Here is a 72,089-nt window from a genome sequence, read left to right as displayed (position 1 = left end):
GAAGACTAAAAAAATTGAAATCAAACTATCCTAATCCTAAATCCTATGAAAGCAATAGACTTAACTACACCTCCATCAGACTGGGAGGTCAATCTTAATGCACAGGATCAATCAAATGTATAGACATATCTTCTGAATCAAACCTTTCAACAAATGGCTATAGACGATGTCCGTTTGCTTTGAAAACATTTTCATTCATTGGATTCTTTATCTCGATGACTCCATGAGGATAAACCTTAGTAACAGTGAAAGGGCCGGTCCAATGAGAGTGAAGTTTATCCAGAAAAAGACATAACCGAGAATTGTACGGAAGGACTTTTTTGACCGGTTATGAATGATTTTCGAATAATGTTCCTGTCATGGGATACCTTCATCCTGTGTTTGTAAATTTTTGAGTTCTCATAAGTGTCGTTTAAGATTTCTTTGAGTTCATTAAATTGAAGCTTTGACAACAAGTCATCGTTGTCCAAATTAAATTTCAAAATTTTGATAGCCCAGTAGGTTTTATGCTCTAACTCCACAAGCAAGTGACAAGCTTTCCCATAAATGAGTCTAAAGGAAGACATTCCAATGAGGGTCTTATAAGCAGTACAGTAAGCCCATAAAGCATCGGTCAAGCAGATTGACCAATCCTTATGGTCAGGATTAACTATTTTTTACAGAATTTGTTTAATTTTCCTGTTGAAAATCTCAGCTTGTCCGCTTGTCTGCTGGTGGTATGGAGTGCTCACCTTATGAGAGATGTCATATTTCTTCATTAAGTTCTTAAATGGCCTTTATAAAAGTATGAACTTCTATCACTAATAATAGCTCAAGGTGTTGTTGAGGGTCAAATATTGCATATCAGACCCAGTTATTGTATGAATTTACAAGCATGATACCGTTTAATGGCCCGATTTAATCGTGTTTGTGATGCAGAGTGTATTTACGAGCATGGACTGAAAAAGGGTGCTAGAAGTGTGGATTTAACACTCCGAAGTCACCAGAGCAAGGGAGACACTCTAGAGAACAAAGACTGAAGAATTTACATGCCAGGGATCTGAGAAAATCAAGTCATTCACGTTAAAGAGGCCCGAAATTGGTGAAGAATGCAAGATCACATAGTTCTCGCCATCTGATTGGCTCAAAACTTCATACATGGCCTGAGGGCCATAAATTAACTGTATATATCAAATTTCAGCCCTCGGATCATTATGAAAGTACCCCAATTGACAGATCAGCCCATAAACCGTTGATTCTGGGCCCGCCTGGTATCTAAAAATGCTTCAATCTTGGGCTCAACTCATTAAATGAGCTAACAAAACAAATGGATGGATCGGATCTTGCATATACATTACAGTGGGCCCCGTATATACAGCGTGTGTACATAAGGTACACACGTGCCGCTACGCACTGAACCAAGTAAGGCGGGTCAGCAGCGCTGACCCGCGTTCTCTTCTCAAAACGGCAACTGCCGTTTGACGCTGTTTTACGGACGGACGGCGTCCATTTTTGCGGATGCTAGTGGACCCCATAGAATGACCGTACGGATGATCCAAGCCGTCCATCTTGTAGAGGGCCATGAATTCTTCAAACCTATGCTGAATTTTTGGACCCATGCAAGCACACGTGCGCGATACAGAGGCCATAAGTGGATTGCCCTCCAACATTCAAATTGATGTTTGAATGATTTCTTCTCTGATTCTGAGTCAATGGACATGAAAAACCATCCGTTTCTTACCGAAATTTCGAGGGTAATCTAATGGACAGGGTGAATTTCCTCGAAAACACCTCTCTGGGGCCCACCGATCACGTCAGCGCCGGACGTGCGGAAAGCTACGCACGTCCGTGAAATCTGATTTTTCAGGCAATTGTGGCCCACCATCTTTGATCATATGGCAGATCTGAACCGTCCATCGTGTAGGCCAACCAAAATACTTCCAAGAGACGTTGATTTTACAGAAATAATGCAAGGAATACGAGAGTTATGATGCCCCGAACTTGGCTGCGAAAAGGCTTTCGCTGCGCGTGCGATAGCTTCCCAAATCCGATTTTCACCACTCCAAAAGCTATAAAAAGAGTTCCAAACATGGAGAAGGGGTGTGCTTGAACAGGGGACGTCAGATAGAGAAAGAGAGGCGGAGAGAGAAGTGTTTGGAATTTTTATATATTTTTTCTTTATTTTTCTTCTTTTTCCTATGAATTATGTTGAGATTTAGTCTGATTATGTTAGGCTAAACCTCTTAGCTAGGGCTAAGAGGTGAAGCTTATGGCGTGATGGGAGCTTCTACAGGTTTGATTTAAACTGAACTGATTGACTCTGTTTTGATTTAAGAAATTCTTTTAGTCATTAATGGTTTGTTGTGATTTAAATTACAGTAGATCTGTGATGGCTTGAATAATTCCTTTCCTTTTATTTTGATGTTCGGAAACCCTGTTGTTCGCCATCGTCTCATAGACATGGTTGGATGATGGAATCCTTCCTAACACTAATACATCTTTTAGTTGGTTTTGGATTGGTCTAAGTTCTGTTGTTTACCTTGTCTCTTAGGCATGGATTTGTAATGGAATCATACCTAATTCTTATACCTTTCATCTCTTGAAAACTATATCAAGTAAGTTCAGTATAATATCCATGAAGCAGGCATAAGATCTCCCTGATCTCTACAAGTGGATCCTCTGAATCCCTAGTTCCCTTTCTCTGAATTCTTTAAGTTTAGATTAATATTTCACCATTATTCCTCAAATCACAATTGGTTTAGATTTCATCTTAGCCTATTTCTAGATCTGGTTATTTTCAGATAACGTACAGGTTTCAGTCCCTGTGGATTCGACCTCGGTCTTACCGAGTTTATTACTACATCACAACCTTGCACTTGGGGTGTGAACAAGTTTTTGGCGCCGTTGCCAGGGATTGACGGCTACGTTTCCTGAAGTTAACTGGTTTTAGGATTAGTTTAAGATTAGGACTTTTCTGATTTTTAGGATTTATTTTAGAATTTTCTAATTCCAGGTTCTTCTTTAATTTTTAGAAATTTTCTATTTTAAGACTTTCTGTTTAGAAATAGTTTTCCTTTTTTTTAGAAACTAACCCAACTTTCTTATTTTGTAGGATTCTGAGATAGGTTCTAAATTGATAATTTCTCTCTTCCTTACTATTTCTAGATTAGGATTCCTTTTTAGTAAGTTTCTAATTCTAACTCTTTTAGAATCTAATTTTGTTTCCTATTTTATTTTTAGAAATTTTCTATTTAAGACTTTCTGTTTAGAAACTAACTTTCTTGTTTTGTAGGCTTATTAGAAATTTCTAATTCGGTACGCTCTTTCTAAATTTCTACTTTCTAATTTAGGAATTTTTCCTTGTTTCTTTTTATTTCTATATTTCTCTTCTTAGGAATTTTATAGGCTTGCTATTCATAGAAACTAACTTGTTTTGTTCTATTTTGCAGGTTTCAATTTAGGGACTCCAATTTGGTAACTTCCTTCTAACCCTCTTTCTCTTTTTAGATTTTTATTTCCCTTCTTAGGATTAGGTTTAGAATTTGATTGAGGGCTGTGAGTGTTTCATGCCCAAGTGGGCTCGTGACAACACTCGACGTCTCTTGACTGAAGGAGGATTAGTTGAGGGGTTAACTGTCCATTGTAGGACCAGACACCGCTCGAAATCCCCTGAGTTAATTGAGGATATGGCTGGAAATCAACCTCTTCTACCCCAACCTAGGGTAGAAGATCTCCAGGATGAGAATGAGGTGCATCAAGCACCCCCGCCTCGTACCTTACGAGATTACTTACAACCGGCGGGGGTGAGTACGCCCTCATGCATGTTTTTCCTGAGAATGAAGGACACATGGATATCAAGCCAGGGGTGATCCAACTCCTCCCTAAATTTCATGGGCTTGAGTCAGAGAATCCTTACTTACATTTAAAAGAATTTGACGAGATCATAGCTACCTTATACTTTCCTAACGTGTCTGATGACACGGTCAGGTTGAAACTCTTTCCCTTTTCTTTGAAAGAGAAAGCCAAGACGTGGTTACATTCACTACGTCCTCGATCAATTGGCAGATGGAATGACATGACAAGGGAGTTCATTAAGAAGTTTTTCCCATACCATAAGACGAACACCCTGAGAAAGTCGATCATGAACTTCGCCCAAAGGGAAGATGAAACATTCTTCCAATGTTGGGAGCGGTTCAAGGATCTTGTCAGTTCATGCCCACAACATGGTTTTGAAACATGGCGCATTACACACTTTTTCTATGATGGACTGACATCTCCCATGCGTCAATTAGTCGAGACGATGTGTAATGGGGAGTTTATGAATAAAGGAGTCGATGAAGTGTGGGATTACTTCGATAAACTTGCTGAGAACACACAATCATGGGACATCTCCCCTAGACCTAGTACTACGTCTAGGCCGACTCATTCCAAGGAAAGGGGTGGAATGTATCTCCTGAGAGAAGACGATAATATTAATGCTAAGGTAGCTAATCTCACTAGGAAACTCGAGGCCATGGAATTTAAGAAGGATAAGGCTAAGGAAATTGTTTGTAGCATCTGTGGTTGCAACATTCATACTACTGAAAACTGTCCAACTATCTCTGCCTTTCAAGAGGTATTAAATGAGCAATCCAATGCTGTAAGCAATTACCAAAGACCTTTCAGTGGGCCCACCTCTAACACATACAATCCTGGCTGGAGAAATCATCCAAACTTCAGTTGGAGGAATGGACAAACCGCTACACCTCAAGGTTACCTAAATCAAAATCCAACTCAAGAGAAACCTCAAGAGGATTCGGTTCTGAAACATTTTCAAAAGCAAGAGCTTTTCAATCAGGGTATGCTACAGGCCTTCCAAGACCTTACAAAAGCAATACAAGGACTTAAGGCTGAAAATACGATTGGGAACAAGGGGAGCTTCCCAGCTCAACCTCTTCCCAATCCTAAAATGCAATATGAAGTTAGCGACCCAAGCTCTTTAAATCAGATGGAGCAAGCTAAATCCATCACCACTCTTAGGAGTGGAAAGATCATTGACAAAACCATTCCGGTTAGGGCTGAAAAGCCTAAGGACTCGGAAGTGGTTAAAGAAGATGGATCTAGCCATGCCCCACCAGAGTTAGAACCAGAACCTCAAGGAAAGCCGGTTGCTCCATTTCCCCAATGGTTGGTTGTACCAAAAGCGCTCTCTAACTCTCAGGATATTCTAGAGGTGTTGAAACAAGTGAAGGTCAACATTCCACTACTTGATGCCGTGAAACAAATACCTTCATATGCCAAATTCCTGAAAGACTTATGTACGACCAAAAGACAGCAAAATATTCAAAAGAAAATCTTCCTGACTAAGAAAGTGAGTGCCATCCTAAAGTAAGATATGCCGCAAAAATTCAAAGACCCCGGTAGCCCAACCATATCATGTGTAATTGGGGACCATCGAATTGATCACGCACTTCTTAACTTAGGAGCGAGCGTTAATCTTATCCCCTACTCGGTATACAAACAGTTGGGCTTAGGTGAATTAAAACCCACCTTAACTACACTACAACTTGTTGATCGCTCTGTTCGTATACCAAGAGGGATAATTGAGGATGTGTTGGTCCAGGTTGATCGATTTTACTATCCAGTTGATTTCATCATCCTGGATTCCGAACCCATTGGTAACACAAGCACTCAGATTCCCGTCATTCTTGGTCGCCCATTCCTTGCCACTTCAAACACAATTATCAATTGTAGGAATGGTGTCATGAGTATGTCTTTTGGGAATATGACATTAGAAATGAATATCTTTTTCAACACGGCCAGACGGATAGAGGAAGATGACGATATCTACAATATTAACAGGATCGATACTTTCGTGGATGACAGGACACCCCTTACCTTATCCTCTGATCCTCTAGAGACGTGCCTGGCCCACTCCTATGAGTTTGATGATGACATAATTAGGGAGACGTGTGACATACTTGATGCGATACCGGTACTTGAAGTTAACCGGTGGAGGCCACAGTTTGAAGAGTTACCCCAAACTGACGAAGCGCCTCTACCGTCTAACCTCAAGCCACCGAAGCTTGACCTAAAACCTTTGCACTCTGATTTAAAATATGCATACTTAGGTCAAGATGAGACATACCCGGTGGTGATTTCTGCCCACCTTGAGAAAGAACAAGAGAGTATACTCATATCTACTCTCCTGAAGCATAAGGGAGCCCTTGGATGGACAATCGCGGACCTCAAGGAAATCGACCCCTCGATTTGTACTCACCGCTATATCTTGAGGATAATGCGAAGACCGCTCGGCAACCACAACGTAGACTAAATCCAAACATGAAGGAAGTGATTAAGGCCGAGGTTCTTAAACTATTGGATGTGGGTATCATATACCCTATATCCGATAGTCAATGGGTGAGTCCAACTCAGGTGGTTCCTAAGAAGTCCGGGATCACCATCATAGCCAATGCCAATAATGAACTCGTGCCGACTAGAGTCACTACTGGTTGGAGGATGTGCATTGACTACAGAAAATTAAATACTGTTACGAGGAAAGACCACTTTCCTTTGCCCTTCATTGATCAGATCTTGGAAAGGTTAGCTGGTCATTCCTATTATAGTTTCCTTGACGGGTATTTGGGTTACAACTAGATAGAGATCGCCCCTGAAGATCAAGAAAAGACTACGTTTACATGTCCCTACGGCACCTTTGCTTACCGAAGGATGCCGTTTGGACTATGTAATGCTCCTGCCACCTTCCAGCGATGTATGATGAGCATATTTTCTGACATGGTGGGGCAATATTTAGAGGTCTTCATGGACGATTTCTCTGTCTTCGGTCCATCTTTCAGCGAGTGCTTGGAAAGTCTTAAATGTATGCTGAAAAGATGTGAAGAAAAAAACTTGGTACTTAATTGGGAGAAGTGCCATTTCATGGTTCAGAAGGGAATTGTCCTTGGACACATTATTTCATCCAAAGGAATCGAGGTGGATAAGGCAAAGATCGATCTTATCTCTAACCTACCTCCACCCAAGAACATAAGGGATGTGCGATCCTTCCTAGGACACGCCGGGTTTTACAGAAGATTCATAAAGGACTTTAGTCTTATCTCTCATCCTCTATGTAATCTACTTCAAAAGGATGCACCATACGAGTGGGCTGAACCATGTTAGGAAGCTTTCATTAAGCTTAAGGGCATATTGACTAGTGCACCCATCATACAGCCACCTGACTGGAGCATTCCTTTCGAACTTATGTGCGACGCATCTGATTATGCTCTTGGGGCAGTTCTAGGCCAGAGAAAAGATAAGAAACCCTACGTTATTCATTACGCAAGTAAGACTCTAAATCCTGCCCAAGTGAACTACTCGACTACGGAAAAGGAACTCTTAGCCGTAGTGTTCGCCTTGGACAAATTTAGGTCCTACTTGATTGGATCCAAGATCATTATTTACACTGATCACGCAGCGCTTAAGTATCTTCTATCTAAAAATGATGTTAAGCCCCGCCTGATACGATGGATCCTCCTACTCCAGGAATTTGACCTGGAGATAAAAGATAAAAGGGGAGTAGAGAACGTAGTGGCTGACCATCTTTCTCGCCTTAATCCCTCTGATTCCTTTGAGACGACGCAGATTAATGACATGTTCCCTGACGAACAGTTGTTCAGAGTCTCCCATTCGCCTTGGTTCACTGATATCGCTAATTATCTTGCCATAGGTTCCATACCGACACATTGGACTGCGCAAGATAAGAAGAAATTTTTCACCAAGGTACGCAACTTCTTCTGGGATGATCCATACCTATTTAAATATTGCCCAGACCAAATCTTGAGGAGATGTGTGCCAGACGATGAGCACCAGAGTGTCATCTCCTTCTGTCACTCACAGGCCTGTGGTGGTCACTTTTCTGCAAAAAAGACCACGGCAAAAATTCTGTAGTGTGGCTTCTATTGGCCCATTATGTTCAGGGACACTCATGAGTTTTGCAGAGCTTGTGAGCGTTGTCAGAAATTGGGAGCATTATCCCGTCGAAATATGATGCCCTTGAATCCCATTCTTATCATGGAGGCATTTGATTGCTGGGGCATCGATTTCATGGGGCCATTCCCCCAATCTTTTGGGAATTTATATATTTTGCTTGTCGTAGACTATGTCACTAAATGAGTCGAAGCGATTTCGTGTCGAACTAATGACCATCGCACGGTCATTAAATTCCTGAAAGAAAAATCTTTTCCCGATTTGGAACGCCTCGAGCTATTATTAGTGATGGGGGCTCACACTTTTGTAATAGACCATTTGAGAGTTTAATGAAGGAATACGGTATCTCTCATAAGGTGAGCACCCCATACCACCCACAGACAAGCAGGTAAGTTGAGATTTTCAATAGGGAGATCAAACACATTTTGAAAAAAATGATTAACCCTGACCGTAAGGATTGGTCAATTCGATTGACCGATGCCTTATGGGCGTACCGTACTGCTTTTAAAACCCCTATTGGAATGTCTCCCTTTAGACTTGTCTATGGGAAAGCTTGCCACTTACCTGTGGAGTTAGAACATAGAGCCTATTGGGCGATCAAAAGTTTGAATTTTAATTTGGACAACGTTGGCTCGCTACGCAAACTTCAGTTAAATGAACTCGAAGAAATCCGGAACGACGCTTATGAGAACTCGAGAATTTACAAGGATAAGATGAAGGCGTTTTATGACCAACATATTTTACGAAAATCATTCACGCCAGGCCAGAAAGTCCTCTTGTATAACTCTCGATTACATCTCTTTCTGGGTAAGCTTCGATCTCGTTGGACCGGCCCTTTTACTGTTATCACTGTTTACTCTCATGGGGCCATCGAGATAAGAGACCCCCCGACAATGGCAAGGAGTTTAAAGTAAATGGACATCGCTTAAAGCCATTTGTCGAGAAATTTGATTCAGAGGACATGTCCATGCCTCTGACTGATCCTGTTTACCAGGAATGATCTCCTAGTCTGATGGAGGTATAGGTAGGTTTTCTGTTTGCATAGGACTAGGGTAGTTGCTTTGGTCTGGCTGAAGACGTTAAACTTAGCACTCCTGGGAGGCAACCCAGCTTTTTAATTCATTTCATTTTCCTAGTTAGTTAGTTCCATGTTTGTGGGTAACATTACTGCAAACCCTCACGAGACTACAACTCGCCCACTAGGGGCAACCTAGGGGTTTAAAGGCTTGTTGCATATGCTAAATGCAATCGAGAGCACCTGCGAAAGTGGTATAGGCAGGATCTGTTTTGTGATTTTATTTTTGTTATTTTGCTTTTGTTGATTTCTCTCTTGTGCTGACTCGCTTTTACGTTGATATTTTTGAGAAAGCCTTTTGATTCTTTCGTCCAGGTACTATCTTTCCATCACTCCTCTTATATTTTTGTTGTCCCATGTGCATTGCATGCTTATTTCTTTTACATTGAGGACAATGTAGATTTTAGGTTGGGGGTGGGAGATTAGGTTTCCTAATCAGCATTTTCTTGGTCTTGAGTAAAAATTGTGAAATTTTTTTAATTTTTCTGGACTTTCTTGTGAATTCGAAGGGATTTTGACGGCCTTCTAGGGCACTTGGAATTTCAAGATACGTGATGTTGGTAATTTAAGACACTTGGATTCAGTATCTGTTGGATTTCATAGTTAAGTTTGAATTGTTAATCCAATATTAGAAGTTGTAAACATTGATTGAGTTATGATCTCACATGTCACATCTCGCTTTCACATTAAGGTTTCAGTTTGATATTGAAGGATTTACTTGGTACTCACTAAGCTTGAAAGGAACCAACCTAAGAAATTGAAAGGATTGGGCGAATGGTCGACACCATAGGCTTGCTCCCTATAGGTGTAGATTTAATTCCCTATGAATGATATGTGAAAATTTTGGGTATACAGTCTTCATCATAGGTTTGCTCCCTGTAGGTGAGGATTTGATTCCCCTTCTTGGCGTTACTTTTAATGGAAAAATCAAAAGCTGAAGGAATAAAAAGATGATCTGTGAGGCAAGTTTTGGTTATCATGAATCTTTTTATTGGTTACCAATGATATCCTGAAATAGAGAAGTGAATTTTAATGATGATAAGCTGAGATTACACTGTACGCTCATAGATCTCAATGATTAGAATTTTTCTAATTAATGGAATAATACTTTAAACTTGATTATGAAGTTTACCGTGCGCTTGAGTCTAGGAGAAAGTAATACCCAACATTCATGAATCTGGGAATTCTTATATCTGGATTATTCTACAAAAATCACTCGAGTTTATAGAAATTGTTCTGTAATTCTCAACTTACTTTTCGCATATTTTGCTTGGGACTAGCAAAATGCTGGTTGGGAGTTGTTTTGAGGGTCAAATATTGCATATCAGACCCAGTTATTGCATGGATTTACAAGCATGATACCGTTTAATGGCCCGATTTAATCGTGTTTGTGATGCAGAGTGTATTTACGAGCATGGACTGAAAAAGGGTGCTAGAAGTGTGGATTTAACACTCCGAAGTCACCAGAGCAAGGGAGACACTCTAGAGAACCAATACTAAAGAATTTACATGCCAGAGATCCGAGAAAATCAAGCCATTCACGTTAAAGAGGCCCGAAATTGGTGAAGAATGCAAGATCACATAGTTCTCGCCATCTGATTGGCTCAAAACTTCATACATGGCCTGAGGGCCATAAATTAACCATACATATCAAATTTCAGCCCTCGGATCACTATGGAAGTACCCCAACTGACAGATTAGCCCATAAACCGTTGATTCTAGGCCCGCCTGGTATCTGAAAATGCTTCAATCTTGGGCTCAACTCATTAAATGAGCTGACAAAATAAATGGATGGATCGGATCTTGCATATACATTACAGTGGGCCCCGTATATACAGCGTGTGTACATAAGGTACACACGTGCCGCTGCGCACCGAACCAAGTAAGGCGGGTCAGCAGCGCTGACCTGCGTTCTCTTCTCAAAACGGCAACTGCCGTTTGACGCTGTTTTACGGACGGACGGCGTCCACTAGTGGACCCCATAGAATGACCGTACGGATGATCCAAGCCGTCCATCTTGTAGAGGGCCATGAATTCTTCAAACCTATGCTGAACTTTTGGACCCATGCAAGCACACGTGCGCGATACAGAGGCCATAAGTGGACTGCCCTGCAACGTTCAAATTGATGTTTGAATGATTTCTTCTCTGATTCTGAGTCAATGGACATGAAAAACCATCCGTTTCTTACCGAAATTTTGAGGGCAATCTAATGGACGGGGTGAATTTCCTCGAAAACACCTCTATGGGGCCCACCGATCACGTCAGCGCCGGACGTGCGAAAGGCTACGCACGTCCGCGAAATCTGATTTTTCAGGCAGTTGTGGCCCACCATCTTTGATCATATGGCAGATCTGAACCGTCCATCGTGTAGGCCAGCCAAAATACTTCCAAGAGACGTTGATTTTACAGAAATAATGCAAGGAATGCGAGAGTTATGAAGCCCCGAACTTGGCTGCAAAAAGGCTTTCGCTGCGCGTGCGATAGCTTCCCAAATCCGATTTCCACCACTCCAAAAGCTATAAAAAGAGTTCCAAACATGGAGAAGGGGTGTGCTTGAACATGGGACGTCAGATAGAGAAAGAGAGGCGGAGAGAGAAGTGTTTAGAATTTTATATATTTTTTCTTTATTTTTCTTCTTTTTCCTATGAATTATGTTGAGATTTAGTCTGATTATGTTAGGCTAAACCTCTTAGCTAGGGCTAAGAGGTGAAGCTTGTGGCGTGATGGGAGCTTCTACAGGTTTGATTTAAACTGAACTGATTGACTCTATTTTGATTTAAGAAATTCTTTTAGTCATTAATGGTTTGTTGTGATTTAAATTACAGTAGATCTATAATGGCTTGAATAATTCCTTTCCTTTTATTTTGATGTTCGGAAACCCTGTTGTTCGCCATCGTCTCATAGACATGGTTGGATGATGGAATCCTTCCTAACACTAATACATCTTTTAGTTAGTTTTGGATTGGTCTAAGTTCTGTTGTTTACCTTGTCTCTTAGGCATGGATTTGTGATGGAATCATACCTAATTCTTATACCTTTCATCTCTTGAAAACTATATCAAGTAAGTTCAGTATAATATCCATGAAGCAGGCATAAGATCTCCCTGATCTCTACAAGTGGATCCTCTGAATCCCTAGTTCCCTTTCTCTGAATTCTTTAAGTTTAGATTAATATTTCACCATTATTCCTCAAATCACAATTGGTTTAGATTTCATCTTAGCCTAGTTATAGATCTGGTTATTTTTAGATAACGTACAGGTTTCAGTCCCTGTGGATTCGACCTCGGTCTTACCGAGTTTATTACTACATCACAACCCTGCACTTGGGGTGTGAACAGGTGTTCCGAACCGAGAAAGGATATTTTCTTTTAAGAATCTAATTATTGTTTTATGGTCATTGGTCTAATTATTGTTTTATGGTCATTTGTCTGGCTTGGGATCGCTTCGACCCATTTAGTGACATAGTCTACCGCCAACAATATGTAAATATTTCCAAAGGATTAGAGGAATGGTTTCATGAAATCAATGCCCCAACAATCAAATGCTTAAATGATAAGAATTGTGTTTAGTAGCATCATATTTCAACGGGACAATCCTTCCAATTTTTTACAACGCTCACAAACTTTGCAAAACTCATGAGTATCTCTGAACATAGTCGGCCAGTAAAAGCAGCACTGTAGAATTTTGGCCGTGGTCTTTTTAGCAGACAAGTGACCACCACAGGCCTAAGAGTTACAAAAGGAAATTACGCTTTGATGTTCATTGTTTGGCACACATCTCCTTAAAATTTAGTCTGTACAATATTTAAACAAATAAGGATTATCCCAGAAAAACTTACGTACCTCAACGAAGAATTTTTTTTTCTTATTTTGCGCAGTCTAATATGTTGGCATAAAACATGTGGCAAGATAATTTTCAATGTCAGTAAACCAAGGTAATTAGGAGAGTTTAAACAGTTGTTTATCAGGGAACATGTCATTTATAGGTGTCGTCTCAAGGGAATTGGGGAGATCAAGTCTTGAAAGATGGTTAGCCATTGCATTCTCTACTCCATTTTTATCTCGTATTTCTATATCGAATTCTTGGAGTAGAAGGATTCATTTTATCAAGCAAGGCTTAGTATCATTCTTAGAAAGAAGGTACTTTAGCGCCGCATGATCAGTGTAAAAGATAATATTGGATTCGACCAAGTAGAACCTAAATTTCTTCAAAACAAACACTACAGCTAAGAGTTTCTTCTCCGTAGTCGAGTAGTTTACTTGGGCAGAATTTAGAGTTCTACTTGCATAGTGAATCACATAGGGCTTCTTCTCTTTTCTCTGGCCCAACACCACTCCAATAGTATAGTCAAATGTATCACACATAATCTTAAAAGAGATGCTCCAATCGAGTGGCTACATGCTAGGTGTAGTAGTCAACATAGCCTTGAACTTAGTGAAAGCTTCCTAGCATTGTTCAGTCCACTCGTATGGTGCATCCTTTTGAAGTAAATTGCATAAAGGACGAGAGAGATTGCTAAAATCCTTTATAAATCATCTATAGAATCCGACGTATCCTAAGAAGGATCGCACGTGACGTATGCTCTTAGGTGGAGGTAAGTTAGAGATAAGGTCAATTTTAGCTTTGTCTACCTCAATTCTCTTGAATGAAATTATATGTCTAAGCACTATTCCCTTAGGAACCATAAAATGACATTTCTCCCAATCCAAAACCAAATTCTTTTCCTCACATCGCTTCAACATATTTTTAAGATTTTTTAAATACTCACTGAAGGATGAACCAAAAATAGAGAAGTCATCCATGAAGATCGCTAAATATTGCCCCACCATGTCAGAAAATATGTTCAACATGCATCGCTAAAATGTAGTGGGGGCATTACATAGTTCAAATGGCATCATTCGGTAAGCAAAGGTGTCACGCCCCGAACTCAGAAACCGAGCTCACTAAATTTTCGATCGCCGAATCCGGCACCGACAGCCTCCATAAAACCTCATTCTCGGCTCCCGGCACCCATTTACCAGGTTCCGATCCTGGGATCCTACAAGAAGGATTTCTAATATCAATTTGATTCATAATGAGCATAACCATAAGCATAACCCACGAACAATAGCCACAAGAACACAATCATAAAATCCACTATGATAAAAAACCTTTAAGTACAATGCATCTGAAGGGAATACAAGATAATGCAAAAGATAGAAACTCCAAAAGCTCGACTGCATGCTCCTGCTGCTACTATGCTACGGCTACGTCCTAGCGTCACCTGCACGCATCAATCGTGCATAAGCTTATAGAAAACTTAGAGGGTGGTGTAAGTGTATGCGCAATATAAGCGTGCTTAGAATGCAAGGTCAGAGTAATGCGGAATCATGCTAATGAGTACATGAATGCAATCAGTCATACCACAGCTATGCGGTGCAAGATAAGAATGCTATCGGCTATAACACGGCCATGCGATGCGAGATGCAACTCAAGCATGCCAATTCCTCATCATATATCAGTATAGTTCTCATTCTGGATAATCACCGGGGTTTAATACACTCCAAGTGGCACTGCCGCTCTCCTAGCCGCACAGTCCAAGTGAGCGTAAGAAACCTCACTATCCGTCTGGCCAATAGTTTCTCAATACCTATCCGACATGTCGATAGCGAACCCATTCACGAGCTGGTCAAACTCAGCCTAGTATTGCCCCCTACCTTTGGGTGAGTAAGGCCACACCCCTTTCCAACCGACCACGACACAGTGGGAGACGCGGCCTCCTGGTATTCAGCCCTCGTGCGCTCATATATCCACTCGGTCTCGATGTTGGAGTCATCCTCTGGTACCATCGGGTTTAGGGATTTTCACCTAGGGACATTTATGGTGCCCGTATGCTAGAACCAAACATTTTCGGTATCCAATCCAACTACCCACGATGTGTCTGTGGAGGTTATGACCCTGATGTCACTAGGGCATACAATGAGCACAATCACACGAATGCAAGTACATGAATCATACCATCAGACATGCAACAATCATGCGCGTACCGCGTGCTCATGTAGGGCAACTCCGCCTATCAGGGAGTCTATAAACCATCTACCCGAAGGCATGTGCAATGATCAATCAATCCTCACATCAGGCATACATATGATACGTATGATCATGAATCATGAATCTATACTAAGCATGTTATGTAGTGATGGGTTCTGATCAAAACGAATATGGACCTAGATGGCCTACACATTACAGGTATGAACCTATTAATGGGCCCTAGGGAGAGAGTGACAATGCGGACATTTAACCAACATCATCCTTACAACGTGGACATCAAACCATCATTGCTCCCAAGGTGTAGCCCGTTATAAAATCAACACATACCATGGTGGAATCATACTACAATGGGCCTTATGTACGTCCTATAGGGCCTTGACCCATGGGCCTCCAGTACATCAAATGGGCCTCATACATGGGTCTCGTATATACATATCAAGGTGGGCCTCAACGACGGGCCACAAATGCATCAAGATGGGCCTAGTCACATGGGCCTTGCATACATTACAATGGGCCTCATAATATGGGCCTTATACAAATCAAGGTGGGCCTTGTATGTATCAAGGTGGGCCTCAACGGACGGCCCACAAACATACCAAGATGGGCCTTATCACATGGCCTTAAAATATTTTCCAAAATGATTGGACGATTTGGATGAAACACATGCATTATGGTGGGTCTCATAGGGATGGAAGGCATAGATAAATCACATACTTCATGGTGGAGGTCCACTCTGATGAAAGGTGTGGACACAATTCATACACAAGTGGGTCCCAAGTAGGACCCACCATAATGTTTATTTCCCATCTAACCTGGGGTCCACTGAAATGTTTATTTTCCACCCAACCTGGGGCCCAACATAATGTTTATTTTCCAACCAACCTAGGGCCCAACATAATGTTTATTTTCCAACCAACTGTTCATAAGGTCATGTGGACCAGGGTAGGGCCCACTGTAATATTTATTTATCATCCAATCTATTCATAAGGTCACGTGGACCAGAGTAGGTCCCACTGGACTGGGGCCCACTGGAATGTTTATTTTCCATCCAAAATGGGCCCACTACACTATTTATATGACACCCAAATTGTTCATAAGGCCACTCAGACCTAGGGCCCACTGTACTATTTATATGACATCCAAACTGTTATAAAGTCATGTGGGCCAGGGCGCCTATGGTGACGTTCATTTTCCAGCCAACCTGTTGATAGGGTCACGTGGACCTGGGGTGGGACTGGGGCCCACCGTGATATTTATTTTCCATCCAACCCTTTGATAGGGTCACACGTGACCTGGGCCCACCGTGATATTTATCTGACATCCAACCATTTAAAAAGGTCACGTGGACCTGGGAAAACTGGGCCCACTAGAATGTGGTTCGAAAATCCAGCCCACCCATTATGTGTGTCCCACTTGACTGAGGGTTCAGACCAAGTTTTAGCCGCATCCAAATTCCAGGTAGGCCCCACCAAGTGTTTTTATATGTTTAGGCATCTCTTTACATGATTTTAAATGGTGTGGGCCACCTGAGTTGCGTATCCAGCTGATTTTTGGGGCAGCCTCCTGGTCCGAGGGGACCCATCAAATGCATGGTGTGGATGTTCGAAACGCATCAAGGTGGGGCCCACAACTAGGGCCGTGAGGGCCTGCCAGGCCGTCCGTCCGTCCGCCCACTGACAGCGGCAGCAGTAGGTGCTGCTGCCTTTGTTATTTTTTTTTAAACCATTAATCTAATGGTTTTTGATAGGTGGGGCCCACCTCAGACGAATCCATCCTAGCCATTAGTCCCTGTGGCTCGATACAATCCTATTGAATCCAATATTGGGTGGTTTTTTATATACAGGAACATCAGGGAGGTATTTTAATGGTGAGAGTTCTTTTGTCCATACTATGGCCCATCAGGAAGTCAAATTAGCCTCAAATTTTGGCTCAACACCAAAAATGGGCTGAAGAAAAGGATGGACGGCTTGGATTGATTACATACATCAAGGTGGGGCCTGCACGAGTGGTTCACCCCAAAAGCACCTTTTCTTCTTTCTTTTTTTTTGTAAGTACACACCTTGTCAGTACACGCACTCCTGGTTAGCCATCCTATATCACGTCCAGCGTCCAAGGACACTGGACGGCGTGGATAAAATGGGACATCATGGTGGGTCCCACATGCACGTGGCTCACCTGTTTGGACCACCTGATATTTATGTTTTCTTTCCATCCGGGCCCACTAATGGGCTGGATGGCGTAGATCTAACACATTCATCCGATGGATCCCACATGAAATATGTGATTCATGGTGGGCCACACTCACCCCTTCATCATCATCACCATTCAAAGAAAGAGAGAGAGAGAGGGAGGGAGAGAGAGAGAGAAATACAGTGATAGAGAGGAGGGACCCTGCCACTATGGACCCTTCATTGATACAACAGATACATCAAGTGGCCCTTAAAATTGAAAACAACGGTATATCACCCACCTCTAGGCCTCCTCCTTGCTCCCTTAGCCTTCTAAGCTCTTTGCCTTCACTTTTGATGGTGGTAGATGATGGATCAACAGTTGAGATGGGAGATGAGAGAGTTGGGAAAGTGGGCCACACTTGGCATTTGGGAGGGAGAGAACTTGGACGTATGGAGTTTGGGTTGCTTGGGAGATTTGTGAAATGAGAGAGAGAGAGAGTGAGATGGTGGGAGTGATATGGATGGGTGAGGTGTGATGGGTGATGGGTGGAGTGATGGGTTGTAAGAAAGGGATGGGTGGAGAGAGAGGGAGAGTTGACTTTGGGAATGGGAAGGGATGGGTTGATGTACTTGGGGTATGGAGTGACTTGACTTGTACTTGACATTGATTGATTGATTGATGGGACATATCGTAGAGATTCCCTCGATATTCGCAACACGCGGCATTTCTTCGAAACAAACGCTGGCCTACATCTCCTGGCCTGGGTATCGGTTCGGTGCGCGAGTCGTAGCGTTGGAACCGCGGTGACGGCGCGATTGCCAAGGTACAGGTTTCGGTTCGAGCCGACTTCGATAAGTAGGACTCGACTTAGGATCGCGTGCAAACGTCGAATACGATGCGAAGGTTGCTGGAATTCGACCAGAAGGACCTTAGAAGCCAACGGAACAGTACAGAATAGGATACGGGTCTTAAAAAAGGTGTCAAAGGGATATATGAATGTTGTCTTCTTTTCATCTTCAAGGGCTATTTCTATCTGATTGTAGCCCAAATCCCCATCAATGAAGCAGTAGTAAGAGTGACTAGCTAGCCTTTTCAAAATCTGATCAATGAAAGGCAAATGAAAGTGGTCCTTCTTTGTGACAGTATTCAACTTACTGTAGTCAATGCACATTCTCCAACCAGTAGTGACTCTAGTTGGCACGAGTTCATTGTCGGCATTAGCTACGATGGTGATTCTGGACTTCTTGGGAACTACTTGAGTAGGACTCACCCATTGACTGTCGGATATAGGGTATATAATACCCACATCCAACAATTAAGTACTTCAACTTTAACCACTTCCTTCATGTTTGGATTTAATCGACGTTGTGGTTGTCGGGAGGTTTTCGCATTATCCTCAAGATGAATGCAATGAGTACAAATCAAATGATCAATTCTATTGAGATCCTCAATCGATCATCCAAGGGCTCCTTTATACTCAATAACGGTAGAAATAAGCGTACTCTTTTGTTCTTTCTTAAGGTGAACAAAAATCACCACCGGGTATGTCTCATCTTGACCAAAGTAAACATATTTATGTCAATCTTCGGTACTTTGAGGTTAGACGGTAGAGGCACTACATAGGTTTGGGGCAATTTCTCAAATTATGGCATTTACTAGTTAACTTCAAGTACTGGCGCAACATCAAGCATGATATATATCTCCCTAATTGTGTCATTATCTAAATTAGGAGAGTGGGCTAAGTACGTCTCTAGAGGGTCAAAGTATAGAGTTAAAAGTGCTTTATCTTCTACGAAAGAATCTATTAGTTAATGTCGTGGATATCATCAATATCCTCTAATTATTTGCTCATGTTGAAAAAGATATTGAGCTCCAATGTCATATTTCTGAAAGATAAATTCATAATTTCATTCCTACAATTAATAATTGCATTTAATGTAACAAGGAATGGACGACTATAAATGATGGGAATTTGAGTGCTCATATCTAAAATGGGTTGACTATCCAAGATAATAAAGTTTACTGGATAGTAGAATTTGTCAACCTGAACCAACACATCTTCGATCATCTCTTTCGGTACACGGATTGAACGATCAGCAAGTTATAATGTAGTCCGGGTGGGTTTTAATTCATCTAGACCCAATTGTTTGTAAACTGAATAAGGGATTAGATTTATACTCACTCCCAAGTCAATAAGTGTATGCTTAATTTGGTGATTCTCAATTATACAGGTGATAGTTGGACTATCAGGATCTTTATATTTTTATGGCTCATTTTGCTTGAGGATGACACTAACCTTTTCTATTAGAAAAAATTTCTTTGTATATTTTGTCATCTTTTGGTAGTGCATAAATCTTTTAAAAATTTAGTATATGAAGGGATTTGTTTAACGGCATTCAGTAGAGGAATGTTGACCTTCACTTGTTTTAATACCTCTAGAATATCCTATCAGTTAACTAAAGGTTTTGATGCAATCAACCGTTGAGAGAATGACCCAATCGGTTTACTTTAAGGTTCCGGTTCTAACCCATATGGAGCATTGCTAGGTCTATCATTCTCAATTTCTTCTGGGTCCTTAAGCTTTCTAGCCCTTGTCGGAATAGTTTTGTCAATAATTTTTTCACTCCTAAGAGTAGTGATAAACTTAGCCTGCTCCATCTGATTTGAAGAGCTTGGGTCACTTATTTTATATTGTGGTTTTGAATTGGGGAGAGGTTAGGTCGGAAGGATCCCTTTCTCTCCAATTAAATTTTTTGTCTCATGCCTTTGTATGGCCTTTGTAAGGTCTTGAAAGGCTTGTAACATACCCTAGTTAAAAAGCTCTTGATTTTGAATATGTTTTGAGACCGGATCCTCTTTGAGGTTTCCTTTAATTTAGAAATTGGTTAAGGATCTCTTTAGGAGTAGCAGTTTGTCCATTTCTCCAACTGAAATTTGGATGGTTCCTCCAACTTAAGTTATATGTATTTGAGGCGGGTCCACTGAAAGGTCTTTGGTAGTTGTTTACGACATTTGATTGCTCATTCAATATCTCTTGAAAAGAGGGAATTGTTGAGCAATTTTCAGTTGTATGTACGTTGCAAGCACAAACACCACAAACAACTTCCACAGCCTTCTCGGGTTCTGCTTTCTTAAGTTTCATGGCTTCGACTTTTCTTGTAAGTTTGGGTATTCTTGCATTTACATCATCTTCTTTTTTTAAAACATAAATTCCTCCCATTTCCTTTGATTGAGTAGGCTTAGAAGTGGTAATTCTTAAGGAGGTATCCCATAATTGCGTGTTTTCAGCGAGTTTATTAAAATAATCCCACGCATCATCGACTTTCTTGTTCATGAATTCCCTATTACACATCATCTTCATAAATTGGTGCATGGATGAGGTGAATCCCTTATAGAAAAAGCTTGTTATCCTCCACGTTTCGTAGCCATGTTGTGGACATGAGTTTATGAGATCCTTAAATCGCTCCCAACATTAGAATAAGGTCTCATCTTCTTTTTGCATAAAATTCATATTTGATTTCCTTTAGCTATTCGTTTTATAGTATGAGAATAACTTTTTAAGGAACTATCTTGTCTTCTCAGCCCATGTGTTAATGGACCGTAGTTTTACGAAAAGTAACCACGACTTAACCTTTTCTTTCAAAGAGAAAGGAAATAATTTTAGTCTCACCGTGTCCTCAGATACATTTGTGTAGTATAGTTATTATCTCATCAAACTCTTTCATATGTAAGTATGAACTTTTAGATTCTAGTCCATGAAACTTAGGAAGGAGTTGAATCACCTCCGGTTTAACATCCACATTTCCTGCATTCAATGAGAATATCGTGCAAGAAGGTGTACTCACCCTCGCTAGTTGTAAATAATCTTGTAGAGTACGAGGCGGAGGTGCATTATGGACCTCGTTTTCATCTTGGCCATCACTTCTATTGACTCAGAAGGTCTCAAGTGGTATCTAATCCTACGATGAATAGGCAACCCTTCAACTAATCCTCTTTTACTCAAGAGACGTAGAGTATTGTCACAGATCCACTTGGGCATGAAACTCTCCCCCTGACATTAGCCCAGTGGCTGGTGGTCGGTGCTCTGTGGGCCCCACCATGATGTATGTATTTCATCCATTTTTATAGATCATTTTAGTGCTTGATCCCAAAAATGAGAGGGATATAAATCTCAGGTGGACCACACCACATGAAAACAATAGTAATTGCATATCCATAGTTAAAATCCTCCTAAGGCACATTGTACTGGTTATTTGACATCCAATCTATTGATTAGGTCATACAGACCTAGATGAAGGGAAAAACAAAGATCAGCTTGATCCAAAACTTTTACGGCCCTAAAAAAGTTTTTAATGGTTGAAATTCATTCAACACTTTTTCCTGCAATGTGGTCCACTTGAGATTGCGATATATCTCACTTTTCGTCTCATGCCATAAAATGATCTAGAAAAATAGATGCACGGCATTGATCAAACAAATACATCATGGTGGGGCCCACAGAGCACCGACCACTGGCCATTGGCTGGTGGCAGGGGAGTACATATTCTTGGTGACTATACATTTGATGATGCAGATTGCACACTGAGTAGCTATGTCGCAACAGGACAGTGCTCTGTGGGCCCTATAAACAATGTATGTATTATACCCACGTTGTCTATTGGTTTTTTTAGCTAATTTTAGGGCATGAGTGCAAAAATGAGGTAGATCCAATTTTTAGGTTGACTACACCAAACCAAACATCGCTGACGCCCACCATTTAAAACTTCTTATGGCTCACGGTGATGTTTATTTTCCATTAACCTGTTGATTACGTCACAGAGGCCTGAATGAAGGGAAAACACAAATATCAGCTTGATCCAAAACCTGTGTCCTCCAAGATTTTTTTTAATGGTGGGCATTCAATCACCACTGTTTCTTGTGGTTGGATCCAACTGGAATTTGGATCTACCACATTTTTACGATCATGCCCAAAATATCTGAAAAAGGAATGGGCGTCATGGATAAAATACATGCATCATGGTGTGGCCACAGCTTTTCCAGCGGCACACTGTACCGACGTGGGTGCAATGTGCTACACTACGCAATCCGAGTGGCTATTTGATGGCCTCCAACGGTAAGGAAAGTCTGACACGTGTATACTTTGGGCCCCACTTTTGATCACTAGGTTGGAGTGCACGTACGCCACGTCGACATGGGAACTTCCTCTTTTCACATCTCTGAAGTAAACCTGACACGTGCAAGTTCACGGCCGAACCTACCGAAACATGCGAATACATTTTCAAGATCCAGTGTGAAGGTTTCCCACCTATTTCAAAGTGATGGTGACGCCTCATATATGATATTTGTAAGGTAATCCAAACCGTCCAAATCTCTTTTGCTCGGATGGAGCATAACAATCTTTGTTTGCCGTAGGATTTGAAGGAGTGACTGTCTTACTTTTAACCATCCATTCAATTCCCATCAATTGGATGGTTGAGATTCGTTGATTAATCTGCTTTTAGACATATGCTCTGTCCATAATGCTCCCCACGATTTGGATGACGTTCATATGGCTAGGTTTACGTAAGCGTCAAGGCAGCTAGACGAGCCACCACAATTTTTAAAATGGTGGTAAACTATTTCACTTATGAAATTTACCATACTCGCGAGAGAAAATTTTTATTCTTACTCTCTCGCTGCGTGCCGACGTGGCACTTCTCGAGATCCATCCGTCCATGAGGCGATCCACACCATCCATGTGCATTGGATCAAAAGGAGATCCCTACCATTTGTTTTGCATACATTAGCCCTGCCGATGGATGGACGGCCCTTGTAGCCAAACAGATAGCCTTTGGTCCCACCAAATGGACCGGAAGGTTCCTGCACACGTGCAACATAGATTTTGCTGGTAGCCACAGGATGTCTCTTCACGTAGATGAATGTTTCTCACGAAAACGCATGCTTACTGGTTGATTTTGAGGGAAACGGATTGGCTACTCCCCCTGCCACCGTCCATTGGCTGGTGGTCGGTGCTCTGTGGGCCCACCATGATGTATGTGTTTCATCCATCCCGTCCATATATTTTTATAGATCATTTTATAGCATGAAAGAAAAAATGAGGGGGAAAACGGATTGGCTACTCCCCCTACACCAGCCTCGAGGCTGGTGGCCGGTGCTCTGTGGGCCCCACCATGATGTATATGTTTCATCCTTTCCGTTCATCCATTTTTACAGATCATTTTATGGCTTGATCCGAAAAATGAGAGGTATATAAATCTCAAGTGGACCACACCACATGAAAACAATAGTGATTAGATATCCATCATTAAAATCCTCCTAAGACCACCTGTACTGTTTATTTGACATCCAATAGGTTGATTAGGTCATATAGGCATGATCCAAAACTTTTATGGCCCCAAAATGTTTTTTTAATGGTTGACGCTTATTCAACATTATTTCCAATAATGTATTCCACTTAAGATTGGGATGTACCTCATTTTTCGTCTCATACCGCAAAATGATCCGTAGAAATAGATGGATGGCATGGATGAAACACATACATCATGGTGGGGCTCACGGAGTACTGACCACCAGTTAGTGGCTGGTGTCAGGGGGAGTAGCCCATCCGTTTCCAAAATGAGGTATATATCAATCTAAAGTGGACCACATTACAGGAAAAAGTGTTGAATGAACTTTGACTATTAAAAACGTTTTGGGGGCTATAAAAGTTTTGGATCAAGCTGATGTTTATTTATTCCCTTCATCTGGGTCTTTATGGCCTAATCAACAAATTGGATGTCAAATAAATAGTACAATGGGCCTTAGGAGGATTTTAATCGTGGATTTCCAATCATTATTGTTTTCCTGTGGTGTGGTCTACCTAAGATTTATATCCCCATGATTTTTTGTATCAATCCCTAAAATGATCTGTAAAAATGGATGAATAGAATGGATGAAACACATACATCATGGTGGGGCCCACAGAGCACCGACCACCTGCCACGGGGCTGGTGTCAAGGGGAGTAGCAAATCCATCTCCGATTTTGACCATATATCGTGGCCCACCTTTAGGGCCTGTTTGGTCGCGCAGATTGGATGAGATTGGAAGGGATTGGAAGATAGATCCCAGGATTGGCCAGGCGTGCCAAACAGATACGGGATATTGATCCGGTATATAGCAATCCCATGGATCTTAAGGGCCTGTTTGTCCAGGCAGATCCCACAGTATTAGGAGGGATGGGATCGGCAATATCCTGAGATAGTCATGACGAGCTAAACAGATTCGGTGAACTTGTCCCAGGATATGAGCAATCCCATGGATCTTAAGACAATCCACTAACATCACCATCATTACCTTAAAATTGATCCTATCCCTTAGTTGAATGGATTGGAAGGTAAAATCTCGAGATATGCACGGCCTGCCAAACAAACCGAGTGAACAGGTCTCGGGATATAAGCAATCCCATAGATCTTAAGACAATCCATTAACACCACCATCATTACCTTAAAATTGATCCCATCCCTCCTAATACCATGGGATCTGCCGAGCCAAACAGGCCCCAAGACAATTCACGGACATCACCATCATTACCTTTAAATCCCATCCAATCCACCCTAATCCCTTCAAAATTGCCTGGGACGTGTGTGGTTCGAGGGATTGAAAGGGATTAGAAGGTTTAATCTCGAGATTGGCCAGGCATGCTCAACGGACCGGATATTACAATCCCATAGATCTTGCACTAATTCATTGCCTATCATTACCTTGAATCCATGAAATCCACTCTAAAACTATCCAATCTACTCGGCCTAACAGGCCCTTATGGCATGTTTAGGCAAAGGGATTAGGTGGGATGGGATTCATCTGGTCATGTGCCAATTCCACCCCATGTATGGGAAGAATGGGAAAGCTTGGAATTAGACCAGGTGGAATTGCATTGGGTCCCGTGCTAATTTCACTCAATGTTTCCGCTCCTCGTCTGGGAGGAATGGAAAAGCTTGGGATTAGATCAGATGGAATTGCATTGTCCCGTTCCAATTTCAGTCAATGTTAGCAAGTTGTGTAGGTCTTCCCAAGATATGTGGGCTATATCCACACCGTCCAGCCATTTTTTGAGTTCATTTTGGAGCATGGACCAAAAAATCAGGTAAATCTAAATCTCAAGTGGATCCCACCGTAGAAAGCAACAGGGATCGAATACTTACAGTTGAAAGCTTCTTTTGGGCGATATAAGTTTTGGATCTGCGTCATTTTTAGGCCCATGCCATAAAATGAGGTTACAAAACAAATAAACAATTTAGATATAATACATGTATGTTATTCTTAGTAATTTCAAATGATGGTGGGTATATCCATTCAATGTACCACTATATTACTAACAAAACATGGCATTAATCTAATCCCACGGCAAGAGTGGGGCACCATCCCTAACATGGGGGCACCATCCCTGCCATGGGGTAATAATTATATTTTTTAAATCCCATCCCACCCAATCCCTCCTAATCCCACCGCCCAAACCCGCCCTTAACTATTTAAGGGTAAATGCTAGCAGTTCGGTAGTCACAATCATCCCAACTGTGCGACATGACCAACCATAAAGGGCCGCACTTTGGGTGGTCTCCGTTTCTGTTCATAACGACACGTGTACCCTGGAGCATTTACCCATCTTAAGAAAGGGAGCGGATTCGGTGCGGTCCTGACCATGGGCATCACCTTTATGTACATATCCATTCCGTCCATCCGTTTTTCTAGCTCATTTTAGTGCATGAGCCTAAAAATGAAGCAGATCCAAATCTCAAGTGGACCACACTACATGAAACGGTGGTGAGTAACCATTAAAAACTTCTGGTGGGCCACAAAAGTTTTGGATTAAACTGATATTTGTTTTTGTTTTGTTTTTTTGTTTTTTTGTTTTTTTTATTCCAGGACTGTGTTACTTTATCTACAGGTTTAATTCCAAATCAACATTACCGTGAGCCCTGTGAAGTTTTTAATGGTGGCCGTTCGGTGGCCGTTCGATCACTACTTTTTCTGTAGTGTGGTAACCTGAAATTCGAATCTGCTTCATTTTTTGAGATCGTGGCTAAAATGAGCTCCAAAAATGGATGGACGGAGTGGATGTACTACACATTCATCGAGGCAGGCCCACGGTCATGCCCGTACCGTATTTGGTAAGGCGGTGGCACACCAAATCCCCTCCCCTTGAGAAAAGAATAACTTTTGGTCGACGCCATATGAAACCGTTGAGATGGAAACCCCACCGCTAAAATCGTCCAAACTGCGTGTAGGGTTCACCGTCGTGTCTATATTCCATCCAATCCATTCAACTGAAGGGCCACACCTGGATGAATGTTTTTACTTGAAATCATGAAAATTCATATAGACCACACTACATGAATTTGTAATTTTAAACATGATTTTACACCGTTCCTTATGATATAACCCACCTAATATTTTTATTTGATTGCATTTTAAGATCAACAGTGAAAATTTGACTAATCACCTGATGGACAGGGTGGATCTGATGCACGCGTGTCTCACGTGGCGATCAGTTAGCCCAGGTCAGGCCAGTGGAGTCACTTAGTAAACGGTACTAAACGCACACGGTAGTCAGTATGAAAATTAGAAAATAAAATCAAAATAAAAAAAGGAAGGCCAATTTCGTCATTTTGGATGAAGCTGGACTTGCGTCCTCGTGTTACCGGCATTTTAAAAAGAAAAAGATTTTTTTTTTCCTGTAACGCCAACAACTGATTCCAGCCACGCTTTCTTAGAAAAATCTCTCTCTCTCTCTCTCTCTCTCTCTCTCTCTCTCTCCTCTTTCAAATCTCCCATTTCCAAGATTTTCCAGATATTCCCAGTATCTTCTTCAGCTGCCTCTTCTTCTTCTTTTCCTTCTTTCCTTCTGTAAAATTCTCAGAAAAATCTGACTAGAGCAGAGAGAGAGAGAGAGGCCATGTGTGTGCAGGACGGAGAACAGGGGATGGATGATGGAATGGAGAAATTGAGTCGATGTGAGCCTTTCCATTCAGAATTCATGAACCCCCAGATCGAAGACTGGGAGAAGGATTTGGCGAATGGCCTGAACGATTGTCCGTCTGGCAATCTGTGTCCTGTAAGAATGCCATTCCCACTCTCTCTTTCTTGGAAAGATTTTTCTTTTTTAGTGAGATGGGTCTTTTTGGTATTTTATTTTGATTGAATTGGATTTTTTTCGTCTGTGTTGGGTTATGATCATTGTAGCTTCTCAATGGTATTTTTCTTTTGGGTCTTTCGGGAAATCTTTTATTTTTTCTGTTGAGATGAGCATTAGATGAAATGAAGATTGATTTTGGATAGAATTCCAGTTGTTTGCGTCTGGCCGCTGAGAATTACAGCTTCAGATGGGTTTTTTGTTTTTCTCTTCTTTTTGGCTTTTGGGTTATTGTTGTCTTTTTATTCTTTTCTTTTCTTTCAGGTATCTGCTTTCTTGGATTTATTTTCTTTAATGTGTTTTTTTTTTTGGTTTTTAGTTTAACATGATTAATAGATGAAATTAAGATTGATATTCAGTTGAATTGATGTTTCTTGAATCTAGTAGTGGCTACTGTTTCATGTTTTTCTCTGATTTATTACTATTACTTTTACATTGTCATTAATTATCCTGAGATGGGATTTTTGCTATTTTGTCTCAATAAAAGATGATTTGGAGGTTGAATTCAGGTGAAATTGAATTCTGTACATCCTAGCGGTGGTTAATAGAGGTTTGCTGGCCCCACTCCCACCTTTATATGTAGTACACCTTCAAACAGTATGCTCATTAGGTGGGCCACATGTGTACTTGGAATGTGAATTGTTGACAAGTTTTTCTTTTTAAGACCATTCATTCTCTTCCTACTGTGGTTCACATGATGAGTGGAGCAGCCTAATTATTTATTTATTATTATTTTTAATGGTGATCTTCATGGTGGAGGCCACCTTATTTACCACTTAGATGTCCACATACCCGCAGGTTGGCACGCGAGCTGTATGTAAAGTAGCTAATGGAACTAGAAAATATCTAACCTGATAACGGTTTCCAGAATTTAATTTAAATTTTTTTTTTCACCTGTTGGTTTTTGGTATTTAACCTTTTGGGTATATAGTTTGATTCTAGTTGCGGCTTTTGGTAGCCTTTTTGTCTCTATTTCTTTCCTTTCTTTTCTTTTCTTTACTTTTCTTTTTCTTTTTTTTTTGGCTCCCATGTAGTTGATTCTTGGTGCAGCTTGCCCCTTTTTGTAGCCCTTTGATTGTTCTTTCTTTACAATGACCACTGTTGTCAGAATATACAATTTGAAATACATCATATACATACTGATATGAATCACAGCCCAAAATTGTAAATCTGAAAGATTTGTACGAATCATATAAATCGTACTGTGATCATATAAAATCAATTTTATTTTATTTTTTTCATTTTCTATACATTTTTTCTTCTTTTTTATTTTACCTTTCTGTTTTTAAAACATTTGAAAAGCCATCCCTTATTAAAATCATCTTGTTCTTCTTCTTTTTTCCCCTTTTGAGAGAGGACATTTGGGGATTTTGCTATTAAAAAACCCAAAATAAAGGAATCAAATGATCTTTTTTGTCGGTCGACAATCGAATGCCACTTTTTCCAATGTGATTCTACACTCAAGAACATAAGTATTAAAGGTTTCTCATATGATTTTAAGGTAAATTTCTTGAAAGACAAAAAATAAGACAAGAATCCTTTAACACTATCATGGTATGTTACCTTATGCGAGTTTTCAACTGCCAATAACGTGATGTCTATTACTTCTCTTGGTGCATATTGATGGAAAATCGGTTGATGAGTTTTTTATCCTGATTTATTTACATTTTTTTTTTCAGAAAATTTTCCGCTTTTGACAAAATCAGAAAAATCTTATGATTTACAATACAATTCAACCCCTATTACTATTTGTGATATGATAATGATTTGGCTGCTTTGGCTTTGAACATTGGCAACTATTTTCCTTATGACTCTTTACTATATCTTGTGTAGTAGTTAAGAATTCGCATTTGGTCAAATTACTTGTTTATACATATAGTGATTAGCTTTGCTTTTTGCCGTTACCTTCTTTCTATTTCCATTCTTGAAATTTTCAGTTTTGTTCTGCACTTGTTGATTTTGGTTGCGTTTTGACTTAGGCCTCTTTTTTTTTTTTTTTGACATTTCTTTTCTTGTTTTTCTTCTATTTTCTTTGAGATTGGTTTTTTTTTTTCCTCTAATCTTTTAACATGGAAGGACGATGACATGAATATCGAAATTGTGATTCATGGCCTGGTAATGATTATTTCATTTTCCAAATGATCTTTAATCTTTTTCTTTTACTTTGTTCCGTTTTCTTAGTAGTTCCTTTGAATTTGTAAGTCCACTCTACTGTGGTACAATTGTCTATTCATGAATCACGTTGCTCCTTTTCAAAGACAAATAATACTAGTCAACTGTTCACAGTGCAGATGCTATACTAGGAACTTGATTTCTTCCCCTCTGTTTTTATTTTTAGACTGAATAGGCCTAAGGTTCATTGACTAATTTAGATGGTGCATCATTTCATCAATCAACATCATTATGCCAGATTTCTTATTTGGTTGTATGAACTCAAGTAGTTTTTATTGGTAAAGTCAGTTAAGTGCCATTGAGTTTCTATTACCATCTTTTAATCTTCCAAGTTTTCCAGTATCTAGCGATACATTTCTCCTAATTACTTCTGGTCTGTTCAAGACCGAATTAAATCATAACAAGAATGCTAGGAATGACTTCCAACAACACCACATGCTAGAAATAGCCAAGTAAAATCATATGCAATGGTGAAATTTTTCATTAAGGAGATGGCAAGGTGGAAATCTCTGTTATTATTAAAGGTTGTTTTGGTAATGTTAAACTCAAGGCACTACATTGTGGAAGACTGTGGAGAGGAAGAAAAGAGAGGAGGAGAACGTTTTCTTTATATCTCTCTCCCTCTACCAATTGGGATGAAGCTTAGATGATGATGGTGATGATGATGATCTCTCTCCCTCTACTAGCTCTTATTTATAAGCTAGTTACAAAAGATAAGCTCCAAATAAAAACAAATCAAATGTAAAAGATACACAACTATCTACAAAGATATGGTGCACCATAGGATAACCGAATACCTATGCTCAAGTACACTACAATGCACGTACACAGAAGACTATGAGCTCTAACACTCCCCCACAAGCTGGAGCATCTATATCATGCATGCCATGCTTTCCGATGATTCCGAAGATTGTGGGAGAAGCTGATTGTACTTCTGATGATTATGGTGGCTGGGATTTGAATCATAGGCACTTCTGGTGATTGGGATATGATTCACGGGCATTTTTGGTGATAGTCAAAGGACTTACCACTCTTCCCATGGTTGTTGTGTTATCTAACAACACTTCCAATGGGCTTAGAGTGTATCAACAGCACTCTCGATGGCTATATGACGATCCAGCAGCACTTCCTGTAGTTGCTGACACACAATGCTTCCCTTGTATTTCCAGGTGGATCTAAAGAGGCCATTATATTTGCAAGTGAGGGAGAGCCCTTTAAAACTTCATGACAGGGTTGGAAGAAAGGTGATGTAGGATGGCCTAATCCAACCTTAAATGAGCATGATATTTGAAAGAGGCAAATTCATGCAAACTTTAAAAAACAAATAAAATATCAGCCTTATACATCATAAACACAAGAAAGAAATAAAGTTAATACAACATTGATTATGGCTATCCATCACAAACACGAAGTATTGAATCTTAAAATTTGAATTTAGTTGGATCCGGCGAAAGATAGAACTTTCGTCTTGCAATAGGTCCGTCTAACGATCCAAGTGAATTTTCTAATCCAGAAAATAGGATTTTTCTGGATTGGGAAATCTGGAAAATTCATGAAAAGAATTGGTGGTTCTTCAAATTTAGGCTTTGGGTGACGGGTTTTGAAGAATGTCAAATTAGGTTAATGTGGGGATGAAAATCTTTTAAGATCTAATGATTTATAGATAAAAAGAAACAAGATTGGCTTTTAGATATAAAGATTTTAGGAGAAAAGGAAGAGAATGGGGTAAAAGAAAAGAGTACCTTGAGAAAAGAAAGAAGGAGAAAGAAGTAAAGGATGAGAAATCACTTCCCCGGGCCTCACGCCCTCTTCCAATAACTGGAAGTCGAAGACGAAATCGTTAGAAGCAAAAAGCTCTATTTTTCTTTCATAAACATAATGTAGCCTGCTTTAGGTTTAGGGCAACCTTATAAATTCTTAATTACATGAAATTACCAAAATACCCCAACTAAAAAAAGAGTTTCAAAAAAAAGAAATTCGTAGAAAAATTGTGCGCAAACTGTCTCAAAACTTAAATAAATCAAATGTGCATAAACTAAATGCAAATTTAAGATGCCTGATGGGCCCCTATGATAGCGTCGTGAAGGTAGTGTAATGAAGGTGGGCCGTGACGATCCAACGGTCTGATCACACCATTCTCGCAATCCAATGGTCTAAATATCTCATTTAAGCAACTTACACATGTCACGAACACATGTGTAAGGTCTTTAACTTTTAGAGACCCGACTCGTACCTATCATCTAAACACATTGACATGGGTAACGCACGCTTCTTGCGTTGATATACTTTGAATGGCTTGATGTCCGCATCAACTCTCCTCGGCTGAGAAGATCTCGACTCCGATGAGATAAAACTCTTCTACTTTTCTAACAAATCTGGATCTAGTCTCTATAACTCCGCTTCCGTCACCCATGTACAGTCGGATGATGGGTTGTTCTTCACTTCACTAAGTACCTCTGAAATCCACATTCCCAAGTGGAAACAATTTGCTCATCCACAATTCCTTCAATTTCTTCTCTTTTCTCAGCTATTGTAGGCATAGGTGGTGTGGGTTGAGAAGAAAATTCAGAAATTGGCCAATGGTTTGAAACAAAATTAGGGTCTATGGGATGGCTTGAACAAGGCATTAGATTCTCCACATTGAATGTTGAACTAATCCCCATGCGAGGTGGAAGATCTATCACATACACATTAGACCTAATCTTTTTCATAATCTTAAATGGTCCAACATTGCGTGCTTGTAACTTCTTAACGGTATCTTGTGGGAACCGTTCGGGCCTTATCCTAATCATTACATAATCACCCTCATTAAATTCTTGAATTCTACGATGTAAGTCAGCTGAAATTTTGTATTGTTCATTACTAGTATTTATCCACCTCCTAATTTCTGCATGCAACTCATGAATGTGATGGGAAAATGCATTGGCTGACTCTGAGGTCCTCTGTGTGACTGACATAGGTAACAAATCTATGGGTAGTCTAGGTTTGTAACCATTAACAATCTCGAATGGACTCATACCCGTAGACCTATTAACTGAACTGTTATATGCAAACTTGGCGACTGGCAGAACTAAGTCCCAAGTTTTAATGTGTTCACCCACCAAACATCGTAGTAGATTTCCGAGACTTCGATTCACAACCTCAGTTTAGCCATCAGTTTGAGGATGGTAGGCAAACGAGAACTGGAGTCTCGTACCCATCATATGCCATAATGTCTTCCAAAAATAACTACTAAACTGGACATCTCTGTCAGACACTATGGTCTTAGGAAAACCATGTAATTGAACCACCCCCTCAAAGAAAATCTCGTCTATCATTTGAGGTTTTAGAACAAGGGAGAAAGTGGGTCATTTTTTTAGAAACGGTCCACGATCACAAAAATGGAATCGTGCTTTTTAATTTTCTTGGGAAGTCCAAGCGTGAAATCCATACTAATGTCTTGCCACGGTGCATGTGGCACCGGCACTGGCAATGGCGTGTACAATTCAGTATTTTGCTTTTTCTGTTTTACCAGTTGACATGTTTGACATTACCCTAAAATTTTGGCTACGTTTCGCTTGAGACTTGGTCAATAAAATCGATCCTCCACTAGGGCGATGGTCATATCTCGACCAAAATGGCCAGCAATACCTCCAGCTTGAAGCTCCCAAACAAGGAAATCCTGGAGGCCAGTGCGGGGAATACAAAGTCGGTCTCCTTTGAAAAGGAAACCATCTTTAGCACGAACTCACCCGAACTATGTTGGGCAGCTATGAGTGACACGTATGTTCCCTCAAAATCTAGACGCATGGGATACTCGTCTTTCAATTGCTCAAACCCGACAACTTCTACACTCAAGGAGTTGAGCAATGCCACTCTCCTATTAAGGGCATCGGCTGGTTTGTTCTCGATTCCAGCTTTATGTTTCAGGACAAATAAATATTCCTGAAGAAACGCTGCCCACTTGGCATGCCTTGGGTTAAGCTTCTTTTGGGAATTTAAATCCCCAAAGCCTCGTGATCAGAAAACAAGACAAATTCTTACGGTAGAAGATAATGACGCTAATGACGTAGCGACTGCACTACCACATAAATTTCTTTGTCATAGGTGGAATACTTTTGTTTTGCCTCATTTAGTTTCTCATTGAAAGAGGCAACTGGATGACCCTCTTGGCTTAGTACTCTTCATATACTTACGCTTGAAACATCACACGCTACTTCAAAGACTTTAGAAAAATCTGGAAAATGCATGACGAGAGCTTCTATCGTCTTGCCCTTAATATCTTTGAATGCCTTAGCTGCAGCCTTAGACCATATGAACTCCCTCTTTTTAATGCAATCAGTAATGGGAGCCATAATAGTACTAAATCCTTGAATGAACCGACGATAAAATGTAGCTAAGCCATGAAAGCTTCTCACATCATGTATGTTCCGTGGTTCAGGCCAGTTAACTATGGCCTTGACTTTTTCTGGATCTGCTCATATCTCTACAGATGACACTATAAACCCAAAGAAGACAACCCTACAGACAAGAACGACCATTTCTTAAGGTTCTCACATAACCTCTCCGCCTTCAAGACACTACAGACCTGCCTTTAAGTGGTCGAGATGCAGTTCTTTAATGGTACTATATATGAGTATGTCGTCAAAATAAACCACTAAAAACTTCTCCATAAAGGGTCTCAAAACCTGGGTCATCACACGCATAAAAGTACTGGGCGCATTAGTCAAGCCAAAGGGCATGATCAGCCACTCGTACAATCCATCCTTCATCTCGAAGGCTGTCTTCCACTCATCCCCTGGGCATATGCGTATCTGGTGATACCCGCTCTTGAGGTCTATCTTGGAAAAAATTGTGGATCTGGCCATCATGTCTAACATATCATCAAGCCTCGGTATCGGAAACCGATACTTGATCGTGATCTTATTAATGGCCCTACTATCCACACACATCCGCCACGTACCATCTTTCTTAGGCATTAATAGCGCTGGTACGACACACGAACTCCTGCTCTCATGGATGAAACCCTTTCGCAGGAGATCATTTACCTGCGTATGCAACTCTACATGCTCTGCAGGGTTCATCCTGTAATGAGGAAGGTTTGGTAAAGTAGACCTCGGGACGAGATCAATGGCATGCTGGATGTCCCACATAGGTGGACGCTCATCCGGTAAATCCTCAGGGAATACATCATGGTACTCCTCAAGAACCGAAGTCACATCGAGGGTAACTCTACATGAACCTCGGGTGTAACTTCCCTTGCCATTAGGGCGTACACCGTCGAATCATCTTGTCTCTTTCTCAAACTCTTTTGCATTTATGATATGTAGAGATTTCGGAATAGATTTCCTCACATCTTTCCTTGACTCACTCGTTTTCACATCCCTAGCCTTGTCCGTGTGGCTCTTGGGTGGCAACAGATTAATTTTGATTTTCTTGCCCTCATGCATGAATGTATACACATTTGAGCGACCAAAAATCGTGACATCCCTATCGTATAATTATGGCCTCCCTAGAATGATGTGACCTACATCCATAGGTAGAACATCACACCACAACATGTCTTTATATGAACCGATTTGAATGGGGGCTAAACATTGTTGGGATACAGGCATTGAAGACGTGTCAACCCAAGAAACCTTGTAGGGTTGAGGGTGTGGGATGTGCTTCAAACCCAAACGAGTGACTGTGTTAGCTGAGACCACGTTGGTGCAGCTACCACTATCCACGATGACTATGCAATTTTTTTCACCGCTCTTGATAAACGTGTATAAAATTTTGTTTCGGCGCCAATCATCACTCTCCTTGGCCTATGCTAAAGCACATCTAACTACAACCAGTGGCGCAGTCTCTGGTTCTTCTTCTTCATAATCACTAGCACCTATCTCTGGGTGATATTCCTCAACTTCATAATTACCCATGTCATCCGCATTGTCTATGACTAAGGCTTTACTGCAAGTATTTGCCGTGCATTGGTATGCGAAATGACCCGTACCTCCACATTCATAACATCTCAAGTGACTACCACTACCAGGATTGGCACCAAGGACACCTTTACCCTTATCATCCTTAGGCTTAGGCGGTGGGTTTGGTTCCTTGAAAACCAGATCTAACAATAGAGTCTCGGGACTCAAAGTGCCTCGTGACAGGAGACTTTAGGTAAAGCTCTAACTCCTGTACAACTTGGTAAGCCTGATCTAAGTCACTCACTGCATGGGTTATAAGCTCACGCTGCAGATACATGCGAAGACCCACCTTGAAACACACCAACGTCACTAAGAGATCCTTCTGAATATCACACGGCATCATATACTCCTTAAAATTTGCGATGTAATCTGCAACCGACATAGATCCTTAACGTAATGCTTGCCATTGATCTAGGAGCTTTTGACGGTAAGAAAGGGGAGGATATTTTTCTTTTAATAGCTCCTTCATCTCTACCCAATGTGCGACTGCGACACCTCCTGATCACTCGATCCTACGCTCCGTATTTGTCCAAAATAATTTAACTTGACCCACAAGTTTCATTTTCGCAAACCGCACCTGTCGGTTCTCAGACATCTCATACCATTCGAAATAATAGTCCATGTCCGCTAACGAATCAAGGAATGCTTTTGGGTCAAGACGCCCATCAAAACTAGGAGCATCTACTTTAACACTCTTTAAGACCCTCTCATCGACATCATAACGGTCTTGATACTCGACAGCGGGCTGCGGATATCACGCCCCTCCATATCCTACCTCTCGGCCACGTGCTCCACGACCTCTACCACAATTTCCTACCTGTTCCTCAACTACTCCCCCCTACGTGAGACTATTCGTCCCCTCCAATGTCGGAGATTTCTCTTAGGGACGCTTCTATCTGATCCATACGGGTATTCGTGTTCCTAGATTGCGCCTCATTGGCGGCCAAACGTTGGTTGATCGTGTTCATCATCTCAGTCAACTGTTCCATGTTGAAAATTGGGTGTAGACCAAATCCTTTACCAGTCCGAGTGGGCATACACAATAAGACTCAACTTAGGTTTCCTAAAACAGGACTCCAGGAGATTGTTTTGACATGAGATTATGGACATCGTTGATCCTAAATGATGCAAATGTGGAAAAATTCAGATCTATTATTATTTTTATTTTTTTATTTTTTTAATGCAAATCTGAAAATTTCAGATCTAGACTCTATATGCTATGCATGAAACCCTAGAAAAAAAAAAAAAAACTAAAAAAAAAAAATAGACTCTTGATAACTTGATCTAAGACGACCCAATGCAAGGAGCTTTGATACCAAAAATTGATGTAGGACGTCCTAATCCAACCTTAAATGAGCATGATATTTGAAATGGGCAGATTCATGCAATCTTTAAAAAACAAATAAAATATCAGCCTTATACATCATTAACACAAGAAAGAAATAAGGTTAATACAGCATTGATTATGACTATCCATCACATACACGAAGTATTGAATCTTAAAATTTGAATTTAGTTGGATCCAGCGAAAGATATAACTTTCGTCTTACAATAGGTCCATCTTACGATCCAAGTGAATTTTCTGGATTGGGAAATCTGAAAAATTCAGAAAAAAAATTGGGGGTTCTTCAAATTTAGGCTTTGGGTGATGGGTTTTGAAGAATGTCAAATTAGGTTAATGTGGGGATGAAAATATTTTAAGATCTAATGATTTAGATAAAAAGAAACAAGATCAGCTTCTAGATCTAAAGATTTTAGGAGACAAGGAAGAGAATAAGGTTAAAGAAAAGAGTATCTTAAGAAAAGAAAGAAGGAGAAAAAGTAAAGGATGAGAAATCACTTCCTCGGGCCTCACGCCCTCTTCCAATCACTGGAAGTCGAAGGCGAAATCTTCAAAAGCAAAAAGCCCTCTTTTTCTTTCATAAACATAACATAGCCTGCTTTAGGTTTAGGGCAACCCTTATAAATTCGTAATTACATGAAATTACCAAAATATCCCTACTAAAAAAAAAGTTTCAAAAAAAGAAATTCGCACAAAAATTGTGCGCAAACCGTCTCAAAACTTAAATAAATCAAATGTTCATAAACTAAATGCAAATTTAAGATGCCCGATGGGCCCTGATGATAGCGTCGTGAAGGTGGCGTAATGAAGGTGGGCCGTGACGATCCAACGGTCCGATCACACCAAAAGGAAGGCAAGGAAAAACAATTGAGATTGGAAAGAAAAAGGTATCATGGCTTTGATACCATGTTAAACTCAAGAGACTACATTGTGGAAGACTGTGTGGAGGAAGAAAAGAGAGGAGAAGAGGAGAATACTCTCTCTCTCTCTCTCTCTTATTTATAGACTACTTGTTATAAAAGATAAGCTCAAAATAAATGCAAATCAAACTTGAAGATTCACAATTATCTCCAAGGATATGGTGCACCATAGGACAGTTGAATAACATGTGTACTCTGACACTCAAATACACCGCACTGCACGTATACAGATGACTGAATACTCTAACAGCTAATAAAACAACTGATAAAACATAAATAAACAATGTTAAGTTTTGAAAATTAATACTGACATGATAGTAATAGATAAATGTTTTTATGTATGGATATTCTTTGTCTATGAGCTATTCTTTATTTGATATTATTGTATATTTCTGTTTTTTTCCCCTTACCAATAGAGAAAATTTTATGAAAAAAAAGAAGAAGAAGCACTACAATTTTAGAGGGAAGGATGATGAGGAAGCATCCTCCCCAACTAAACACTAGAAGCTACCTCCTGATCTGAACAACTCCTCAAGACAGCAACCCACAAACAAATTAAGACCCAAAGCCACTCAACCATCATAGCTACTCCTGAGGATTCTGACTGATAGGTTAAAGGTTTTGTTCTTTTGTTCCCTCCAGATTGACCACAAATCCAGTGGAAGTGCATATCTCCACAGAATTCCACTTTTTCCTGCTTGAAAATTCCAAAGCATGGAAGAACACAGTTAATGATTCTGGCATAACCAACTCCATCCTGACAAATGCCAATGCATGGCTTTTCAAATCCGTCATGTGGGAGCAATGACTAAGCAGATGATCTATCGTTTTGTTGCTTTTCAAACACTTAATGCATCCATTGGTGATTATTATATTCCTTCTCTTCAAGTAGTCTGTGGTAAAGATTTTATCCTTACCACCAACCAACTAAATGCCAGGACTCTAGTCAAGCCATGGTATGACCGGATTCTTATTGTCTGGTCATCTGTGCTCCCTCTTGTCCCTGATCTTAAGAGTTTTATAGAAAGATTAACAGATAACTTCACTATCTATGGTGGAAATGGACACACTAAGGCTTTGAACCTATTCATGCAATCAGATAAATTTGACAATTTCTTCATCTTTGAAGTTTTCCATCATCTCCGGTGATCCCAGACCACGATGCCCCCTGATTGAAGTACTGACTGTGACATTATGGGTTCTTTCAGCATAGCAAACTGTCACCACACATAAATCCTTCCAGAACCCAAGATGAAAACTGCCCCCAAGTTTGAAGAAAATTCCCTTAGCAACCCACTCTATAAATGGAAGTTGGTGAACCATCCACCCTCCCTCATTGCATATTTACAAGCTCTATTTGATTTCCATTAGTGTCTGTCATTCACAAACTTCCGTGACCAATTAGCCAATATAGCAGGTTTCATAATGACAAGCTTTTTAATACATGCTCCTTCTTGGGATTGAGGCTTTCCGATTTCTTCCAACTTTACCAGATACAGTCCGTGCTTCTCTCTATTGCCCTGCCAAAGGAAATTCTCTTTGTAACCTTTCCAGCCTCTTGAGAATGTTGACTGGACGCCGCGACATAAAGCAGATTGGCACATTGGCGCATGTTTGTGATTGCACAGGCATTCTATTTACAGACTGGTGAGGAAAGAACTGCATACGTTTTCGCACATTGAAATACTTCAATTTTCACTGAACCACCGAAGATTCTTCAAGTCTAAACTTGTCTCTTTTTAAATGCATTGAAACTATTTACATCCAGGTGTCCAAGATAGAACCACCATAACCAAGTTGGTGAGTTCCTAGTTCACTGGTCTCTAACGGCAATAGAAATAAATAAATCTGTCCAATCCAGCATGTAGAGGATTCAATCTGAGTTTTCTACAATTGGAAACTGTACCTCGTAACTTTCTTTTCTTCTCTGTATCAGTGACTATAATTCCAAGTGTTCTATACGAGATCCTTGGCTAATCATGTTCTGGGATCCTCCCTGTACAGACCACAGCCTTAGTATCACAATGATTGGATAATATTAAGATATGACTGAAGTTTTTTCATTATCTGTGTAATGAATTTTTTTTTTTCTCTTTTTTTTTTTTCAGGGAGATGTTTGGTATGTTGTTTTATGTTGATGAACAAGATAATTCTGTTGTCTTTCATTTGTATCTAAAAATACATCATCAAAAACTGTTTGGATTACATAACCAATTACTATATTAGAGTTGCTATCTTGGCTACTATTATGAATTATGTTAAACGGGTTAGCATTTGATTTTTAAATTGGTTTTTAGTTCGGTTAATTCTTGTTTCGAGTTGGAAATTTTGTTATTTTCTTCTTTTCATTTTTTAAGCATTCATTCTAATCTCTACTTCTTGTGTGTTTCACAGCTAGAAAGCATTTGTGAGAACACAGCTGTCATGGACAGCAAGCAAAACCAGCCTTCAAACTTTTCTCCTATCATTCGCTCGGGGGAGTGGTCTGATATTGGGAGCCGTACATCTATGGAAGACACTCATGTCTGCATTGCCAACCTAGCTAAGAAATTTGGTTATAACTTCCTGGATGATGAAGCTGTTTCATTCTATGGAGTAAGTTGACTTGATCAGTTGATTACTGCAGCATCTTTCATTGTAGACTTGTATTTTCTTTTATCTGGGGTGAAGCCTCTTACAAGTAAGAAACGTCTTTATTCTACCCCACATGCATATCATGTTTCTGTAGAGGAAGGGAAATAAATGAAATATAGTGATAATTTACTGTTATTGAGGATATATAGTGTGTGAATCCAACGCCACTTCCAGGTTACAGAATTTAGTTTCTCAGGATCCCAGTAAATTATTTCAGGAAGACTAATGTCGTTATTGATGCTTGAAATCCAATAACCATACTTTGTTAAGATTTTTTGAACAAACTAAATTTCTTTGTTTAGTTCTTTTGCATTGTTGAAATGGTATGTTGGTCATATGCAAATCTTACAAGTCATATGCACCGCATATACTTTTCTAAACCATTGAATCATATAAATTTATATGAATGCAAATATATGAATGTGGTTCATGGTTATTTTGTCCTATATGTTATGATGGTTCCAAAAAATACCGGAAAGGGAGTAAAAAATATCTATGAGAAAATTCATGTAGAAAACTCATTATCAGAAGTTGTAATCAATTAGTTGCAAGTTCCTTGGAGTGAATGAAGTCTGAGGTGAAAAGGCAAGGCCTAGCAATCAAGACAAAGGGATTGCGAGTCCTAGCAGTCAAGGCTTAGGGAAAGCAAAGGAATAGAAAGGTCTTCTATTTGCATATTTCGGTCAGATAGAATGAACCCCTAATCATATGGATGACAAAAAAAAGGCTCCCTTACATAAGAATTGTGTGCACCTTGGTTGCAGGAACCTTCTACCAAAGTTGCCACTTCCACAACTGGTTTGAACATGTGATCTTGCTCTCCCAAGGAATTCACACTTGCTAACATTTTGAAATTGATGCTTCCCCTCTTCCACATCTGAATCAACTCTTGCTTCCCCTAATGCTATGTTCAAGTATAAAGTAGCCTTGAAATTGCATTATAACATGGTAATGCGAAGAGCATCACTATCCCCCAATTGGTTCTCTTGAAAACAGTAGCACCACCTTCTATCGGGGTAATTGTTCTCTCTCGAACATGTGAATCTTGTGCAGGAATGATGAGGAGTTTGTCAATCAGTATTCCTCCATTGTGGGACAAACCTATCCATTTTCCACACTTCCTTCAATCTCTTTGGTATAACCTGGGTGATGCCAAAGTGTTAAAGAACTCTTCACAAGCTGGGGAGTTTGCTTGTTTAAATTGGCAAACCAAATATTCTGGAGAATGCTCCTTCACATCATCCTGTGGGATATATGGAAGGAAAGGAACAAAGAACATTCAAAGACATGCCTTCCTTGACAAATAAGGTAACTGAGAAAATCAAAATCAAATTGTTTCTTATTGACTGGGACCGAATCAAATAAGGACTTAAAGGACTTGCTAAGAAGTTGGTATGATGTCACTAATGAAGGCTACAAACCAACATTTAAGTCGGTTACACGGGTCTCATCTTTGGTGGATGGTGGAAGTTGAATGTGGGCAGTAGTTCAATGGGAAATCCAATGCAGTCTAGGGTGTGTGTGGGACTGTTCAGGGAAAACCACAGCTCAGTCAAGTTGGTCTTCTCTGGTCCAGTTCAGGCTGGCTACTCTTACCAAGTGGAACTGGAAGCAATCAAGACCAGGTGAAGCTTATCAAAGATACTGCAAAGTTTTCTGTGGTCATCATGAAAGGAGGTTCCTAGCGTGCTGTTGCATGGGTTTTGCATCGAAGCCGCCCCTTGGAAATTGAAATTTATGGTTAATGAGATCAAAAGGCTCGTCTTTGTATACCTTTTCCTTTAACCTTGTCCTACATGGACCAACTCTTCAGCCGATTGCTTGGCTAAGGAGGGTTCCTTGTATGTTGGAGACACTTATCCATTGCTTTCAGGGATAATGTGTCCACTTCTATACTATCTGAGTGAAATTTTATTTATTTTTATTTTTTTTAATAAAGCATCATACCTGTAACCTTTTGTGATCCCTTTCTTTCATTGAGAAATAGAAATGGGCCAACCAAGCCAATGGATCTTGCTCTGACCATTAGTTGAGTTTCTCAGTCGACAAACCATTCTAACATTGCTGTTGTTTCTTTATCATTTGGATTCATATAACTTCTTATGGGTCTTGATATAATAGGTGTTCTTTCTCTGATCATTAGTTGAGTTTCTCAGTCGACAAGCCATTCTAACATTGCTGTTATTTCTTTATCATTTGGACTCATATAACTTCTTTTGGGTCTTGATATAATAGGTGTTCTTCACATCAAACAAAATAGTGACTCTTTTTTTTTTTTCATGGTAGAAATGATGAGATAATTTTGTTCATTGTTGTCTTAGGAACTAATGCAAATGGTGCCTTGAAAATATCTCTTGTTCCTTTTGTGTACCCTTTGGCAACTAAATGACCTTGAAGGCAAAGACTATTTGTATAGTCTGACGAGGACATTTAGTCAAGGTCTTGGCGAATTGTTTAAATCTTGGTTTTGTAAGAACCAACCCTAGGGATGTGGATGAGAAATTAATCACAGAATGGTTCACTAAGTATTTTCTTGCCTAGAGGTTTGGAACATTGCATATGTGGGGTGTGGTAGTATTATATACACTCCCATGCCCATAGCAGGAAAGACTGTTGACATTCTTGTAATGGCATTCCATCAAGGTTTGGTGAATCAAAACTCAGTGTTCACGAGAGTCAGATATTGGTTATATTCAGTCCCAAACATTTTGTTAATGGTAATTTTGATGTCAATGGGATTCTCAATTGTTAGATAAGGGGACTTGGACATGAAATCCATCAACCAATGGGTACCAAATATCTACATGCATGCAACAAAAATTTGAGATCGTAAGAATTAGATGTACATCTTGAAGTTTTGGAACATCTACGTGGAGAGGTATTGAGACGCTGGGGAAGAACCCTGATCGTTTGTAGCAATCTCTTTTGTATTCTTGCCAAAATCTTGTGAGACCTAAAAAGTTGGATTCTTTCTTCTTCTTCTTTTCCTTTTTTTTTTTTTTCTTATTCTTTTTTAATATTGTGCATATTTTATGTGTTATGTCTATGAAACACGATCTCTGATGATACTATCAATATATCCAAGGTCTACCAATTGAGTTTAGAGGACGATATGTCAAAAGATTCATAATGGAATGGTGAACCTAACTTGATTGATTATGAGGTTAACATCAACCACTTAAATTGCATATCTACATCATTTGAAATTCTTGAGTAGGAATCACTTGGTGGAAGCATCCATGCTTAGGCATAAGGGAAACGGAGGAAGTTCCCTTTTGTCAGTGTGAACCTCTTGCTGAGAGTTGCTTGATGCAGGGCAACTTACCACTTGCTCTAAAAGCTTGAACCGATAAAGCATGGCAAAGCAATCCTTTTATCTCATAGCCTAGGTCCCACGTCCCATGGGTTAGGTTCTCAACCGAATCCCCTTTGTGGGCCCCACATCACATGGATTGCGCCTCACACGAGCCACCCGCCTCACACAAGCCGCCCACCCTGAGTGTGCTTCTGCATTAATCACCCCTAGTGAGGAGTCTCAAATATGAGACCTCCCGCTCTGATACCACTTTGATGCAGGACAACTAACAACTTGCTTTAAAAGTTCGAATTGATAGAGCATGGCGAATCAATCCCTTTATCTCATAGCCCAGGCCCTGCATTCCATGGGTAAGTCCCTTGCCGACCATGGGCCCCACATCACATGGGTTTCGCCTCACAAGGGTGGAGCCCGCCTCACACGAGCCACCCACCTCACACAGGCTGCCCACCCCAAGTGTGCCCCTGCATCCCACAGGCCACCCCACTCGAGCCTGGTGTGAAATGCTCGTGCATTATTGTTGCTTCTTCTTCTTCTCCTTTTGATGGGGAAGTTGGAAGCATGCATATAAAGAGCAAACTACATTTTTTAATTTACGAAAGGAGAATATCATGCCCCTTCGAAGCTAAAATACTTGAAACAGTGTTTCTGGGTAAATCCACTCAAGGTCTACATCAAAGCCAAGGAGTCTGTCATCTAGTTTACCTCTTGATATAACTTGATCCACTGACTAGGAATTCCATCTACTAAAGAAACTCTCAGGCGCAGATAAGTACTGGTTTATCACAAGATCTTATTGGTTTTCTATGACTAGCATCAATAGTGCTAAGGAGTTAGCTCCAAATAGCTAGGCAACTGAATAAGGTGAGGCTTTTGGCAAAGAAGCCTAAACTGAAAGTGATTGGAGAGGAAATGCAATGATACATCTGCTGTGCTATGCACAGATTATTCAACTGCAACCATTAATAGCAAGGATACCCCTCTAGAGGTATTATTAACATATAGCTTATGCTTTCCTCAGTCAACATTACGAACTTGACCGGGGTACAACTTCCATAAGATGAATTTCTGAACTTCTGAACTCTATTTATACTTCATACGACTACAACTTTGTCCACAATTCTACATATGATAAAGACACATGAGTGAATAGTTTATTTTGCACAACACATTATAAATACACATGTTAGCCGATAAACTGTTGTCCGCGAGAACATATGGCACCTTGTGATTATTCTATTTACTGTTGACATCAACTGGTTTAGACAGAATACTTCCACCATTTAAGTGGTAATCATCTCTAACTTGAAAGTAGTCATGTGGGGTGCCATCTTCTATCCTATCAATGGGCCTTGATATGTTTAGTGTGGCTTGCTGGGGTTGTGTGCATTTTTCTTTGTATGGTGGAAGCATATGAGAGGTCCCTTCAATCTTGACCCATGGTGATGACATTAGCCACAATTTGTTGTCATCTACTACATGTGGGGCTTTTTTTTTAGGCAAAACAAAAAATTTAAAATAAAAATAAAAATGTGAGGTTTGCTTAACAATCACAATTTGTATTTGAATCTCTCCATACCTCCTTGTTGATGCTCTAGTTCAATTCAAGAAAGAAACCAACCACAAAGAGAGGACTTAGAGTTTGCAATTTAGGATTTTTACTATATTACCAAGTTGAATTGAAAAGAGAATCATTTGAATCTCAGTACCACATATTATGAAAGGAAGTGGAGCCAAAGAATGTAAAGATAAAATGATACCCATTGTTCGAAGTATCCCCGCTATTATCGAAATATCCTTGATATTATCCGTGTCTCCAGCTCGGGGATACCTATGACACTGGTAGTGATACCAATAACACTAGTAGTATAAAAAATTCCAAGTATCGGCGATGTATCGCCAATATTTTCAGCTATGTAAATTTCAGGTGTCGTTTGTACTGCCAATGTATCGATATCGCCAATGTATCGCCAATATTTTGTACTATGTAAATTCCAGGTGTCACTTGTATTGCTAGTGTATTGGCGATGTTTCGATAATATTCCCAATGTATTAATATAGCCAAAATTTTATTTATTTAAAGAATTTCCATTTTATTTTTTTATGGGAGTATGGTTGTATGCAGTGTTCAATTTGTTGACAATAATATCGATAATATTGTGAAATTGTTATCACAACATGGTTGATATTGAGAGTTGTCATGTGTGATCGCATATGCACATATCCATATACAGGTCGCATATGCGATCATGGCATATGCGATCGCATAAGTTGCACATGCGAAAATATGCGATGTATGCGATCACATACTGCATATGCGATCGCATATTGGCCATGGCACATTGAATTTTTATTTTTATTTTTATTTTTTTGCAAAAAAAAAAAAATAATATTGTCTATAAAAAGGCTTCCAAATCTCCTCAATTTGCAATATTCTCACTCCAAAACTCTCTTACTCTATTTTTCTCTTACATTTCTTAATTGCAAGTGGTCTTAATCTCCCTCTCTCTCGTATTTCCTACTTCCAAGTGATCTTAATCTCTCTCTCTCTCTCTCTCTCTCTCTCTCTCTTGCATTCCCTCTCTCTTGGAAGTTGGAAGATCCAGATTCAAGCACTTTTAAGTTTCAATGAAGATAGCTTGTTGATTTTCTACCATAATAAATAAATAGCTTGTTGATTTTGTTGTTACTTCTTGTTAACTATATTGTTAAATGTGGATGACTTGATGTTTAATTCATTGTTTAATTGATTTTATCTCTTTCAAATGTATTTTAAATATGTAAAATTAGTTATCTATTAACTTAGAAAAGTTCTCCTCATTTTCGTATATTTTTTTACAATTTTTTGAATTTTTCCCTTTTATAGATACACACACACACACACACACACACACACACACACACACATATATATATATTACAAATTTTATTTTATTTTATTTTTTATTTTTAAATATGCGATCGCATATGCGATTCGACAACATTGATTGAGACCAAAATCTTTCGTTTCCTTTCCAGTTGTCGACGATTTAATTGGCAAAATTTTGTGTTGTTGATATTCTGAAATATCGATGAATGTTTGATTGGATGGATAGATGAGATAGATGGGATGGTTGGATTGATTTCTTACGATAACACATGCTTTTAGGTCCCCATTAAAAGGAAACTTATTATGCATGCATCCTTTTTTGCAATTTTTTAAAATTCCTAAATATGCAAATATGTGTATTTTAGCATCTCTTGAAATTCCACCATTTTCCGCATGTTTCCCCAATGTTTCTCTGCATTTCCAGTTATTGGCGATATTATCGTTGATATCAATATTGTTTCTGTATCCCCAGCCAAAGAAACTTGTAGCGATACCGATACTTTGAACACTGACGATACCTTATTGGTTTTTCTTTTCTTTTCTTTTCTTTTCTTTCTTTCTTTTTTTTTTTTTTTCTTAAAAAAAAAAATTTAAATCAGTATGCCTTGTTTAAGAGTTATCAATCATGTGAAAAATAAATGAAAATAGCTTATTTTCCCTTGATCTTTTGAATGAAACTTGTCATAAATGTTAACGTCAGGATCTTCATTCTAGGTTTGTCCTCAATAATAGCACAACCTAGTTGACCTAAGATTTCTAGTTTGTGAATGTAATCTTAGGCAGTAGTTGTTTAGGTGTAATATTTTGGAAATGACATCCAATTCCAAGAAATCCACATTTTCCCTGTTACAAAATAAAGGCGTAGAAATAATTTTCCTTCTCAAAGATGTTTTGAGAAATCGATGTCACCCAAAAAATGTTGTCTAGTTGATTTCCATAGCATAGGAAGAAAGTGAGCTGAACATGCCTTCTCATTTTGTTTTCCTTTTCCAAGGTTTACCATGAAAAAAACATTCTCAGAAACCGGCTGCAGAATTATTGTTGGAATCCTTAGTTGTCCATTTCCTACAATTCCATTTCGTTTTCCATATCTATGTTTAGTTTTACATCAAAACGAAAACAACCTTCCATTATTTCTAGTAACCCTTGAAATGTCTTACAAGTCTTATGCATATTCAGAAATCGAATGCTGCCTCTGATTGCAACATTCTTTCTCTTGTCTTCCATAAGAACTTCATCTTAGTTTTAGGCAATCCTATTATGGTTATCGTCTTAGACTTCATGTAGCTCCACATTTGTTGATAGTTTTGTGTCACATGCCTGTTTGGATTGGTGGAAACCAAAGCATTGATATGGAAAACCAAACGTCTCATTAGAGGAAGGGAAAATGTGTGGAAAAGAATCCACATTAACATGTTTGTTTTAGAACATGTGATTTACATGGAAAATTTTAAAGGTGAACAGTGAAAAAGCAAGAGTTGTCTCTACATTACAGTGGAAATCTATATTTAACATTTCCTTTTGAGAAAATGGAAATCTCCATCTTTCGAGGAAAACCATGGAAATGGAAATCGATTTCCGTAGATAAATTTGTTTTCACAAACAGGCGAAAGCATCACATCTATGGAAATTGATTTCATTTCCAAGGTTTTCCAGAGGATTCCACCAATAAAAAAGTAGCCTCTATTGTTGTTGTTAGCAACAACCTGAAGGCGTCATAATTTTCCTTATTCATACAATTGACCTAGACTAAAATGTCTAAAGTTCTACTTGAATTACCAGTAGAGGTACTTGATGGCATGGAGGAAAGGGTATATTGCACATTTCATGCAAGAATCAAATTGGATGTCGATTTCCCTGAGAACGGATCTTTAGAAATCTGATATTTTTGGGAAGAATATTATAGGAATGATGTTGCAAATCCATAGATTCTCCGTCCCATGTCCATCTCTCATTTTCTGGGGCTATTCTAAGTGGAAGAATGCCAAAAGAGCAAGCACGTTGGATGTGACCATGTGCAGAGCATGAATAAAGATGTGAAGGTTTATCATGCAGAAGTCATATCAGCTTAACCTCGGATTTGAGAAAAGTTCTATCTAAATTTTGATGGAGAAAAGTTTGATCTAAATTTTGATGGTTCATCCTGGGGTAGCTCTGGTTTCGGAAGCACTGATTGAACACGATGAATTTGTTGTTGCATTTCATCTCCCTTTCCTCTTTTTTTCTTCTTTCTTTCTGGAACTTCTTTGCTGACTGCTTTGCCTTCTACCAAAAATTTAATTAGCCAATTGCATGTACACTCGGAATCTCCAATTCAAGAGTGAATCCTTTAACACTATTGATATGAGCGCTTGGATTGGTGTAAAACAATGAAAATTTGGGGAAATGAAATTGATTTCCATAGAAGTGACATTTTTCCCTGTTTCCGAGAACACAATTAGGTGTGGATATTGATTTTCATTTGCATGATTTTTCTTTAAAATGAGAAGTTATTTTCTAGAAAAAAGATATCATGTGTGCTAAAATGAACAAATTAACGTGGATTCCTTTCCACAATTTCCCTTTCATCAGATGTGATTCTTGGTTTTCCATATCCATGATTTGGTTTCCACCAATCCAAACAAGCCAGGAAATCAACCAGATCTCGTGACATGAATTCTTTGGGTCAACTTCTGCAAACTACTTTAGCAGATGTGTTCCTTGTCTGTAGTTATGGAAATAGGGAATCAAAATTGATGGCAAACTTCTTGGTAATAGGCCTTGGAGGATATCGAGTGGGTTCACCTAGTATTTTGGGTTTAGATGGACCATCACTGTCTCCTATTGTAGGAACACATTGCTTTCAATATACTACTTCCATATAAAATATAGAAATAGAAAAGAAAAACCAGATGGGAGAAGGTTCTACCAAGTGATTCCCACTCAAAGAAGGCAACTTGGTCCTCATGTTTTATTACACTATGTATAGAGCTTCCAACAAGTAGTTCTTGCTTGGGAATTTAACTTTGATAGAGATGATGTTTATGAGAGTTTAATATTGAGCTCATAATTGCTCATATTCACCATTATAGAATTTCTTAATCCTTTAATCTCGATCTTGGCAGACAATATACACTTAATGGAGTTCATCCAACACTTTGTTCTCTTGAACTCCAACACTTTGTTCTCTTAAACAGAGTACATAACATACATGTCATGAAATGTCCAAAATCACACCAAATTTTAAGCTCTTAAAAAAATTTTAAAATAAAAAACATGGGATTTCACACGATTTTAAGTCTGAAGCTAGTAGGCTCAACACCCAAGTGAATAGTTTTCTTTAGCCCCAAATTTGTTGTTGACAAGGTCATATGGTATCTTACAGATGTTTCATTGTCGTTTGCTTATGGTGGTGCCAATGTTGTATAAGAGGGTAAAGCAACAGCAGGTTGTACTAGTGATGCCCACCTCTAGATGAGAGAGAGAGAGAGAGGGAGGGAGGGACTTGAGTTCATTGGGTTCCCATTTGGGTGAGCAGGCCAGGCTTCGGTTGAAGGTCCTTATAAGTGGGTCAAGTCAGGTCAGTATGGGCCTAGGCATAGGAATCTCATTGATTAGGCTTGGTCATCTGATCCTAATTCACAGGTTGGGCTCAGGGCTAGTTTTTGGACCCATTTAGTCAAGGATCAGGTTTGGGCTGACTCAACATGAACCTGAATAATTACCATTTGCCAACCCTAATTGGAATGGGGTTTACAGTCAATAACAAAGGAGTTTATGGTGGCACCATTGTTTTATAAGAAAGTAAAATAATAATAGGCAATGTTCCTGGTATCACCGATATTATCAATAATGTCGGTGATATTATCAGTGTTGGTAGGTTAGTAATAAAAATAAAATTTGCAAGATATCATCAATAATATCGATAATATTGCCGATGGTATCTCATGTACCAACAATACCGCGAGATATTGGCAACATCCCTTTGAAAAAAAAATCCACCATGTCGTTACTATCATGCAATATTATCGATATTATCAACAATACCAGCGTTAATGCCTAGGAAATTCCAGATATTGAAAAAAAAAAAAATACTTTTTTCAAAATTTTTGAGGGTATCTTTCCTAGGGATGTTTTAAAGTAATGCATTATATGTGCTGAATTGTTGCATTGTTTCTTAAAATTGGTTCATTAAAATCGGGTCCAACTTCATGGCTTAGTAGGCAGACTCATGTTTCAACACTGAGACCAGGGATTGAGTGCCAATATGGTGTGAGTGGGTGCATGTGACAAAGAAAAAAGTTCATTAAAATCATATTTTATTAATTAAATATTTTTTGTCCAACAACACATAATTTGGGCCCTTATACAATGGAAAACTTCTCTGCCTGGTTGTTTTTTGTAATATTTTGGGTCCTAAGCCTGTAAACATGTTCTTTAACATCTACACTGAAAGATTCTACCTTCTTCCCAATGTCTTTCCAATGTTTCCCTGGACAACGATATTTTACCTGGTATCTACGATAATATCGACAATGTTGATATATATTTCTGTATCCCTAGTTAGCGATACTTTGTAATGATACCAATACTCCGAACAATGAATTAACAGGCCGTGGTAGGCTGTACTAGTGATGCTCACCTTGAACATCAGAAGATGATGGGTTGGACTAGTGACATAACACTAGTGAAAAGTTAAAAATGGTTTGTTAGTGACATCATCAACTCCGAAAAAGATAAATTGATTATTTTTTTGGTAACACTAACACTTGTCAATGCTTCTTCGTGTTGTATTTGATGGAGAGGTAAAAAATGAGCCATTGGATTGATCCTAACACTGTTGTTTGTGAAGAAGACAAAACTCTACGCACTGGGCAACCTACTACACTGGGCCCCACCACTATAATCCACCCCAAAAAGTCATTGATGTGCCACAAGAATATGAAACTGGGTATACGCAAAATACTATGAATTGCATGGGGACTTCCGTCACTAGCTTCATTGCCATAAAGTAATTTCTAGGAACATTAGGCCTAAAAATAGGGAAATTATATTTCTTTAAAAAAACTATGGAAATTATTTGTGCAAGTAGTCAAAATAAATATTTAAAAAAATAAAAATCCAAAAGAAGTAGGACCTTGGAATGGCTAGAACAATAAACATCAATTAGCTGGTGGTAGAAGAACAGAAAAATATTCTTCATTAGTTTGGAGTTTTCATATGGCAGTCTTTACCAAAGATGAAGAATCTGACATACTATTGTTGTCATTATTCATATGGTCATATAATCATTTGGAGTCTTTCCCAATGCTTGTTGTATGTATAAGAAGCTCTTGATACACCCTTGTTGATGTGTTCTATCGCAAAGAAAACAACCCAAAAGAGGAATTAGAGTTTCTGGTTCATGATTTTTGTTCTGATATGTAATAGGAATAAAAGTAGAATGGTTCTGCGTGCACGTATGTAGGAATTGTGTAGGAATTGGGCAGAACAGATTCTGAAAGGCTTATGCATCATTAACAAAACATGAAAAGAGCTCATCTTCCCTTAATCATTTGGAAGCAACTTTTGTGGGGGCCCACGATTACACCGCATGAATCCCAGTCACACTTATTTGCAAATCAAATTGCTCTTCGAGTGCAACATTCTTTATCAGATTTGAGTCAGATATATTGATAGGTGTGTGTACACCAGTTATTGCTATTGCTAATAAACTGAAGGTGTCCTCAATTGTTTCAGGCATGTGGCTGAGCCTGTGTAGACTAAGACGTCTAAATCTCTGCCTGAATTCTGAGTACAGGTATTTGATGGGCATGGAGGAAAGGGTGCTGCACATTTTGTCCGTGAGAATTTGCCAAGGGTCATAGTGGAAGATTCTGCTTTCCCTCTTGAACTCGAGAAAGTGGTCACAAGGTCATTTATGCTGACGGATACAAAGACGTGCTCTCTTCAGTCTGATCTGTGTTCCGGCACAACAGTACTGACTGCGATGATATTCGGAAGGTGGGTTTTCCACAATAGTTGCAATGAATTAGCTATATCTTTTTTCTTAGGGGGTATATACGATGATCAACCGAGCAATTTCTTAGCTAAGCTACATCTACATGTGGGGCCCACCTTTTCTGATCAAAACCATTCTTACAGCAGGTTATGGGAGGTATACGGTATACCCCAAATACACCCTATTGGATGATCATACCTAACCAATGATTTCCCCCTTGGCATGTCCATTTGCGAGTTGCCAAGCTAGGATCATCTAATAAGGTAGACATTGGGGCATGGATTATCCATGATTGGGTCCACCAGACGAGCAGCTTTATTAGTTAAAGGCCCTGTACCACTGCTTGGCGAAAGTAAAAAAAAAAAAAGAAGAAAGAAAAGAACTCTCCTTTTATTGAGCAATATCACATTACTTCTCTTTCCCTTTTCACTACTGATTATTGATTTTATGTTCCCTCTTTTGATTGCTGCACATCCTTCTTCCTCTTGGGAACTACGGTAATTACAGATCTCTATTAGTAGCAAATGCTGGCGACTGCAGAGCAGTGCTGTCTCGACTTGGGGTAGCTATAGAGATGTCAAAGGATCACAGACCCAGCTGTAACAGGGAGCGGAATCGCATCGAATCACTCGGTGGATTCATTGACGATGGCTACTTGAATGGGCAGCTTGGTGTGACTCGAGCTCTAGGTGACTGGCACATCGAAGGGATGAAGTCTGTCGGTGAGTTTGGCGGGCCATTGAGTGCCGAACCAGAACTCAAGATGATTACATTATCAAAAGAGGACGAGTTCCTGATAATCGGCAGTGATGGGATATGGGATGTATTCACAAGCCAAAATGCTGTGGACTTTGCCCGTAGGAGACTCCAAGAACACAACGATGTAAAGACATGCTGCAAGGAATTGGTCGACGAGGCAAAAAAGCGTGGGTCCATCGACAATCTGACAATCGTGATGGTATCCTTTCACTCAGAACCCCCTCCCCACGTAGTAGTGCATAGAGCTAGAGTAAGGAGGAGCATATCAGCTGAGGGGCTTCATAGTCTCAAGTGTCTTTTAGAAGGGCAGTAATGAGTAGCTGACCAATTGTGCCTACCTGATTACTTCTTGCTTGTACGTAATTTATATGACTATCAGTACATTGTTCTTATCTGATCTTTCACTTTCTTAGATCTGTCGAGGGTAGCTAATTGTACCCTAAGAAAGGGGAGATTTGGATGCTTCATCCCATCTTGATTTGCTGAGATGGGTGCTCATCATAAGTCGTATATTGTTGACATTTTTATACACTTTTTTTTTTCTTCTTTTTTAATCTTGTCCAGTGATTGGCTGGTCATTTTGAGCCTGTGAATCCATTCCTAATGTACAAAAATCCACTCTTAGATACCTTTTGTCAGTGGTGTCATCTTCACTTACAGGGCAGACCCAAAACCGACTTGGGTAAGTTCATATTTTAGGAGTGGCCACATGCTTGCACAAGTCTGTAGCCAGGAATGGCATATGCAAGGAAGTAAAAGATTTTCTGATAGGCTGGTGCAGGTTTTTCGCAATTTAAAATTCTCTCTCTCCTTTTTTTTTTCTTAAACAATGTTTCGGATGAGTATTTTTTCCTAACCCATTTCGATTGTATTCAATTGGATGAGAGTTTTAATGGCAGATTTATAATCACAACTGGTGATGCATTTCTTGATGTTCACCAACAAACATATGGTAACCTTATCCTTTCTATTATAAATCTTGCTCCCTTTCTTATTTGGACTGCCTTTTTGTTTTGTTAGGTTGTCCATCTATCCCAAATGTTCTACTTGATGAATGTACTCGTTGATATAGACCATCCAATAGAAGGGCCACCACCCTTGGACAGGCCATAACCAAAAATAAAAAATTGGGTCGACAATGTTAATCAACAGATGGTTGCTCAAAGACCAATTCAAAAAGAACAAATACTAAATGTCTAAATCCAAACAATCATCTGGTAGCCTTGTATTTGATATGGCAATTATGATGGAATTCATGTGAATTGGAATCACCTGTATTTGGAGAGAGAGAGAGAGAGAGAGAGAGAGAGAGAGAGAGATGATCATGACTTGTGAATAGGTGGTAACTGAAATCCATGTAAAATATTATTGTGATTCAAAAAAGTGACTTTTGATGTGAATTGGAATCATGAATTGGATTCCAATTCACATCAAATACACTCCTAAACGAACCAATTACCACTGATTCACATTGATTCACTCCTATAGACATTCAGGCCATTTGGGAACGGGGGATTAAGATAGTAATGTACTGCATTATTGTGGGACATAAATTCCATCCAACATTTCAAATTAATGGGAAGGATAATTAATCGAGTTATTTGGCCTTCCAAAGGCATCATGAGATACAACCTAATTATTTCTAGTAGAATCTGAAATCCACTACATCTATGGGCCTCACATTGATGAATGTGTTTTATCCGCACCATCCATCCCAATGCACCCATTACTTGCGACACTCCAATTGCATATGAATACAAGTGAGAGCATTATATATGAAATCTAGTCCATCAATTACAATTCCAGCATCCACCAAACCTAAGTTTCATGTAATACAATTTTTATTTTTATTTTTACCCAAGGAAGAATTTGTTCCCAAATTGGATTGTCAAAATACCATGTTATATCCAGACAGGTAATCATTGTGTAATAATTGTGTTAATTCCATATAATGCAATGCATCTTTCCAAATACACCCTAGATTTGTCCAACTAGCATTGTCATGCAGGGACCGTGGTAGTAGTCCCTCTCTGTTTTGCAATTTGTCATTCTCTATGCTTTATCAGCAATTTCGGGCCTAAATATTCAAGCTTCCCTCGCCAAGATCTTCTTTCCGTTGCATATTTTGCAGGGAATTCTCGCATTTGCTTCTGGGATAGTATTACATGGATAGTGCTTGAATGCAGGAATGAATTTGATTTGTGACCACTCCACTTAAAAGTAATTCCCATTTGGAACCCGGACCTGATATGATAGCAAAGAAAATTACAATCTGCCATTTCAAATTGATAGCTGATGCAAGCAGGAGGTAGAATGGAAAAGGTAGCATCTGCCATACCAAGGATTTTGGAACTTATATCCTTCGAAAGGAACGCCAACCTATTCGTGGTGAAAGAAACTGCACTTTTGTTCTTCTTGATCTGCCATCTAATTGAAATGATACCTTACAAGATATGAAAGAAATCTAACAATGTTCATCTATTGTATTTCAACTAAATGTAGATTCTAAAAACAACATATTGTTTTCAATACAATTTCCTTTTTCTTCACTACTTTTTTTTCCCCTTTTTTGCATTTTTCTTCAGTATTTTTCTTTTTTAATGGAAAAACTTCCAGCAGAATGACATGCACCACGCCATAAAGCAATTGGAAACCTTAATGAAATACAAGAGTAAACATGCATGCCCAACAATGTTGGATTTTCCTAGATTCCCTCCAAGGTTGATAACCTGTTGTCATGTCTCGCCCTGGCAAAAATGTCAAATGACCAAGTTATATGGGCTGAGATCTGTTCAAAAGAAGAAGAAAGCAAAGTCCACATGAAGAGAAGATAGCTTCGGAACTTGCCTTCAGATGTGTTTGTCTTTCTCCTGATTACAATGTTCAATCAAACATCGTTAACCATCAGGAAATGCTGAAAAAATGCAGGCTTCTGTTAAAAGAAAAAAAATAATAATAACAAAGAATGGATTCTACCCAAACGTAGTAGATTGATAAAAAATAATCACTAGGGAGGAAATGTCCTTGTGACGTAGTGGATAACATTCTCATGTATGTTTGAATTGGTAGCTCTTACATTTGAATCAAGAAAAAAAACCTGTTTCTAATATTGCCAATAGCCATATCCTCCTTGGAAGACAAGGATGACAACAGACAATTATTGGCTGCAAATAAGAACTCAACTGTCATGGAAGCATCCATCCTTAAAGATTTGCAAGAAAGGTGTTACAAAATGGTCCAGCCAAGAGATTTATTGGTGCAGGGACCATCAACAGACGGTTTGGATCACTGGAAAATGGGCCTCACTTGTACAAGCTGAAAACCCAGATCGTGTATATATATATATATATATATATATATATATATATATATATATATATATATATAGCGCGGAAGAGTGGGCCCACAGGATCTGACGGTCCACAGGAGATGGAACCTTCACAAAGCCTAGGATGAACGACGCATGTCTAGTGGTCCACCTAACCACTACAGGAGCATATGGATCGAGATATGATGGATGAGATTGGATGGTATAAGAATTATCCCAACCTCTTCCATATCTCTCCCTCATCCAAAATCAAATTTCAAATTCACTTTGAATTTGAAAGCCTGAAATAGAGTCCCGAATCAAAGAAGCAACATGAAAGATATGTGGGACCCGCCCACTAGTGATTGCCCACAAGTGGGCCCCATAAGCCCATGTCCGACATCTTCCACTGAAACACGTCGTGGGATGGGTTCATCATAAATTGTCCATCTAGTTCGTCACATAACAACCAAAACCAAAGGATCACGATCAAGAGAATTAGAAGCGTGGGACCAGCTAGAACACTGTTATCTTCTCACAGGTGTTTGAGTACCAAGTGATCATCTAACTAGCACTCAATAACCTAAGCTTTGTAATGCACGTTTTAGTCTACATGACTACACCGGATGGAATTAACTTCCGATTTAGAGTACTTGGCCAACATACACGCTTATCCAACCTATCGAGTTATTCTAAAAACTCAGTTTTCACAAATATAGATTTGAATCCTTTTAAAGTAATATAATTATATATGTACATACTTTTGAAAAAGAATATTGTTTACAAAAGCTCTATAAAAAAAACTTGATACTGCTGGCGGATAAGTCTTCAAGTATGTATTTATAGTTTAAAAAAATTGGTATAGTTGTCACGAGATCTTCCTCACGCAAATATGTAATTTGGAATCAATCTAGTTCGTCACATGACAACCAAAACCAAAGGATCACGATCAAGAGAATTAGAAGCGTGGGACCAGCTAGAACACTGTTATCTTCTCACAGGTGTTTGAATACCAAGTGATCATCTAACTAGCACTCAATAACCTAAGCTTTGTAATCCACATTTTAGTCTACATGACTACATCGGATGGAATTAACTTCCGATTTAGAGTACTCGGCCAACATACACACTTATCCAACCTATTGAGTTATTCTAAAAACTCAGTTTTCACAAATATAGATTTGAATCCTTTTAAAGTAATATAATTATATATGTACATACTTTTGAAAAAGAATATTGTTTACAAAAGCTCTATAAAAAAAACTTGATACTGCTGGCGGATAAGTCTTTAAGTATGTATTTATAGTTTAAAAAAATTGGTATAGCTGTCACAAGATCTTCCTCACACAAATATGTAATTTGGAATCGATCAAGCCGCTTTCCTAGCTAATCAAGTCTGAACAATAAAGGGTCTTTCATCATCGTACATTAAAGTAACGACACTCAATCTCATCCTCCTGTACACAAGTGGAGGGTAGTTAAGGACACAAACAGTCGTCTACGGAACTAACTACTCGTACATTTTAATGATTAAATCGAATCAAAGCAATCTGTACGTAAAAGGTTCCAACACGTGGCTATAATCCACGCCGTAAAGTAAATAATACTAGGCATATGTCGAGTCTACAAAACGCAAGCCGTCTCACATGAGGTATGACTCATCTCATTTCCTCATGACCTAACTTTTAATTTAGGCCATAACATTGATCGCATGAAGAGTAATGAAGCAATTATATTATTCGACTTGATCAGTCTCATCTTCAATCTTTTAAGACTGAAGGCGGATACAACTCATTCGTGTCATCATCCTTATTATTCATAATAAAGGGCGGTTCACACCTCAACATATGAAGATCACCCCTAATATACCTCTCTTGTATATTCAATGTTAGTCAAACCGTGCGAGTGAGTGACCGGCCTGTCGACAAAGGTAGAAATCCTACATGATCTCGAGTTAAATGTTGATGATCTACACACCTAGTCTATATCAATGCTCAATATTGAATAAAAGGAATGTATTATTCATTAATAAAAGACATATCACTCAAGTTCTCCTCAATCTCATTTGTCTGACGTAAACTTGGAATAGATCTCTAGCTATAGATTTCGCCATGGGATCAGCCACAATCTCCGTAGTGGGAATGTAGCTAAGGGCAACCTTATCTCTAACTTGATCACGGACGTATTAATACTTTATCTCAATGTGCTTGGATTTTTTGTGGTGTTTGGGTCATTTGTCAAGTCAATGGCAAAAGTGTTGTCTATCATCAACGATATAGGCTCACAAATGCCCAGTACAACACCAAAACCTAGTAAGAACTTGTGAACTCAAACACACTCCTGAATTGCAGCACAAACCCTCTGATTCTACAGTCAAGATGGCCCCAGATTACGATCTACATATTTGATCATATAAAGGATGGCCCGGATGAACAAAAACTCTCGGATTCTACATTACTTGCCTCATCAGATTCTGTATTTATAGAACGACGGATCAAGATATGAGGGATGAGATCGGATGGGATAAGGATTATCCCAACATCTTCCGTATCTCTCCTTTGTCCAAAATTAAATTTCAAATTCACTTTGAATTTAAAAGCCTGAAACAAAGTCCCGTATCAGAGAAACAACATGAAAGATGTAGGAACCGCCCACTAGTGGTGCCCATGTCCAACTATATATATATATATATATATATACGGAAACGCTCAGCTGCGAACCAGTTCGTACGTACTATGTACAAACTTTTTTGAGAACCCATCATACATGATGTGGATCCAAAATCTGAACCGTTCATGTGAAGCAGCACCTCGTGAAACCCCCTGGAACCAAGTTTTAATTTAATCTAAAACTTTGATGGGCCATGAAAAATGAAAACAGTTTCCTCCCTTGATTTGCATTTCTCTTTGCTATGGCCCACTAGAATTTTAGATCAGGGTGAAAATTTGTCATAGGGGGTTTCATGAGATTCCGCATCACATGGACCGTTCAGATTAGACACCCATGACACGTGTGCAAAGGTGCGCACGTGCGCAGGGGAGCATGACTCTCTCTCTCTCTCTCTCTCTCTCTCTCTCTCTCTCTCTCTCTCTCTCTCTCTATATATATATATATATATATATATATATATATATATATATATATATATATATATATATATATATATATATATATATTGGTTATTGAACTTTTATTAAAGGAGCTAAAATCAATGGGGTCAGAATCCCGGAACAAATCAATTTTGGCTGACCCCTCTTCCCAAGGACAAGTATATCATTTTACATCATTCGAGACTAAGGAAAACAAAATAGTGTTTATCCTAACAGTAATGTCCTTGACTTTGCCAGAAATGAAATCTGGCTTCCAAGGTTCCATGCTGCCACTCTCATCACATGCAATTTATTTATTTATTTAGATGAATATCCTATTTCATTTATTCACAAAGTCCATTGAACGAATAAACACAACATGCAGCATAAACAAGTATCCATCTGCAAAAGCCAATCTCAGAAAGCCCCAAATATCTAAAAGACAAGATGGAATAAACACATTATAGACTCTAAAGGAATAGAAGAGTTATTGAGCAACAAGTTGCCTTTAAAGGAAGACCATCTGAAGCCAAAACACCATTCATCTCTGCTGCTCAAGAGAATGGTGATGAAGATTAAAAACCCAGATGGCAGAATCATCTATCTTCTAGATGTGCCATCTTGATCTCCCTTCAATAGATTCTGCACAATGTACACCAAAGCAGATTGAAAGAATGCAAAACATGTTATGAGGAAAAATCTTTCGGTTGGAAAAATAGTGAAAGGAACTGATATCATTATATAGCCTAACCTTTATGGTCTACTGCAGATTTTAGATTCTGGATTTTTTTTCCCAGCAGGATTGAAGCTTTAGCAGCTGTTGGAGCAGTTGAATAGGAAGGAAGCTCCATTGAATGAATAGAGAGAGAATAAAAGATTTTACCAGCCAACGACTGCACATCAGCTGAAACCCAATTGTTGAATATGACCCACGTTAGGCAGCCAGAGGACATTCCAGAAGTTGGTCCAAAAGTCGTGTAAGCAAAAGCTCCATTGAATGAATCTTTTTTGTACCTTGAGAGATTATAACAGCTTCTCTAAGGCCATGAGCACCTGTGGAAACTCTTGAGAGTTCATAATAGCTTCTCTAAGGCCATGAGTCCATCTGTGTAAACTCCTAGATGAATAAGAGAACCCATATCATATTGTCAAAGAACATTCAAAAGAGGTTCAACACGTGCAGAGTTTGCCTCTATGCAATGAATAGTAGGTTTTTATGAAGCAATCGCTTGCAGAAATGTTTACATCTGCGATGCAGTTTGTTCTTATATTCTCGTTTGGCCATCGAGCAGAGTTAACAGATGAAATTGCCAACACCACAAAACCATTTGAGGATATAAAAAACAAAAAAAAACTACCTCGATACTTCATAACCATTTTAACAGCCTAGTCTCATGGCGCAAAATCAAGATCAGAATCGTCAATTGAATGACAACATGGATAGCTCCACTAGATTGGCTCTTCATCTAATCTTTTGATTTTCAAACTTGGGATACCTATTTGCTATCTATGTTGAATATTTGGCCATAGCCAAGGATAACTTATGTGAACAAGCACTCATGAATAGATCCATCCTCCCAACATGCTGATCGAGATCATTGTTTCAAACTTGACTAGTACTGTTTTACTTCTTTTACAAGTGCTGAAAATGAGCCACTTTTTTTTTTTTTTTTGAAGGGTTCTGAAAATCAGCCACTTGCAAACATAAAATGCAAACATCAAAAAATAAAAGCAAAAATAAAAAATTTATTACTAGAACAAAACACTGAGGGGAAGAGCAAGCCTGTCTTTTATAAATATATCAAACATGGATATGGTAGAAATTTAAGCGAAGAGAAATGCGAAAGTGAAATAACGAAAGAATAAAAAAATCTCAAATATTCTTGGGTTTTAGCTCTATAACAAACCATCAAAACAAAAGTGGGATAAAATGGAAATTCTCATTTGTAATCAGTACAACTTGCACACGTATAACAACACCTAAAAGTATACAAAGCCATCCAGAAGGCATATGGACAGCCTGAAAATGTAAAGAATGAAGGGGAAAGACAGAATAACAATATACTGGACAAAATGCTCACCCCTACCAGATATAATGTAGATATGACTCATCTCCGAACAAGAACAATCAACATCACCTAACACTAATGCTATCTTATGTCACTCATCTTGCTCTTAATCTCAGCTTTCACAAGGTGAATCAAGAACAAACCCGCAAGAAAAATCGCAACAATAAGCATCGCAAAGACACTATTCCATCCCCTGGTCAAAATATATCCAGTCAGTAATGGCCCAAGAGCTGCCCCAATAGAACCAGTGCCATCAATAATAGCCGACACAGTAGCCAAAGCTCGCGAGTTCCCTTTGATCACACTCTGTGTGCCCAGATCAGTTGCAACAGCTGTTGTAATAAGCGAATACGGACCATTCACAAACAACCCAGAAAGAAACATCAATCCGATGTTGGTGTAGATAGAGACACTTCCGTAAACTCGGTACAAAATAAGTGCTGGGATCGAGAATAAAAAGAACGTAACTGAAGTAACTGCACGAGCCTCGATCTTATCTGAAATGTAACCGGCTGAAATTCCACCAAGTACACCCCCAAGATCGAATATTGTCGAGAGGATCCCAGCATCTTTGTGAGACAAATACTTACCAGAAACAGCTTCAGTTTCAAATTTCCAATGCAAAACAGAAACAAAGGTTCATCATTCTATCAACCAAAAGAAAATTAAAAATTCGTTAATGAAATCCAACACCCGTTGCTAAAATTTCCTCCTCTTCATTTCTCTTAGGCCAGGTTTGGATGAACAAGAGAATTGAATCACAAAATTCAGTTTACTCAAGAGGAGATGACAAAAATAGATGATGTTTCCTCGTAGAGCACAGATCCAATATGAAGCTTTGTACACGTACAATGTGCAGCTAACTGTGTCTAAGCGTATTTAAGCGCGTCCAAGTGAATCTAAGTATGTTGCACTAAGATGAACTTAAACACACTTACAAACTGTATTAGACACACTAAATGCACTTAGATGCACTTGGTGTTAGACTTGATGACCTATGGTCCAAGTCTAATTGTAGTTATGGCCTTTGATAGAGTTGAATGGTGTAACAAGATTCATGTAGCCAACCTCAATTAGTTGAGATAAGGCTTCGATGACTATGAAGATGATGATGATGCACTTAAACACACTTGACAGCATTTAGACGCACTTCGTAACATACAAAGCTTTGTATTGAATCCAGACTCTTCCCCATAGATATGAAAATCAGTACCGTGTCGTATCCATACCAACCGGATATGACACACAATACAGTACCATATCGGCCTATTATAATTTTTTAAAAATAAAAATAAAAAATTTGTCCCATATCGAGGCCTATCAGTGGTCGTATCAGCATCGATATTTCTGTGCCGTATCAGTTGAACCAATACCGCTATAAAAAAGTCTTCAACTGATCCATTTTTTTCTACTGCTTCTCCTTCCTTTCTTCTCGTTTTGATTTTTTTGTTTTTTTGTTTTTAGTGAAGGAGTGTTTCAGAGCATTCCCAACCAGATCTAGGTCGGATTCGAAGATCAAAAACAGTTTTTTTTTTTTTCATCAAATCAAAGGATCAAAGCTCCCGGGCCCAGTTTTGCAAAAATCGAAAAAGAAGGGTTTTTTAAAACTGTTTCAAATTGGAATCTGATCAAAATAATTGTATAAACCATTTTGATTAAAGTTCTTTTTAGCTTTAATTTCTTCTAAGTTCTTTTTCATCTCTTCTCCTGACCCTTTTGATGGGCCAAGTGCTGTTTTAATTGGGTTATGCGCCCCTATTGCAAAATTCGTACATAAATAGTTATCCTTGCACCATACTTCTACCCTACACCTTCGTTCTCATTTCCAGCCATTTTCTCAAACTCAAAGTTAAGTGAATTGCGAAATCCAAGAACCAATCCAACAAATACAACAATAGCAAACAATTCCACACTCCACAACAAGTACAAATTGGCCACTGCAAAAACACTAAAATAAAGAGAAACTGTTACAGACTCGCGTAATGATGAATGGACTAATAAACTAAATACGTATTTAAAACAATAAGACATTAGGACTATAAAATTAAGAAAAGCGTATAAGTATATAACATGTATTGATAATTTGATATACAGGTAAGAGGTGAAAAAATTCATAAAAGAAAGTAAGATCCAATATGATTTTTGGAAGTTACCAAAAAATGACGAAAATACATCAAAAATAAATTTATAACCTCTAAACTGTAAATATTTGTTAAAAGAAGTTAGATCTAACATAGATCTATCATTCTCTTAAAGAAAAATTGGAAGAAAAAATTCAACAAAATACATAAAAAATGGATTAAAATAACTTGAATATAAGAAAATAATTTAAATCTAGCTGTAAATGGTAGATCTATGTTCCAAACAAACATATATTAACTTTGGTCTATCATTCATAATTATATAATTTCACTAAAATTATTTTTGTAAAAAGTTCAGTATATGCCAAAAAATCAATCCAAAAATTTAAAAATGTAGACAATATAATTTTCTTAATCAATGCATGTGTTACCCACATGTGATTTGCGGGCGATTGCCTGCATTTGCAAGGAATAGTCTCACCTTAAAAAGAGGTGGGGACACCCTGTCGTCATTGAAAAAAAAATAAAATCAATGCATGTGTTGAAATTATTAGATCCATAGTATTAGAAGACTCTTCAAGTAATATAGCAACAATCTCTAGAAAAAAGAATTTTTTTAAAATTTATTTATAGAAAATGTGGGTGAAAATAAATAATAATAAAAATCCCAAATCGAGACCAAACGAGTAGATCCAGTCTTTTAACACTCAAGCATCACTGGGCCCAGTTTTTTTTTAACCGTTACAGCCATTACGACCCCGTAACGTGTAACGGTTGCCACCATTACCTTTATGTAACGGCCTTTACGGCACACCATGCCAAAGAATGATCCAATTCACCATTGGATATATGGTCAAAACACAAATAATAATAATAATAATACATTCTTGTATATCGCATCTTCCCTATTTTTCTATATTTTCTTTTTTCTTCTTTTGCTTTACAAAAACAAAAAAAAAAAAATCTAACTGATACGGCCCTAATACCGATACACAAAGCCATATTGTATCTTTTTTTTCCGAGCTGATACACCTGCAGATACCGACATTCAAAACCATGCTCTTCCTAGTATTCTTAAAGAGAAAGTAGCCCTCTAATTGAAGTTACGTTAAGTCAAACTTGAAAGTAATGTAATTGTAGTTTGGTCGAGCACTGCAATATGACTTCAATGGAAAGAACGTTTTCGTTATTTCCACTCTACTAGACTACTTTTGCAATTCAATACAATAGAGTCTACAAACTCACACTTAAAGAATCCATCCAACGACCATATACATAAACATACAAAGTCTTCTAAATGTTGGGTGCTTGTTACAGGCACTTTCATTTGGACCAGCTTCCCCTAAGTTTGGGACCCATATTTAAATAATCTAGACCATTCATCCAGCATGTCCCACCATGGATGGGCGATAGAACTCACATCTAATGGTGGTCTTTTTCACATTTCACATGGACTGTTAGCTATATTTAATTTGGGCCATCCACTTAGCAGGACAATTTCTGGATGGCTAAGGATCATCACAATGCTGGGTGCTAGTTACAGGCACTTTCATTTGGACCAGCTTCCCCTAAGTTTACTTGGGACCCATATTTTACTAATCTAGACCATTCATCCAGCATGTCCCACCACGGATGGGCGATAGAACTCACATCTAATGGTGGTCTTTTTCACATTTCACATGGACTGTTAGCTATATTTAATTTTGGCCATCCATTTAGCAGGACAATTTCTGGATGGCTAAGGATCATCACAATGCTGGGTGCTAGTTACAGGCACTTTCATTTGGACCAGCTTCCCATAAGGTTACTTGGGACCCATATTTTACTAATCTAGTTCATTCATCCAGCATGTCCCACCACGGATGAGAGATGGACCCGAAATCTGATGGTGGGCTGTTAGCTATATTTAATTTTCGCCATGCTTTTAGCGTGCTAATTACTGGACAGCTAATGATCATCAGATGGTGGGCCCTCTGCGAAAATGCTCATTAATAGCAAGGTCCACCAGATGAACAGTCCAGATGAAGGAAACGTGAGCTGTTTCTGAAAGAAAATCCCAGTAATTCAGGATGAGTGAAGAGACTGCCTCTGAAGAAATACCTGTCTTGCTGATGTAAAAGGGCAACCAATACAGGAAAGTGTATGCCACAAGCTTTGAGAAGAACAGGCAGAAAGCATAGGGTGCCACGCCCGGCAACCTCCACGCTTCAAAGAACCCGATCGCAGCCGTTGAATCTAATGACTGGCCATAGACAAGAAACCCCTCTTCCTCCTCCCCCTCAATTCTTACCGGATTCTCCCCATTCTCAATATTTACATCAGAGGTCATCTCAATCTCAGTTCGAGGCAGTTCAAAACCCACATCTTCCGGGTTCGCGACAAGGAAAACGAAAACGGAAATGCCCACCAACCCAATCAAACACCCCGGCCCGACAAACGACCATCCCCACCCAAATTCCAAAACCGACGATGCGATGACAGATCCGACGATGTTCCCAATGGACGTGTGCGAATTCCAGACGCCCATGATGAGCCCCCGCTTCGATCGCCCAAACCAGTTCCCAACGATCGCGACAACGGCAGGCCACCCCATTGACTGGAACACCCCGCAGACGATCTGGACCGCCAGGAAGAACAACAGGCGGTGGATCTTGAACCAGAACGCGAGGCCGAAGGCTACGGTGGAGATGGCACTGCCGATCATGCCGAAGGAGAGGAAAAGGCGGAGGTCGACGCGGTCGGCGGCTTGGCCGGAGAAGAACATGGAGATTGAGTAGGATATGAGGAAGGCAAGATCAAGCTGACCGAGGCGGTGGGGCCCATCTGGGCCATTGAAGGGGGGCCATCCTTCATGGGCTTGGGTGGAGTTATCTGCGCCGTTGGATGCGGTGAGGGCAGATTTGACGATGGAGGGAGGTTTGCGGGACGCATGGAAGGAGGCATAGGCAAGGAATGTGAGGGTAAATACGGAAATTTGGTAAAAGACGAGGGATTTTTGGGAATTTTCCATCATGAATTGCAGGAGAGAGGAGACAGAGATGGAGAGGAGAGGTGTATTTGAGGCATTTATGTATTTTCTTACAGAAATTTGAGAGAAGAGACTCGGAAGGAGGGGTGTTTTCTGACAACGACGATGGATTTTGGTCTTGACGTTCTGCGAAGCAACGGTTATATATTTCAGGAATTTTTGTTACTCTGGCAGAGTTTCGTGATTGATACGCTGGCATTCAGAATTTGTACACGTGGAATATATTAACTCAAATCAAACAGTCCAAAATTTGTAAAGTGAATTAGATAGATTATCAGCCGAAAATCAGATTGTTTGAAGGATTGTAGCCTTTGATTCATGGATACTTATTTTCTATACTATGACAATTGGACTGCACAGGATATGGTTTTATCCGAAAAATGAAGAGTATCTATATAGGATTCGTAGCAATTGAAAGGCTATGGAGTTCTTCCTCATGTATCTTTTTAAGACATCTATACCCATTCACGGTAAATAATTTTATTCAATGAAAGGACACGACCATTTTGTCCTACGACAGTTATTTTTGTTCCCTTTCAGATAAAAATAATTATCCAATCGTATAAAATTGTAGTCACATGTCCTAATCATCTTAACTGTTACCACATGAGTGATACGTGGCATAGGTGTCACATGTACAACCATGTCACAGTCACTCTCAATCAACACTAAGGTTAAAATACTTCACAGTAAACTCTAATTTAATTCAAGTTGCACCATGGCTCATTTCGCACGTGCGCCTAGTAAAGTGTAAAAAAATAGACCTATAGCCTACACCGCGCACGACCATTGTTGTAGAAGCAAAAAACTCATTCTCTTACCAACTAACTATTTACTCTTTTATGGAAGATTTTCATAATCAATATATTTATTTACTTACAAAAAATATACTTTTATTTTTTGAAATTTATTTTTATTACAAAAACACAACAATCCCCCACAATTTCAAAAATAAAAACAAAGGATAGAACAAATGACATGTCTGTATAAATAGGTGCATAAGTAAAGGTATCTTATGAATTTGAACATTTACTTTAGTATACACGTATCAAAGTTTTGTCAGGTACTTAGTGACTCATTAGTCTTTAATTAAGGACCTTATATGATTCACCGAACACATAACACACATCTATTCATATATAACTTGAGATCTAAATATACACATATTTTTGACTTTGTGTGTATTCTAATTTCATGAGTATTTTATAGATGATACCAATCTCTCCAAAAACGGTCTTACTTCTCTACTCAAATAGATAAATCTATCAAAGATTATTATGTTTCATCTCATCAAAGTTTGCTTATATACCTGTTAAGAGTTAGTACTCAGCCTTCTATGAAATGCATGAACCAAGCACTAGACTTTTAAGAATGAGACTCAATTTTTTTCTAGTGCATTTTTTAGTCACATACTTGACTTATATGACCATTTGAACCTAGCGTATATCAAAACTTAGGTAGGGTTGTTATCAAAAGTGAAAGTTATGTCTTTATGAATCTTAGTTTGATTCCCTTAGTGGTTCTCCTTATTTGATCTCTTGATAAATCATTTGTCAAGGGATCTTGTAAGTTTAGAATGGATTTAACATATTCCACTGTGATTACTCTATCTGTAAGCAATCCTTTAACAAAGTTATGCCTTATACATATATTTCTAAACTTACCATTATAAGTCTTGCTCATATCATGACAAAGAATAGCTTGACTATCACAAAAGATAGATATGACAGGAGTAGGTTTTGACCAATATGGGAGTTTCATCAGTAGGTATCTTAACCATTCTCTATCTTTACAAGCAGCGCCAAGTGCTATAAACTCACTTTCTATAGTAGAGTGATTGACCGATATAGTAATATGGCCGAGAACTTGACCTACTACTTCCTACACTATTTAAATAATTTGGTCACGATTCAAATGACAAGATTTAGCCATTAGAGGTGGTTCAGGGCCTACCTGATTTTGTCTTCCATGATACGGTGGATTCCCAAGGAAGGGTTACCCCCTAGGTATGCCCTGGTTTCCTTTTTTAAGAACGACATTCCTAACCTCCTATTCTAGTCGCCTAAACTCATAAAGTGGTAGAAGATTCAATACTTCATGTACTGGAAGAGGCATATTCTATTATGGAAAAGGTACCCATAGTATCGGATGTGATGTTAGCACCACGGGTAGAACCAGTGGTGTCGTTGCTAGATTTCCAATAGAACTAGTATCGACCTATTGCTGAGGTGCCACAGGTATTATTTCGACAAAGAGAGCCATCATCTTATTCATGTTTTCGGCATTATTGGTCATCCATTTGCCTAAAGTTTCAGCCTGAACTCATGACTGTTCATCAATATACTGAATTCTTCTTTGCATATCGAGCATTTCAACTGATAAAATCTCAAGAGGCTCAACCTGAGAAGAGGATGCCCTATCTGAGTTTAATGGAAAAGGTACTGAATTTGGTAGCAAACGTTACTACTCAGGTGCTTGATGAAACTATCTCTAGCTCATGATTTCTCACGATCGACGGACCAATAAATATATTTATAATCAGAGTCCTACCAGGTGTGCCAAAAATGTTGGCACTTCGGTTTGTTTTATGTCACGTGTAGTATGTGCTGGCATGCCAGAATTGATATAGAAGCTTAATACAAACTGATTAACTTTGACCCTAAATGTCAAAATAAGCAGATACATCTAATAAGAATGTATATGACCAAGTTCTGAGAAGATCAGTCGCTTACTCAGCCACTTGCATAATTTTATAATGATCAGGCGATAATTGGATGGTAAGATTCTTTCTTCGAAGATGGGTTGCTTTTATGCTTTGTGTAAGAAATGACTTTCAGAATACCAGTGCAATCAAACAAAAGAAAAACTCATAATCGATCCCTAAGAGAAACTACGAGAATGCGTCTATTGAAAGAACTACGTGATATTAGATAAACGACAAATCCAATATATGAGCATATATTTAGATAACAACTAAGTACTATAGCTAAGAATTACTACTACTGAATTATATTTATTCTTAGGATAAGTTGAGATAAAAGATAAATTGATAGATTTGTTGAAATTGTGTGGAATAGGATACCACAAGTACATGCTACAGCTTGGATGATGACTATGTCGTAGAGGGAGGGTGGGTGGGAGGTGATTAAGACTAAATAAAAATTATGCTTTTAAAGACAATTGCTTACTTAAACTAATATGCAATTTAAACTATGTAAGGTAATTAACTTTAAGGCTTTCAAGCTATTAAAGGGTCCAATCATATAGACTATGAAAGATATACTAATGAAGCAATTAGTCCATAAACATGATAGTGTACATATGTGTGTGAGATGTGCTACCTATCAACTCATAGCAATCATCTAATCATGCATACATATAATTAAACATTCATCATATAAACATAATTAAACAAGTGCTCAAATACAATCCCAAACACAAGCACGTATAGTGGTTCAATTTTCCTACTCTAATCCCGGGGGACGTATTCAACCAATGAGTGTACTGAATTTCACTATTGAAAGTTTTAAATCAGTTTCACATCTAACCTTTACAAGCCTACATAAGGACCCTAGCATACACTCCTGCCAGATGCTCCCACAAGAGCTTTAGTTGATTTTTTATTGGCTAACCAACAACCTCAGTCCTAATATAAGGACCTATGTTTTCTCCCACCGGAGGATCCTTCAAAGAGTAACACGTACACACCTGTGTTTGGTGGCCTACACAAGGACTTTGATCTAGGTCCTATATACGAATTAAGGTCCCACATAAGAACATAGTCGAGTTTGGTAATTCAAACTCTTACAATCAATCCTACACAAGGAAAGAGTGTACACAGACTCTAAAATTGACAACCTTACTTTTTAGATTAAGCTTCGTTGGTATGCCATCTTAGGTAGACTGATCGATGCTCCACCTTCACTTGGGTATTCAGTTTTCAGCTTCCAAGGGCTCAACCGACTACATGACACAATGACTGACATGATTGACAAATAAGGTACATAAATTAATGCACTAACATTTGTTTGGTTTGATTTGTAAATGATTATTTGTTGTTGAGATTGTGTTCTGTAGATTCCTCTATTATTTATAGAGTTTTGTTGTAGCTTATTCTTCCATATCATTAATCTATTACTACGACCGTTATAATAGTTGAAAAGCCTCTCTCTAGATCCTTCTTTTTATTACATTTATTCTTCCTAACTGTTCCTCTTCTCTCAACCAAGCTTTTTTTTGGTTGTTAATCGTTCATCGGTCACATATAAGCTACATTACTTTCGCCGGTCATTTGATGATGTGTAGTATTAATTCTTTTAGACATTTCTGTTGTTAATTCTGATGTCTTAAATCTTCTGGGCTGCTCGACCGGTCGAGGGGGTTACTCGACTAGTCGAGGCCCGTTCGACTCGAAGTCCAATGAACAAGTTTTTTGGAGTTCCGTGGTGTTCGACCAGTCGAGGGTCACGCTCGACCGGTCGAAGGGGTCCTTCGACCAGTCGAAGCCCTCCTTTGACTAGTCGAGGGTTACGCAGATACAGCGCGAATTCTACGTGGACTGCATAAATTTGAGACGGTTTCAAGACGGTGCATAAGTAGAGTTTCCTAAACTATAAATAGGGGTCCCTAAGGCTTTTCTAGGCAATTCTAAGGGCTTCCTAAAAGTATTCCAAGGGTTTCTAAAGGGTATAGTAAGGGTGAGATTCGAGGTTGTTCGAATCGAGTAAGTCTTTTTCCTTTGTAATTTCTATTTTTATAGTGAAGATCTGTCGCTTTGTGCCGTGGTTTTTTCTGTAAGGGTTTTGCACGTTAAATCTTTGTGTTCTCTTGTATTTGCTTGGTGCTCTTGGATTGCTATCCTAGATTTATATCTATGTGATTCCGCAACACAAATCACAACAAGTGGTATCAGAGCAATCGTTGGGGCACAGATCTGAATCTGCAGGATTAACAATAATGAGAAGTACTAGGCATGAGATTGAGTTATGGAAGATCAAGATGATTAGTTTCTTAATCAAGTAAGGCGAAGATGGTGCTTTTAATGAGCGAAAGTTTACTATGACTGATGATGATTGAATACTCTTGATAAGAAGGCATTATCATAGATCCGTTTATGTCTCACAGATGAAGTTCTCTACAATGTCATGATGGAGAAAACTGCGGCTAAATTATGGGCAAAGTTAGAGGA

At 39.0% G+C, this 72,089-nt stretch overlaps 2 protein-coding genes and 2 non-coding genes across 9 annotated transcripts; 2 read left to right on the top strand and 2 right to left on the bottom strand.

The window, feature by feature from the left end:
* Positions 1-4,102: 4,102 nt before the first annotated feature.
* LOC131217901 (small nucleolar RNA R71) lies at positions 4,103-4,209 on the bottom strand. The gene has a single exon (XR_009157486.1). It is a non-coding gene; the product is annotated as a small nucleolar RNA R71 (small nucleolar RNA).
* A 16,434-nt stretch (positions 4,210-20,643) lies between these two features.
* LOC131217788 (small nucleolar RNA R71) lies at positions 20,644-20,751 on the top strand. Its single transcript, XR_009157378.1, has one exon. It is a non-coding gene; the product is annotated as a small nucleolar RNA R71 (small nucleolar RNA).
* Positions 20,752-26,925: 6,174 nt separating this feature from the next.
* On the top strand, positions 26,926-53,856 carry LOC131216886 (probable protein phosphatase 2C 27). The gene is made up of 4 exons (XM_058211485.1): positions 26,926-27,312; positions 40,164-40,364; positions 52,368-52,570; positions 53,076-53,856. Exons 1-4 carry the CDS (start codon positions 27,154-27,156, stop codon positions 53,638-53,640), a joined length of 1,128 nt encoding a protein of 375 aa, XP_058067468.1. The 5' UTR covers positions 26,926-27,153; the 3' UTR covers positions 53,641-53,856.
* A 1,925-nt stretch (positions 53,857-55,781) lies between these two features.
* LOC131216885 (putative glycerol-3-phosphate transporter 5) lies at positions 55,782-67,033 on the bottom strand. Of its 6 annotated transcripts, none has more exons than XR_009157089.1 (5): positions 65,974-67,033; positions 61,805-62,391; positions 60,738-60,828; positions 60,475-60,627; positions 59,789-60,365 (listed from the first exon to the last, which is right to left on the bottom strand). XR_009157089.1 is itself a non-coding variant. In XM_058211484.1 (2 exons), the coding sequence occupies exons 1-2, from the start codon at positions 66,884-66,886 to the stop codon at positions 61,874-61,876; spliced, it is 1,431 nt and encodes a 476-aa protein (XP_058067467.1). In that variant the 5' UTR covers positions 66,887-67,033; the 3' UTR covers positions 61,647-61,873. The 6 variants fall into 6 exon arrangements, 1 of the variants encoding a protein (XP_058067467.1); XR_009157090.1 differs by having other exon boundaries at positions 61,811-62,391; XR_009157087.1 differs by having other exon boundaries at positions 60,475-60,828.
* Between the last annotated feature and the right edge of the window lie 5,056 nt (positions 67,034-72,089).

The sequence above is a fragment of the Magnolia sinica genome, chromosome 10 (assembly GCF_029962835.1).
Source record: "Magnolia sinica isolate HGM2019 chromosome 10, MsV1, whole genome shotgun sequence".
Lineage (NCBI taxonomy): Eukaryota > Viridiplantae > Streptophyta > Magnoliopsida > Magnoliales > Magnoliaceae > Magnolia > Magnolia sinica.
This window is presented reverse-complemented; position numbering and strand designations above follow the sequence as displayed.

Coding starts and splice junctions, on each gene's coding strand:
- LOC131216886 (XM_058211485.1), top strand. CDS start 27,154: ATGTGTGTGCAGGACGGAGAACAGGGGATGGATGATGGAATGGAGAAA. Junction 40,365..52,367: donor AAGCTGTTTCATTCTATGGA/GTAAGTTGACTT, acceptor TTCTGAGTACAG/GTATTTGATGGGCATGGAGG. Junction 52,571..53,075: donor ACTGCGATGATATTCGGAAG/GTGGGTTTTCCA, acceptor CGGTAATTACAG/ATCTCTATTAGTAGCAAATG.
- LOC131216885 (XM_058211484.1), bottom strand. CDS start 66,886: ATGATGGAAAATTCCCAAAAATCCCTCGTCTTTTACCAAATTTCCGTA. Junction 62,392..65,973: donor CTTTTACATCAGCAAGACAG/GTATTTCTTCAG, acceptor TTGAAACTGAAG/CTGTTTCTGGTAAGTATTTG.